This window comes from Saccostrea cucullata, unplaced genomic scaffold (genome assembly GCF_032062105.1).
Source record: "Saccostrea cucullata isolate Sc308-1 unplaced genomic scaffold, CSIRO_AGI_Scuc_v1 ctg6849, whole genome shotgun sequence".
In the NCBI taxonomy this organism is placed as follows: Eukaryota; Metazoa; Mollusca; class Bivalvia; order Ostreida; family Ostreidae; genus Saccostrea; species Saccostrea cuccullata.
The window spans coordinates 361-72,449 of record NW_026939613.1 but is presented as its reverse complement, the minus strand read 5'-3'; the positions used below and the strand labels follow the sequence as shown (position 1 = coordinate 72,449).

The following is a 72,089-nucleotide window of genomic DNA, read 5'->3' as shown; positions in this document are numbered from 1 at the left end:
AGAACAGCAGCATAAAGTACATGTAACTTCTTGTATATCCCATTTTATCGGTGCCGCCCATCCACCCCCTTTACCCCCATCCCAGGAAGAACAGCAGCAAAAAGTACATGTAACTTCTTCGCTTGCACATCCTATTTTTTCCCCTAATAAATGCATATTAAAAATCCACTATAGTACCTAATTTACAGTATGCACATATACGTAGGGTAATCTGAGATAAACTTACTATACTGGAGTATTATATTACAGATAATATGAAAAGAAGTCCTTTCCCACCCGAGTATATGTAAAGGTAATAGAAAGCAAACCTATTTCAGCAGAGTATGAGTACAGTTAATACAAAACAGACCTGTATCCCAACCGCGTATATCTGTACAGGTTAAATAAAACAGACCTGTGTATATGAATGTTGGTTATCTGATAGAATTTTTTTCCCCAAAGGAGTTTACTATATGTATGTCATCTTTAACAGACTTAAATCACAGAAATATCTGTGTATAGGTTTTCTAAAACAGACTTATCATACAGAGGAATATGTGTACCATTTGAAACAGAAGAGTTAGTATACAGGCACCCTAAAACCAAGAGAAACCAGTCAAAAAAATGTAATGAATTAATTTACCTAAATGAGTCTGTGCATTAAACTTACCCTGTAATAGTAAATGTATCAGACTTTCCCACATGAGTACAATTACTGCACTAACCCTGTAAGAATATGTGTTATGGACTATTTCTAAAAGATCATATGTATTGAATCTCCTCTTTCAATGGTACCATATTTGTACTAGACAAGTCCTCAAAGAGAATGTGTATACAAAACTGGACTTGCCATGTAGGAGTATGTTATTTGTATCTACATTTGCACTCATCCTATAGCAGTATGTGAATTAGCATTCACAGCTGGACTTACCCTATTGGAATATGAAAACTAGTATCTACATTTGCACTTACCCTATAAGAGTATGTATACTGATATGGATATCGTAGGTTTCCTCTGGAATCTTCATACACTGATGGGACGATTTTCACAATGTAATCATGTGTAGCTATTGCTGTAATAAAGTGCAATGTTAAATGTAGTTTCATACAATATATCCAATACTCTTTTAAAATAGAAATAAATGGGAAGGAAGATCTTCCCCTCTTTTCAAACAATCACTACACACACATTTCTTTCATTCAGACAGTTATTAATCATTTTCATGATCTTTCTTCTAACCTTGTGCTTTGGTCTTATCCAGGCCTTCCATTGGGTTAAAGGAACCAGAAACATCCTGTAACATAAAATAAATAAACATTAAAGACATATTCTGCAAGTGTATGGTAAGCTTAGAGTTTTATTCATTCAGTCTGATAATAAATTAATGATTAATTTGTTCATCGTAGTACACATGAATCCACATGGAACATTGTTATATTCTATCACCTATGTAACCTATCCTTTAATAGACTAGCCAATAAACCCTTCAATTCATATCTTCCCACCCCTACCTTTCCTTCCTGTAGATCCATTCCAAACCGGACTTTGTGGATGAGGTGAGTCATGTCCGGATTATCCGGCTGCTGTTCTGCAGAGTGAGTAGAGACGTGGAAGTTACCAGGCACCTGTTCATGGACAAAAACACAAATTTCTGTCAAATATTTCTTCTCAACAACAAAACTATCTTTTGACAAAGCAATCTTCTCTTCATTATTTAAGATTAGGGTATATTGATACTCTTACATTAACAGTAATTTCAGGAAAATTCATAACTTTATACTTTTTAGGGAGAACATTGCTGAGACATTGAAGTTAAACATGACAGGCAGTTCATAGCGACAAAAAATTGGCAGCACAAATCGAAGGTTTTTACAATGCTTGGACATGTAGCTCTCTGCTTTATCTGTCCAAATTTTCTCAAGCAGAGAGCTACAGATCTGCAGCTAGCTTTTATAAAGATGATTCATCTGTCTAAGCCTACTTACTTTGTTGATGAGGAAGTGGGATTCCATGCGGCACCCTGTTCCCCCATTGACATCAAACTTTTGAGTATTGTCTTGAAAACCCACTTCATGTCTTCCCATATCATCCTGTATGTCAAGTCCTAGATCTGAAATCAGAAATCATTTCCTATAGTCCACAAAGTCCATCTGGTTAAGTTAGACATGATGTAGTTTAAAGATTGATCTCAAAATCAGTAGTAAAAGTACTTCATCATTATTCTTAAATTAAAACATATCAATTTCATAACTTTTTATGCAATATTAATAAAGTGGTGTTGGACTTACATTTACAGTTTAACTTGGGTAAAGTGAGGTTGATGAAGACAGGAATTTTCTCTGAATGTTTGACAGGATCCTCCACTGTCAATTCACTGACTCTGAAATAAATATTTATTACACTGTATAAGCTGATTTAAATGCTAGAGCAAGTTTAGCAAGTAGGTGACGGAAATCAGGTGGTCAGTCAGTACAACAAATTTAACAGTAGGATAACACAATTCAGGACTTACACATCATGGGAGATGAAAAGCGAGAGCTCGGAGAAAAAGAGAAACAGAATAAACAGAACACTGCAGATAGAGATACAGGCACCAGTTAATGTGGGCTGGGTCAGATCCTTAGGAACCTTCCTGTAAACATCAAATCTGAAATATGAAAAAAAGAAATAAATCAACAACCCAAACGAATCACACAAATATGCTATGTATTAAGGATTTCAATGCAATGAACTTTAATGGATAACTGATGTAACATATCAGGGGATATTGGAGAAAGTTTATTACAACAGAAAAATTACACTAAAATAGACAGAATATTGTAATTTGTACAGACACCATGACCAACCTAAAGCAATATCTCTTTTTTAATGATCAATCAAAAATTAATTTAGTTTTTTGTTTTTTTTTTTGTTGGGGGGCAGAAATGAATAACGGAAAAAAAGTGAAGCACCGCTCGTCAATGCAAGCTTTAATGATGACCCCTGGGCAAAGAGAAAAGAAAATCTGGGAATAATGGGATTAATGCACATTCACACAATAGGCCCAATTTTTTTTCTGCAGTAAGTTGAGTAACTCTGGACCCATGATCCTTCGTAAATTGAATCTCGCCGCAAATCATGTTCTGACTGAACAAGTCAATTTATTTTCCAGTTAATCTCTTTTCAGAATGCTTCACAAACAGACTTTTTCTAACTTTGATTTCAAGATATTAAAACAAGTTCATAGTCGACCTGTCAAACCAATCCATCAAATTGGCGATCTACCTCAGTTTTTGCATAGCAATATGCAATATTTTCACACTTAAAATGATAGAATATAAACAAACATGTGTTAAATTACCTTCTTATGTCGAACTGCATCTTGCTAAAAATTCTACAACATAAGATCAACAGCTGCCTTGGGATATGCCAACGTGAAAGGTTTACAACGGAACCGGAAACGCATCAAGTCAATGTAATACGGAAATCGATAACGCTTGACTTAATAAACTCCGAGTGTAGAACGCATTGTGGGGGGGGGGGGGGGTGTTTCTTCTTCGAGTATAGTTTGTCCGCCTCCCCCTTGTTGTCGGTGCTTAGTGCCAGGTCAAGTAATGGTAAATTCAAGATTTTTTTCAAAGTCAGAAAGTGAGAAAAAGCTAGGCTATCACCCCGGAGAAAATAACACGGTAAGGTATAAAACAAAACAGGTTACTTTTTTGTAACTGTTTAAACTTTTTTTGTAAGGTTGTGCCACTTTTTTTTTAAACAGCTGCTATAAACCTTCCACCAGTCCTCTGTCTATTAAATAATTTCGGGAATCTGAAGTGGAAAAGAAACCTTAAAACAAAAACTGCAGAAAGTGCAGACACCCCGCCCCTAATTCTTTTGGCAGTGAATAAAATAATAAAGAATTCCAACACTAACCATCAATAAAATCCATTTTTATTTATCGTAAAATAAAATTGATATTATTTATCTTTATCATTATCAACATGTGGGGTCTTGAGGAAGTAACTTAAATGTGCCCAGAATGCATATACATGTATTGCAAAATATTATACTATTGTAAGCTTGTTTCTAACATACAGTCTCTTATATATAGACAGATTTGTTTCGAATACAGAATTAGGACTATTCTCCCAAAAAATGGGGATGAGGAGTCCTCCTCTCGCACTAGCGACCTGTTTGAAAAGGCGTTATAGCCAAAAATGGAAAGGTGTTACCTTATGTTAATCAATACATGTATATGAAAAATTGAAAAGCCATTTTTATTTATGCAACATTAAAAAGTGTTTTCTATTTTCCTGCACGTTTGCATGAGTAATATTAGAGAATTCAACACTCGTGGAAAATCCAGCTTGGGGCTTATGCTGGCCATGTATTAAACATTCATGTGAAATTTGTATATTTCTCTCCTCTTGGAAAAAAAGCAGGCAAACTATTTGCATGGGTATGCTGAGGAATTAGCCTTCAACTAAATGTGCGAAATCCTTGACCCTTGGTAGAGGTATTTGGCATCAGAAAAGGACTAAGTTAGTTTAACATTGAAAATATATTACACATTTGAAAATCTTTTTTTTTCAGGAAATCTAATCACATTTTGTTTGAATTATTTTATGAGAAATAAGCCCTACATTAAATTGTGAAATTTATGTCCCGAGAGTAAGATTTCAGCCCCCAGGGTGGGCTTGAAGTAAGTCGTGTATTGAAATAAAGCGTATTATAAATGACACATTATTTGGAAGGCGAATAATAACGCCCTTTGGAAAGGAGTATTGGAAAGGCGTAATAACGTCTTTTAAGAGGCCTAATAACGCCTTTTGGAAAAGGAAATGTGTAATAACGCCTTTTCAAAAGGCGTAATTTAATGCCTGTTTTCGCGTTATTACGCCTTTAGTTTTGGAAAGGCGTTATATAACGTATTTTATTTTTTCTCTCCATAGATCGATCCAAATAGACTTTCGTACGATACCCTTGTAAGTAGATTTATATTTTAAAAATCTAGAAACTCCAGATCATCTTCCATTTTTGTTAAAGAATTTAAGCAAAAAAAACGTATCCGGGAATTTTTCTTATGAAAAACCCCGAAGCATTTTTCCCCGATTTCATAATGTCAACATACTGAAAGTGGACTAATTTACCCTTTCTCTCATATACCCCTTTTAAATATATCCTCTTAGATAAGATGGCGTGGCGTTTCCCAATGCCTGTTTTAATACCTGTTATGATCGCGTGTTGCAATCAACACAGCAGTTTTATCGATAAATCAATTAAGCAAAATTATCCCTCGTGTAAAGACAAAGAGATTTTATAAAACACTCTGGGGAAGATGCTTTAACCAAAGGAGACTGCTTAATGTCCAGTGTTAAAAGAAGAAGCGCTCATGTATCGGTGTATATATACACTGATATAAGCAGGGTGTATCTAAACATATCGATTTTGAGTTGGATGTTGTTAGGAAATCTACCCCGATCCTTGTCTTTTCTATCTGGAAACATGAAATGGATTTTGATTCCGACACCTACCTGGATAACATAGGCGGTGAGCATTTTTCGTATATTTCAATGTAACTGAGGAGTATGGCACGCCAAATTCACAAAAATGGTGTGTATTAGTTTACAAACCGTTATATTTAACAACGTTAATTCACATCTGGTTAACGAAATAGTTTCACAACCGAAACAGCTAATCGTCTATATAATTAACGATTTGTAAACTATAGTGATTGGAAGGGTTAACGTTGTTTTATTACAAAATCTATTGTTAACGCTTATTACAGGTTCTAAATCATGATTATACTATTACGGTTTGTAAAAGATATAGTTTACAGCTCCTAACAGATGCCGTGATATCGCCGAGAATTTTTAATGCAGTGATTGGAAGGTTTAACGCTTTTATTACATAAGGGTTTTCAAATTAATGTTTTTTGGAGGGGCATGTTTTAAATAATGGGGGGGGGGATAAATAATTCTTATAAAGACAGAATGGTAATTTAAAAAAACACAACATTAATTTGCTCTTAAATATATATATGACAATAAACATAAAAAAGTTAGTCGCGTTTACTTTTTATTCCCGAGTTACCCGCGTGTTCGAAGTGCTGTTAAGGTGTAAACTTGGTATGCAGGAGAAAAATACATTCTGACAGTTCCTGCGTGAAAGTACAATAAATGAGACGACGGAAATTAGACTGGAGACAAATTAATTGAGTTCTAGTGTTAAGATGCCGATATTTACCGATATTATCCACTATTAAACACCCAGAAACTGTTCTAGCGTGTGTTAATAACTTAAATAATGATAAACTGGCACTGTTCGCGTCATCGGAGATCAGACCGATCTTATCGAAACTCTGCTGTAAACTTTAATATCAAATGGTGCACAACCGAGGCAGTAACGGAGTCAGTCCTTTATTGTAAGATCAGGGGCCGGTAATTGTAATAAAGGACTCGTAAATCGAGGCTCAGCCAAGACAATAGAATTCTTATGTTTGTCATTCCCCATATACCCTGGAATCGACAAGAAAATATATGTAAAAGTATGTAGGGAAATGCAGATATAGTTATCAAGTTGGAGTAATTATGTTTAGTGTTACTTAACATGGGTAAGTTTTCCACTTTCCGACAAAACTTTTTTCATTATTTGAAAGAGAAAGCTATTACAAAGACATTTTATAAATATTCCAACTATAAACGAATGAAACTTTTAATCATTACACATTCAGTAGTTAATGAGTGTTATAAACAGAAGACTTTACGATTAGAAGATTTTTAATGTAATGTCGTCATTAACTTACCGCAGATCAGGCACGTATCTATTCCAAGGCATAAAACTACTCACAAGGGGCAGTCAAAGAAATAGAGGGGTCTCTAATAAAATTATGACATCTTTCACAAAATGATTAAAAAATCAAACAAAAATATCTGTCTCTAATTACATCAGTAGGTACTGTCTATTATTACATCAGTAGATACTGTCTCTAATTACATCAGTAGGTACTGTCTCTTATTACATCAGTAGGTACTGTCTATTATTACATATCAGTAGGTACTGTCTCTTATTACATCAGTATGTAATGTCTCTAATTACATCAGTAGGTACTGTCTCTTATTACATCAATAGGTACTGTCTCTTATAATATCAGTAGGCACTGTCTATTTTTACATCAGTAGGTACTGTCTATTATTACATCAGTATGTAATGTCTCTAATTACATCAGTAGACACTAGGTACTGTCTATTATTACATCAGTAGGTACTGTCTCTTATTACATCAGTGTAATGTCTCTAATTACATCAGCACGTACTGTCTCTTATTACATCAGTAGGTATTGACTATTATAACATCAGTAGGTATTGACTATTATAACATCAGTAGGTACTGGTCTCTTATGATATATCAGTAGGTCTCTCTCTTATTACACCAGTAAGTAATGTCTCTAATTACATCATTAGGTACTGTCTCTTATTACATCAGTAGGTTCTTTTCTTATTACACCAATAGGTATTGTTTGTATTACATCAGCAGGTACTGTCTCTTATTACATCAGTTGGTACTATCTCTTATAACATTAGTAGGAACTGTCTCTTATTACATCAGTAGGTACTGTCTCTTATTATATCATTAGGAACTATCTCTTATTACATCAGTAGGTACTGTCTCTTATTATATCAGTAAGTACTGTCTCTTATTATATCAGTAGGTACTGTCTCTAATTACATAAATTGGTACTGTCTCTTATTACATCAGTAGGCACTGTCTTTTATTACATCAGTAGGTACTGTCTCTTATTACATCAGTAGGTACTGTCTCTTATAACATCAGTAGATACTGTCTCTTATAACATCAGTAGGTTCTTTTCTTATTACACCAGTAGGTACTGTCTCTTATCACATCAGTATGTACTGTCTCTTATTACATCAGTAGATACTGTCTCTTATTATATCAGTATGTACTGTCTCTTATTATATCAGTAGATACTGTCTCTTATTACATTAGTAGGTACTGTCTCTTATTATATCAGTAGGCACTGTCTCTTATTAAATCAGCAGCTACTGTGTCTTATTACAACAGTAGGTACTGTCTCTTATTACATCAGTAGATATTGTCTCTTATTACATCAGTAGGTACTGTCTCTTATTACATTAGTAGGTATTGTCTCTTATTATATCAGTAGGTTCTTTTCTTATTACACCAGTAGGTACTGTCTCTTATTACATCAGTAGATATTGTCTCTTATTACATCAGTAGATACTGTCTCCTATTACATCAGTATGTACTGTCTCTTATTACATCAGTAGATACTGTCTCTTATTCCATCAGTAGATACTGTCTCTTATTACAACAGTAAGTAATGTCTCTAATTACATCAGTAGGTACTGTCTCTTATTACATCAGTAGGTACTGTCTCTTATTATATCAGTAAGTACTGTCTCTTATTACATCAGTAGGTACTGTCTCTTATTCCATCAGTAGATACTGTCTCTTATTACATCAGTAGGTACTGTCTCTTATTATATCAGTAAGTACTGTCTCTTATTACATCAGTAGGTACTGTCTCTTATTCCATCAGTAGATACTGTCTCTTATTACATCAGTAGGTACTGTCTCTTATTACATCAGTAGATACTGTCTCTTATTACATCAGTAGATACTGTCTCTTATTACATCAGTAGATACTGTCTCTTATTACATCAGTAGATACTGTCTCTTATTACATCTGTAGATACTGTATCTTATTATATCAGTAGATACTGTCTCTTATTACATCAGTAGATATTGTCTCTTATTACATCAGTAGGTAATGTCTCTTATTACATTAGTAGGTATTGTCTCTTATTATATCAGTAGGTTCTTTTCTTATTACACCAGTAGGTACTGTCTCTTATTACATCAGTAGATATTGTCTCTTATTACATCAGTAGATACTGTCTCCTATTACATCAGTATGTACTGTCTCTTATTACATCAGTAGATACTGTCTCTTATTCCATCAGTAGATACTGTCTCTTATTACATCAGTAGATACTGTCTCTTATTACAACAGTAAGCAATGTCTCTAATTACATCAGTAGGTACTGTCTCTAATTACATCAGTAGGTACTGTCTCTTATTACATCAGTAGGTACTGTCTCTTATTATATCAGTAAGTACTGTCTCTTATTACATCAGTAGATACTGTCTCTTATTACATCAGTAGGTACTGTCTCTTATTACATCAGTAGATACTGTCTCTTATTACATCAGTAGATACTGTCTCTTATTACATCAGTAGATACTGTCTCTTATTACATCAGTAGATACTGTCTCTTATTACATCAGTAGATACTGTCTCTTATTACATCAGTAGATACTGTCTCTTATTACATCAGTAGATACTGTCTCTTATTATATCAGTAGGTTCTTTTCTTATTACATCAGTAGGTACTGTCTCTTATTACATCAGTAGATACTGTCTCTTATTACATCTGTAGATACTGTCTCTTATTACATCATATTACATCAGTAGGTACTGTCTCTTATTACATTAGTAGGTATTGTCTCTTATTATATCAGTAGGTTCTTTTCTTATTACACCAGTAAGTACTGTCTCTTAATACATCAGTAGATATTGTCTCTTATTACATCAGTAGATACTGTCTCTTATTACCACAGTAGATACTGTCTCTTATTACATCAGTAGATACTGTCTCTTATTACATCAGTAGGTATTGTCTCTTATTACATCAGTAGATACTGTCTCTTATTACATCAGTAGATACTGTCTCTTATTACATCTGTAGATACTGTCTCTTATTACATCAGTAGATATTGTCTCTTGTTACATCAGTAGGTACTGTCTCTTATTACATTAGTAGGTATTGTCTCTTATTATATCAATAGGTTCTTTTCTTATTACACCAGTAGGTACTGTCTCTTATTACATCAGTAGATATTGTCTCTTATTACATTAGTAGATACTGTCTCTTATTACATCAGATGATACTGTCTCTTATTACATCAGTAGATACTGTCTCTTATTACATCAGTAGATACTGTATCTTATTACATCAGTAGATACTGTCTCTTATTACATCAGTAGATACTGTCTCTTATTATATCAGTAGGTTCTTTTCTTATTACATCAGTAGATACTGTCTCTTATTACATCAGTAGATACTGTCTCTTATTACATCAGTAGATACTGTCTCTTATTACATCAGTAGATACTGTCTCTTATTACATCAGTAGATACTGTCTCTTATTACATCAGTATGTACTGTCTCTTATTACATCAGTAGATAATGTCTCTTATTACATCAGTAGATACTGTCTATTATTACATCAGTAGATACTGTCTATTATTACATCAGTAGGTACTGTCTCTTATTATATCAGCAGGTTCTTTTCTTATTACATCAGTAGATACTGTCTCTTATTACATCAGTAGATACTGTCTCTTATTACATTAGTAGGTACTGTCTCTTATTACATCAGTAGATACTGTCTCTTATTACATCAGTAGATACTGTCTCTTATTATATCAGTAGGTTCTTTTCTTATTACATCAGTAGATACTGTCTCTTATTACATCAAAAACCGTCTATACATCAGTAGATACTGTCTCTTATTACATCAGTAGATACTGTCTCTTATTACATCAGTAGATACTGTCTATTATTACATCAGTAGATACTGTCTATTATTACATCAGTAGGTACTGTCTCTTATTATATCAGTAGAATTTTCTTATTACATCAGAGAATTCTCTTATTACATCAGTAGATACTGTCTCTTAACATTAGTAGGTACTGTCTCTTATTACATCAAAGAACTGTCTCTTATTACATCAGTAGGTACTGTCTCTTATTACATCAGTAGGTTCTTTTCTTATTACATGTGATGCTCTTATTACATCAGTAGATACTGTCTCTTATTACATCAGTAGGTACTGTCTCTTATTACATCAGTAGGTTCTTTTCTTATTACATCTGTAGATACTGTATCTTATTACATCAGTAGATATTGTCTCTTATTACATTAGTAGGTACTGTCTCTTATTACATCAGTAGATACTGTCTCTTATTACATCAGTAGATACTGTCTCTTATTACATCAGATGATACTTTCTCTTATTACTTCAGTAGATACTGTCTCTTATTACATCAGTAGATACTGTATCTTATTATATCAGTAGATACTGTCTCTTATTACATTAGTAGGTACTGTCTCTTATTACATCAGTAGATACTGTCTCTTATTACATCAGTAGGTACTGTCTCTTATTACATCAGTAGATACTGTCTTTTATAACCACGGCAACAACGTTCACTGTCTCTTATATATAGTAAGTAATGTCTCTAATTACATCAGTAGGTACTGTCTCTTATTACATCAGTAGGTACTGTCTCTTATTACATCAGCAGGTACTGTCTCTTATTACATTAGTAGGTACTGTATCTTATTGCATTAGTAGATACTGTATCTTATTACATCAGTAGATACTGTCTCTTATTGTATCAATAGGTACTTCTCTAATTACATCAGTAGATACTGTCTCTCATTACATCAGTAGGTACTGTCACTTATTACATCAGTAGATACTGTCTCTCTTATTACATTAGTAGGTACTGTCTCTTATTACATCAGCAGGACTGTGTTTTATTACATCAGTAGGTATTGTTTCTTATTATATAAGTAGGTACAGTCTCTTTTTATATTAGTTGGTACTGTTTATTATTATATCCATTTTATGGATATCAGTTTGTACTGTCTCTACTTACATCAATAGGTACAGTTATCATCTTTATATCAGTTAGTACTTTCTTGTTACATTAATTCAGTACACAGTGTCACTTTTATAACAACAGTAAAGTATACTATCTTCTGTTTCATTAGCTCTATCATTCATAATGACTCATGTGTTATAAGGAGTTACTCTTAGTTTACTAACTGACAATATGAATCGACTGCTATTTTACAATGTATAATTTTTTCTTGGGTTTGGATAGAACTGAATCGTTTACATGACCTATGGTTCATTGACATCTAGTTTTATATAGTATAATTGCTGTTAAAATATTGATGGACCACAAAAGCATCTCAAAGTTTTGTAAAAAAAAATTAGCTTAACGTTAGACCAATCAAAATACAGTACAAACTGGGCCAGGTATTTCACAATTTTTTTATTTTATTAAACAACGTACATGTACTTTAAACTACTGTGGATTTTCTATTGGTGTAAATTGATATGTTGAGTTTCTTTTTTTTGTTATTAATAATTAACAATAAAATGATTTTTTAATCAGTAGTCATTAATCATTTTGCTCATATTACATGTATACTTACAATTAGATCGAGGTACTTTAATGTTAATATACTAATATATATATTGCTTTTTCTGTATATATGCAATGTTTGTACAAAAGTCTGTTTAAGGCAGCGGAGTGTACATTTCTCATAGCCCGAAGAAAGTCATGCAAATATTGCACACCATTTCTGAATAAAGCTGTCATGATTTATTGAAATCAATTATTAGAGCCCATTAGCAAATCAATACCTGGACAGGACCATATGATTATTTACACAATGGCCATTTCTACATAAAGTTCTGACAATTTAATATAAAAAGTGGCTCTGTCATATTGCTATTAAAGCATGTCACTATAAACGGCCTTCATCTATTATGTATTGGAGTTTTTTAAAACGCAATCTGAGAGATAGATCCAGTAGACAAACAAATTGTTCTGGGTCACTAGTTGACAATGTTCCTGATCACAGAATAAGTATTTAAAAAATCTATAAGGCACAGGAATAGACCAGTCTTTTAATCCTTCATTAAGAAAACTCAATTATCATTTGAATGAAGTTGCATTGATCAAATTTAGAACGCTGATCATGTGCAGGACTGTGATGTAAGAATATCAAGTTACTCAACATTACCAGAACAGGGAAGTTTATCTAATGATTGGTTAGAAGTTTTGAAAATATTCTATGATGGACCATGAATATATTTGTTTAAATAATTTTCGTTGAATGTTGATGTCTGTGAACAAAAACAATGGAGAGTGATGTACTTATTTGCGGAGAATTTAAAGGATGTATTTGTACAAATTACTTTATGTTGACTTGATGATAGCATATTTCACTGTCTATGGATAAGCAGGGGCATATGTCAGCTGCACACAGGAAATATCATCTCAGACGTGAGTTCAGTCAGCACTGATATTACTAAATCCACTCTGTTAATGTCTTGTATCTTCAAAATACTGTAAATGTATTACAAATCTTTTTAGGGCCCTTTATGGAAAGTAACTTCCACTAATTTAAGTACAATGCTAAATGTAATGCATATAAGGAACAAAAAGAAAAGTCAAATCTTCGCTAAATTGTTCAAAAATCAATAACATGTACTGCCAAATATCTTGCACACAAAATATAATACACTACATTTACAGTAAAAGATGCTTTTCTTCCACATCTTGAAAAATTTCATTTGAAAATGTTATTCTTGAAGCTTAAGTTAATTGTAATTTCTTTATCTTTTTTTTTGGGGGGGGGGAGGGGGGATTCCTTATGTATTTCTAAATTCAAGTATAGATTAGCTTTGGTGTCAACGTTGATAGAAAACCTTGAATTTGTCAAAATGAATTGAAAGTCTCTTTATGTATTTAAACCCCAATCTCTCCTATCTTCAGATGTCTTAAAATTAAAGGGATTTTTTTTTCTCTCAGCCCCAGTGAGTAAACAAATGAGGTACGTATGACAGCGCACTGCTTTCCCAAATTCCAAATTCATTAAAAATATTTTCCAAATGTGGAAAACATGTCTATGATCACATACTGTATAGACATTGTATTACAATTAATTCTTAAATGGACAAAGTTTTTTCAGTGCATTAAAAAACAGTCATAAAGTTAAGAATTAATTTAAAAAAAGAAGAGCATCAGCAACTCCTGAGATCGACCTCAATTAGAATTTTCTATGAAAGTTTCTGAATGAAATTTGCAGGCATGGTTATTTATTTTAAAAACTTAATGAAAAGTTTGTATTTAAATAATATATACTTGTAACAAAATCTGATAGGCAACATTGAGTTTTTCTTTATTAAAGTCTCATTGTCTAATCATACATTAAACCTGACCCTTTATTGTAGGTGTCTTTTTAAAAGAAATTTAAAAGGTGTCTCGGTCAGGGGATAAACGCGATACATCTTTCTTATAGAAATTGGTAATACTCATCACAACATGAAACAATAAAACGTCAACACTCCATCCAAAAAAATCAACCCTGTAACTGTGTGTTACATCAGGTTTAACCAATTAAGTCAATCCAAATTCTTAGAGTGTTTTTAATCTATCCATTTCATAATCGTATTATGTGAACTGTAAGAATTAATCCCTGTGTTAACCGACAGCGCAGTGGAATTATACGGTTTAATGTTCATTTTATCCTCTCCTGAACTACCAACCCACCCCTCTATTACTCCAGGCTTTAATTGCTCTGATCCTAAAGTTTATGTGTCTGTTGTGTAATCCCACCATATTTGTAAACATAATGGTCCATCTCTTATTTTCCTTCAATATTCTGAGACTCAGTAAAAGTTGAAATGACATAGTTCGAAGATTGTTTTTGGATGGATTTCCATATATTCAATAAGAATGCAACATACTATTGGACTTAAAAGTGGAATATTTATGGAAGTGGGATATTTGTGGAACTTCTTTAAATTAATTTTGCTCTGATCCTTTGGTTTTTTTCTTCTTTTTGGTTTCAACTGGAAAGTTTAATTAAGATAGCTATTTTGTGACAAAAGAGAAATTGTGACTGAAGACCGATTCAAATGGTGGAGCAGGGAATACAGTCTGAAAAATCAAATAGGACATTCATAACCTTAACTATGAATGATAACTTACTTAAAGAGAATGATGTCATTACCATTCTTCATTACCAAACAGACCTTTAATGGATACAAGAAAAGTGCTTGAACTTCTGGAGAATGACATGGCAGACACTCTCTGTATCAGTCTGGCCTCTTTGGATCATGGCAATTCTAAACGGGGGGACAAAATTTTACGCAGAGCATCCCATAATCCTCTGTCACAAGAAAAAAATCTGTCCATTGATTGGGTTTCCTTTTCAGGTTTGGAAACCATGTTTTTTTCTACAAATAACTGCATGTTTGTTGCTTCCTGTAAAGTATTGACTTCTAAAATGACATTCAGATTGTCTCCCTTTGAGATAAACTTTAAAACAGGGTTTCAGTCCCCTATACTAAATGTTTCCTTAGAATTTTTTAAAAGCATCTTCCTCCTGACAAAAATTACCCACATCTTATCTTGGGTCACTTCATTTCTTACCTTTGACCAAGCAAATCGTCATGAATTGACTAAATAAGCCTATATATAGCAGTAATGTACAACTAAGTCTCAAATACAATGCACATTAATGTGGAGAGTTTCGTTTTCTGAAATTTAAAACTAACTCACTCAGGGAGATCGCAGATTTTTTACAGAACTTTTTTGCATTTATAATTTTCCACTTTTTTTGTTACAGAGGACTTCATGTTTTCCTGATTTGGAGTTTAATTCTCCATTTTTTTTCGTTACAGAGGGGTCAGATCCTGATATAGAGAGTGATTCACAGCTCCCCTCTCACCGAGCAGCGGCTAAAGGGGAGATAATCGCTCTCGTTAAGGCCATCAAACGGGACCCCAGCTCTCTAGAGCTAGAGGACAGTGAAGGTAAGGAATATTGCAATGATGGTTCATCCACCTTAAGTATTCATGTAGACCCAATGAATGGTTCTAAATCTGAAAAATAGCAAGAGCAATACCAGTAACAAGAGAGGAATTTATACATTTAGCCTGTGATGTGAAACCAAAATTTAGTTTGTCGATCTGGATATAGCAGATCTATATATAAATGGTCAATCAGCAAAGAGAGATGCAATACTGTATTGAAATATTTACATGTGGTCCAAGAAACATGACCACTAATTATGTATATATCAAGAATCTTTTTTTCCTTACTCAGACATCTATTGCAATATATTATGATTACAATGAGTAACAGGCATCAACTAATCTCACCTTGAGGCTTGAGTGGTTTACACACCTGCTTCTGTACCTAATACAATAATAAGCAGGAATCACAAAGGGCTATAAGTCTATGAGATTGAAATGAGAAATAAATTCTGTATCTTGTCATTGTGCAATCTGACTTTTTTAAATTGGAGTAAGGGTGAGGTCCTATATCTAGTGTAATGTCAGCTATATAATCTCTATGAGCAGTTCATATAAATAGTGACTACCTGCGGAGCTTAATGGTAAATTACTTTCATTATGAACAATTTCCTGGTGAAAAATCAATAAATCTGGTACTATCTGAAGGTTTTCCTCCTGTCTGTAGAAGCAGCTGTTAAGGTTCCTATGACAATTAAAAGCCCTAGATCATCACAATATTTCAAAGTTCAAGGTGAAATTTCATCTTTCAAGTAATAATGATAAAGCAAATTGACTTGAAGACATGTCCTAATTGGGTTTCTTGATTATGTGATGTGATGTAAAATATTTTTGTATATAAATTTTACTGTATTAATTTGTACAGTACGTAAAGTAAATAATTTTCCTTTTTTAAGAGATACATGTACTTTGCGAAACTACAATAAATAAAATTTCATTCTTACTAAAAAAAATATTTTACACATTTAATATTACAGGTGTTTAGTACACTTTAAAATCGGACAGTAAACCATCATTGTCTGTTTCCTGTATAATTTACAGGCTTAACTCCCTTGGGGCATGCTGTAAAGTCCAAACAGCTAGAAGCTGTGAAGCAAATCATCAAGATGGGGGGAAATATAAACACTCAGGACTGTCAGGGAAGAACTCCACTGGCCAGAGCAACATACGAGGTTAGTAACCTAATCTCCTACCAACTAAATCAGTAATCATAGCAGGATCCAAAGCTACACACTATTAAAAAAAGCCATAGCTACACACCATGGCAGAAGCAAACGCTCTACATTGTTCAATAACCATAGCTACTCAACCATGACAGGAACGAACAATGTACACCATGGCAGTACCATAGCTACACACTATTCAATAACCATAGCTACACACCATGGCATGAACAAAAGCTTAGTACACCATGGCAGTACCATAGTTACACACTATTCAATAACCATAGCTACACACCATGGCAGGAACAAAAGCTTAGTACACCATGGCAGTAACATAGTTACACACCATTCAATAACCATAGCAATACACCTTGGCAGTTACCATAGCAACATACTATTCAATAACCTTAGCTACATACCATCTAGTTACCATACAAAAGCCATAGCTACACACTATTCAGTAACTTAGCTGCACACTATGGCATGAACTGGATAGTTAACACCATTTAATATCATAGTTGCAGACCATGGCAATATCCAAACTTCCTAACAAGAGAATAACTCCATAGCTACACTATTCAATAACCATAGCTACACACCATGGCAGGTGTAGTCATGCAGTCCCCATTGCTACATATATACAAGTAACAAACAGTGAAATATACACACCAAATCAGTAAACATTAGCTATCATTAATAATAAATACTGTAAATGCTAAAATATTTGTTAGGGATTTAATTACATTTATTTCATGGTTAAAAATTATCAATGAAATTAAAGCCCACATGCTGAAAAGCTACACAACAAGCAAAGAATCCCAACCAAATAACCAAATTACATGTAGTATAAACCATACCATTCAAGTATTTTATAATTTTCAAATGTAGTCATCAAGAAAATTGCCTAATTGAAGGTTTCAGCATACCATTTAATGTAATTCACTGGTTTGTATTATATACTGGTATTTTATAGGGTTGGTTTGAAGGAGTGATATATTTGCTTAGAAAAGGTGCAAAACAGGGCATAGCTGAGAAATCAGGGAGGACGCCTCTACATGCATCCACATACGACAAAGATGTCAGGTAGGATTACTTCAGTTTCTACAAAAGTCAGGTATAGCAACATAACTGGCATATCTTCTTACAACAAAATCAGATATAGCAACATGTCTTACATAGTGGTCAGCCACAGATCTATCATATTCAGTATAGAATAGTTATGCATGAGAATCTTTTAGTTGACAATATGGCAACATCTAATACAGTCACCTAACAGAGTCAACAGGCTCCGGGGCCATAAAACTGGGATAAGCACACTTTTGATCTCAGTCTCACTTTTCCACTATTAATCCCTTTTGAAAAAGTGAGATTGAGATCAAAAGTAGGCTTGTCCCTGTTTTATGGCCCCGGGGCCAGATGTACCAAACTTAATTATTCTAGAATAGGCAAACAAATAGATCCTAGCTCCCAAGGCACAGTTTAATGCTCAGCTACTAAGACGGTCGCTCTTCTTAAACAGTCTTGAATCAAAATATCCATGGTTTTGAAGATATGAATGTTTGAGAGTCTAAAGTTAAGTTGAATACCACAGTACTTTGTTTTAGCAATCGTTTTTGTTATATTATTGCAGAATTATTGGTGCTTTACTGCAGACTTTGTCTAAAGAAGATGTTGTCAAAGAGGACAATGAGGTGTGTATATAGTTTTCTGTTGTTGAGAATTCTCATATCCTGGGGACAAAGTATAACTTATTCTGAAGAACACAAAATTGAGAATAAGGTGTGACAATGAGGTTTGCTTGATTCTGGGGGGAAATAGCTTTTTCTAAATCTGAGGATCAAAAGGTTCCTCATTTACCTAGCCGTGATTGCATGAGGTTAAAATGTCTTATTTTGAGGATAATGGGTTTTCAATGACCTCATAATTTAATGGACCATATTGATAAACTTATTTCTGCAGACATGAAGATTTGTCTTATTCTGAGGATAATAATGTGTTGTGTTATTTTAAAAATCCATTTTTTTGACAATTTAAGATGAGTACAATCACTTTGTAGAAAATGATGGCCCTCCATTGGGCTGCCTTCCACAACAGACCAGAACATCTTCAACTGTTACTGATGAGTGGGGCGGTCATGCATTGTCAGGACATTGATGGAAAAACACCACTACACTGGGCTGCAGAGGTAATGATCTAAACTATGTCAGCACACCATTACACTGGGCTACTTAGATAAATGCAAAAGAAGCAATATAAATTTTAAAGACTCCGAGGTTAATTAAAAAGCTAAAAAAATCATTACTCTGTTTGGCTGTGCATCATTTTAAATGCTTCACAACAAAAGATACTATACTAAGCAGCTGAGATGCATCAGATACAGTCCTCAACATCAAAAGATCTTCAAATGATATAAAAAAATCAAAATTGATAATGCATACCCCAGCAATCAATCTCTACAATCTCCAATGAACCTCTACAAACCGGAGTGTTATCATGCATATAACTGTACTATAAAGCTAACTATAAACATCTTTTAAACTGAAGGTGAAATCTGATAAAGACTCGAGACAATTGAAATAAGTTAAACTTTGAATCTCATACATCAATATCTTCAAGGCATACATCAAGCTGAGCTGGAGGTCCAAATCAATTTTTTATTAATTCTAACCTCAATATCTTGAATCAAACTTTTTCCCTGTCCCCATTGAGTTAAAGATAATAAGGTTTGACAGTACTGTAGTAAATGGACTGTTTTCAATCTCTTTTCCACAGAAAGGTAGTGTAGAGTGCTGCCATCTCCTGCTGCAGTGCTGTAAGGGGCCCAGCCTTGTAAACCAACAAGACCACAGCAGTAAGAATGCCATACACTATGCCGCGGCCGCTGGTCACTATCTGTTGCTACGGGAACTGGTCAGTGTGGAGGGGGCTGACCTGGAGGCAGAGGACCCTGATGACAGGTGAGAGGGAGTAAATATAAAAATCAGAAAACCAAGTACCAACAAGTATACTAGCAGCTCAGATATAAATGCTGTGGATTTGGAAATTTATATGTGGGGTACATAAATATCCTCCCTGCTTACCAACACTTTTTAAAACATGGTTTATTCAGTTTTAAAAATACTGTAGATCACTAAACTTTTGCGACACCTTATTTTTGTGTGATAGGCATTAAATCTTGATAAGTGAGACAAAATTTTCTCGAATTGTGGTTATTGCTCTATATAATCTTAAGGAATACCATTATAAGCGAGAATTAAATTTTCAGGAGCACACTGTCTCGCGTAATTATGCAAAAATAAAGTTCTCATGAATAAAAAGTGATTTACAGTTCACAAAGGCTAACTCAGAAATAACCCCATCTTAATAATAATTCATGCACTGTGATTATCAATAACCATAATTATCCATGCATATTTACAGTAATGATTTCGAATTTTTCTAGGACCCCACTCCACTGGGCAGCAGCTATGGGTCACCACCAATGTGTCAATGTACTGCTGAATATGGGGGTCACGCCCAACCCCACAGATATAGAAGGAGGGACCCCGCTAGATTATGCCAGGAAGACAGGTCACAAAGGTCAGGAATTTACCTGTGGACAAGTGCGTTAATTAATCTCATGAGGAAAATTTTGCTCATGTCAAGAAGGTTTGACATAAAGAGCGGCCTGGAATGTATGTATACTGACCAATAAGGGGACAAATTGGTCCCACAATCCATGGTTAGAGGCCTGAGCCAGACAGGTCATAAAGCTGTTAAACATAGTGCCACCACAAGGTCAAGGTTCCATTCTCTTGTTTTCTTTTTAAAAGATGTTGACTAATTATTGAAGCAGAAATAGGACAAAGAGATCAGAAAAAAAAAATGTAATACAATATGTATCCCTGATAATCAAAATGAAAATTTTCTGTCGTGAACAGGAACTTCTTTTAAAGCAAAACGGTAAAGAATTTTAAATGAATCCTTCTGACAAACACTCTCTCTTCAATCCTTTCCCAAATATTAAAAAAAGTTGGTAATTAAAGCAATCTATCTGAATTAAAGACAGCAAAATAGAATGTATATTAAAAGTTCAACACTTAAACTTAAATAAGAATATTGACTAGAACTATAGGGTTTGATATATTTATGGAAATGAAAGTTTACACTGTTACTATGTCAAACAGTCTGGGAGCAGTGAGTATACCTTATGTATAATTGATAAAAGCTTAAAAATAAAATAAAAAGTCTCTGTAGAACATGGAAAGTACATTAAGTAATTAATGATAAATCTTGATGGATTGTGATCAAAGTTAAAACATCAAAGGGAGATAATCAGAGCATTCAGAGCGAATATTTATTGTGAAATGTCAATGGTTGACACCATGCTTCTGATAATTATTATCAGCACTTGATCAATGCTTATATTTAGTGGAACAAGTCAACTGCACAATTACTAAAAAAGAAATTTAAAATGTGATAAAACTCTAATTAAAATTTTTATGTTCTTCCCTTTTTAAATGTATTTATGTCTCTCTAGAGAATTTTTCACAGATATAAGTGATATTGCCAGCTTTTGGAGATTATTGAATTACCCAGTACAAAAATTTTTACCTATGCTTTGCAATTATGGCTAAGATACGGTTTCCGGATTCAGAATCAAAGTGGAGCCTTATGGTCTCAAAGCAAAAACATGTATCCCTATCTCCTGTAAAGAATTGCACAGCACTGTCAATTAACTGCATACTTTGTATCATGATAGAATGTCCTTTACAGTGAAAGAGTATAACTATTCAAATACTATGATGACAGGGAATATATTACAAACATGTACATTAAATAACAAGTACAGAAATACCTTAAATTCCTTATTTTTCGCGAGTACTTATTATCGCAAATGTGCTCTTCAAAGTCAGATTGCAAGAATAACAATTCATGAATGGACGGTTGAGATTTTAGATAGATTTTAGCACCATAAAAATATATTTGAGTGATTTTATTTCGCGAGTGGTGCTTCTCGCGAAATTACACGATAATTAATTCCATACGTATATTTAGGAATCTACAGTATCAGGCAAATTGTTTTAGGACATTTTTCCTATGAGTATTTCAGATTTACTTCTCTTTCTCCTTTAAATGATTTATCTATTGTCTCGGTTAAATTAATTCTTTTTCAATGTGTCCCATACGGAAAAAAAGGGCAAACAAACTACTATAACAAATTACTAACAAACCACTATGGTTTGAAAGTAGTTTAATAGTATAGCAAATCACATGCAAATGAGCTAACAAACTATACTCTAACAAACTACTATCAAACCACTCTTAACAAACTACTATCAAACCACTCTAACAAACTACTATCAAACCACTCTAACAAACTACTATCAAACCTCTCTAACAAACTACTATCAAACCACTCTAACAAACTACTATCAAACCACTCTAACAAACTACTAACAAAACACTGGTAACAAATCCATCAGCAAAACACTAGATTTGAATTTTCCTTAATTTACAAATCCACAAGTCTTTGAAAACACCTAAAACAGTCACATTTTGAAGTATTCAACAATTAAGTCTTGTTTCAGAGTATTTTAAATTCCAGGATTCACAAGTTTAGCCGATGCAAGTGCAACATTCCAACATGTTCCCAGCTTTTGTTTAGGAGATGCCATATTCCAGGTCATGTCCATGTATACTTATATATCTGCACTACCCATAATCCAATGCATAACTGATCTAAACTAGTAAAGGAATTATAGGTCAATCTGAAGTTGAATAAAAACCCAAAGCTAGTAAAAAGCATACACATCCACATTCACATAAGGTTAATTACTGTAGTCCAGCCTTATAATTATTTTAGGTAGAAAGGAACTTCATGACATGCATTAAATACCTCTTCTGTATTTAGATCCATCTTTTAATAATGTAAATTGCTGCTTTTTCCAGTCAGGAATCTTATAAAACGATATATACTAACAATTTGAATGTCCCTTCACCAGTTCCTTTGTTTCTGACCTGCTTGGTGGTTTGAAAATTGGCGCAAATAGGCTAACACCGGATGTACAGATTAAGCTGTTCTTGGAAACTTCAATAATTCTAGATAATTCAACCCTAAACATGTCTGTAAAGTAATTTCCCATGTGGTTAGATGCAAATGCTATACTAATAAAACACTGTTGCAAGATACCAAGTCTAACAAACTATAAAGAAATCACAATCAGGAGAAATGAAAGACTAACAAACCACTGCAGCTATTTTTAGAAAAAGTGGTTTGTTAGTGGTTCATTAAATGCTATACTATCAAACTACTTTAACAAACCACAAAAATATAGTTTGTTGGTAGTTTGTTGATGGTTTAATAGTAGTTTGTTAAAAATCTTTTCCGTTTGGGGTACTATAATAAACTCTTTTTCACATAGAATGTGTAAGGCTCCTGGAGGAGAAAATGGGAATCAAGGGCAGTAACATTGTAAACAGGCGATCAAAAGTAAAAAAGTCTGACTCCAACCGCAATCCATTTGGGAAACTCAAAGACCTCTTCCGACCCCGAAACAAGAAAATTTCCTCCACCCCAACCTCAGACGCCACGAGTGACTCTATAGAAATGAGGTCATTTGACAAGCAGTCCGGGACCACCTCCATGTCAAACTCCGAGAGATCTCTAAAAGAACTGGCCAAGAGAGAGGAATCGCGACCCTCGTCAAAGTCACAGATCCTCGAACACCAGATAAAATCACCCGTCACCCCCACCAGTGTCATAGTGCCAAAAATCGTCCTGTCCACATTTGATGAAACAGAGGATGACAAAGCATTGCTGAAACAGAGAAAAAGCAGGTCAAGGCGACACAAAAAGGTCAGAGGTCATCGTTATCATCTCCATCATGTTTCCTTTGGGAATATGATTTATGGCTCTTTTGATATTTAATACTTGTGAGGTAAATTCTAACCAATCTTCTAGAATGATTATTTTTACAAACATACCGTATATACTCGCCTATAAGTCGGTTTTTTGGGAGTCAATATCTGGTCCAAAACTCTGTATCCGACTTATAGGTGAGCTATCAAAACAATGGTATTATATGAGGTCAGTCCTTCTATAATATAAGCTAATTAAAAACAACCGACTTATAGGCGGACCGACTTATAGGCGAGTATATACGGTAATATCTGGTGACAGTGTATTAATGATCTGTTCTGATACTCTGAAACACTAAAATATAAAGAAATTTCATTCTATGTTGCTTTAAATGCTCTACTCATAGATTCTAATTATTATAATAGATTTTAATAACAAAGAAAAGTACAATTTCCTAGTTGAAACAGTCAAGCTTATGTTGTTTTGAATAACGGAGAATTAATACTTCTAAATTAACTTTGTAAATGTTCTGTTTGTATAACATTCTGAATCTGAAATTAATTTTATTCATTTCGCTAATTAACTCAACCTGTTTTACAACATTTGTTTTTTACAGAAACGCTCACACAGACAGGTAACAGAGTTAATCTTCCTAATATTAACACTGCTATTAATTAACTATCTTTTCAATGGACCATGATTATGTTTCTTTATGGAGAGGGGGAGCATAGAAATAAGTCTACTATAAGCTCCTCTTCTCATCTCAACACTCTGAAACAAAGGTCTCTATCTTTGTGTACGAGTTAATTGATAATAGTATGGTTGATTTATATAAATTTATTACGGTAAATGTTTTTGGTCAATTTTAACATGTTTTCACTTCCCTCATATTTTCTATAGATTTATTTGTCAGGAAAAAAAGGTAAAATAAAGCAAAATTTGATTTTGAAATATTTTCTCTTCATATTGCAGACATCAGCAACAACAACATTTGAAGAAAACTACGACCTTCACACTGGGAGCAGTCTCATCAAGGACAAGAGTCGCCTTGACAACCAGAATATTGGTGTTGGCATGGGAACCAGCAACCTGCTCCCTCCTGTGATGAGCCCCAGGATGTCACCTCTACCCCCCTCCCCCATCCCTCAGGACCTCCCCAAAACACCCCCACCTCGCAAATCCTCCAGGGAACTGGCACCACTTAGGGTACCTCAGATCAAGTCTCCTGGTGAGTGAAAAAAAATGCCCCCCCCTCCCTCATTCCAAAAAAATTTTTGTGGAAGCTACAGATAATGGAAAAGATAACATTCAAGAAATAAGTTGATATATTTCAAATTAAATTTAATTGACTTGTTATTTTTTAGTCCCTCCACCAATTCCAAGCATCCAGACCCCCGGAATATTGTATGATGATGAGGATTCATCATCCCCAAATGCTTCTCCTCCCTTTTCTGGATACAGACGAATTGACAGGTCAGTGTTTACTTGCCTTTTATTACACTTTAATTGTTCTCACACAAATAAAAGTAGAAATGTATATTTTTCACAAAAATTTCACCTGCTTTTAGTTAGAATAATCTTTCTGCAATGTAAATCACTACGTCAACTTTCTTCGAGATCTCGTACACATATGAATGCTGATTATTTTCAGTGGAGTGTCAGTTGCTGTTCCACAGCTTTCACAAGAGCACCTTCACAGACAACTTAAATCAGAGACAAAGTCACCTCACCAGGCCACGTCACCATGGTTACAGGTCCAGCCGATTCAGAGAGACCCATACGAACGTCGTCTTTCAGGAAGTTCCCAAGCCTCCTCTACACAAGGAGGCATGGATCACAATGACTTCCTGTCTGTGTCTTCTGGTCCTTCTAGGTCAAGGTTATCATCTATCTCACAAGGTTCCATCCAATCAGGTCATAGGTCAAGGTTATCTTCCATATCGCCAGGGTCAGCTCCTTCAGTGACGTCAGTGTCAGATTGACCTCTATCACCCCCACTCATTATGGCTCCCCCAAGCCTGTGTCATTAGTAGGGTCACCAAGTCCCCCACAAATATCAAAAATAGAAAAACGGACAATGGACCGTAGAATTCATAGTCTACTTCATTAACATACACAGTGGGTTATTTGCTTCTTTGATAAACCAAGAACCTACAAAGAGAGATAACTGTCTAAGTAATTTGATAACTTTTTTAACTAATGTGTAATTGCTAACAGTCACATTTTTTTTTCAATTTGTATGCACACAAAATTGCAATGTGGGTTTTTTGGATAACATTCATTGTTAACATTTATTGTATCTATTTAAATGAATGAAAATAATTTACTTACAAGGAACTCCAGTGTACAACATTGTGCAAGATTATTTATAATTTCCTGACATATTTTCCCTGTGCCTGCTTCTAAATGTGGACCTCTGCTTATTTTTTGATGTTAGATTTTATGACAGTGATGTTCTAAGAAAACTGACTCCAAGGCATCTGTGGATCAAAAACTAAGTTTCTTCAAATCACTGGGAATTTGATGTGATACATCAGACAAGTGAACTCTGAACTTTCACAGCTGATAATTAATTTTGACTGTATCCTCCTGCATTTTTTAAAAGACCTTGTGTATAAGGATATTTCCATATGTATGCAAACCTTCAAAGATATCAGATTTCTTATTAAAGATATTCATGACAAATTTTCCCCTGCACACATACACATCAGTTTTCATTGAAAATACTTAGTTATATTGAGTAAAATTCATAAATGTAAAATATAGTTTCCATAACTTGTGTGAATTAATCAGAATTGCTGTCTTCTGACAAAAAAAAATAATGATTCAAGAATGAGAGAGAAAATCAACTTAAGAGCACATCTTATAAAACCTTTTGTCCATTTGACATGCTGAAGTCTTCAAAGTATGTCTGTATATATTTTTAACTTGCGGATCATGGTCAATCAAATACATCCTATGGGTTCACTGATAAAAATGAATCAAATTGTAGGCATGATAAAACATTACCACAATGAAACATTTTCTAGAATACCTTTGTAATTTTCTTTTATGTTCTAAATTACTTTTCTGCTGGACTTGCATGGTATATTATCTGATACACAGGTCAAATGTTGATAATAAATTTAAGTTATTTTTGTTTTATAATTACTTATTGCAATTTGTTGAAAATAAAATACACTGACTGAAGATAACTTTGTTGTTTTCTGTACATAAACTCTATACACCAATACTCTTGTTCTAAAACAAAAGAATCATTTCACTGGAAAAGAAACAAAATACTGAAATTGCTTTTGCAAGCATTTCATTTTGTCAGTTATGCCAATTTTTTCGTTTTTTTTTTTTTTGATTTAAAAATATTTATAATATCATATATCAAAAAGTCAAAACTTTGTGTATGAAAGATTACAGCTTGTGTGCCATTGGCAACCTGTCTCTGGATTTCCATCGTTGCCTTCTTCCCTAGAGCCCCTGAACGAATTCAAAGCAAACTTGGCAAAAAGGGATTCAAGTTCCTTCACATACAGGAACAGGCCCTTTCAAACCAAAATTTTCAGACAAAATTGTGTGTCTGAGCGTCGGAGCCCCCAGTTCAACACAATGCTTCAATAGGATGGTACATGTATTGTGAATTACCACTACATGTAGTTTGACATAGACTGACAAACTGATACATTTTTTTATTGGTAGTGTGTGAATTGACCCTTTTGCAGGTCACACAGTATGTGGATTAATTGATGTGGCAGATCAAGGATACTGATTTATCTTTTTTGGATAATGGATTGATACTAAGGAAAACAGAGAGAGGATTAATGCTTCTAAGGAAGGCAAAGTGAGGATTGAGGAAGGTAGTTTGAAGGCTGTTTCTTCTTCTAAGGAATGCAGTGGGTAATTGGTCCTTCTAAGGAAGGCAATGGGTGGATTGGTCCTTCTAAGGAAGGTAGTGGGTGATTGATCCTTCTAAGGAAGGCAGTGGGCAATTGATCCTTCTAAGGAAGGCAGTGGATGGATTGGTCCTTCTATGGAAGGCAGTGGATGGATTGATCCTTCTAAGGAAAGCAGTGGGTGGATTGGTCCTTCTAAGGAAGGCAGTGGGTGGATTGGTCCTTCTATGGAAGGCAGTGGATGGATTGATCTTTCTAAGGAAGGCTGTGGATGGATTGGTCCTTGTAAAGAAGGCAGTGGGTGGATTGGTCCTTCTAAGGAAGGCAGTAGGTGAATTGGTCCTTCTATTTAGGATTAACTGGGGGTGAATTAGTCATATTCTAAGGAAAGCAGTGGGTGGATTGGTCCTTCTAAGGAAGGCAGTGGGTGGATTGGTCCTTGTAAGAAAATGTCTGCATTGTAATCCGGTAAAATTCAGATATTTAATGGAATCTCCTTAACATGCATTCCCAGAATCTAATTTATAAAGAGCAAATGCATTGCCGGTAACTTGCATGTCTTATTTCTTCTTAATTGGTACATGTAGGTGCTTGCTATTGCATTTATCCCTTTTCCCTAAGATCGAAAAATCTTGATATATCGCATTCTCGTAACATTTGAAGGCAGCTATAATTTGTAGAACTTTAAACTTGACTAAGAAAAAAGAAGTATTTATAATGAAATCACGATTGTGTAATAACTTAAAAATGAAGAGCCGGTGATAGTCAATTTAGTGTAGTCATATCGAGAAGCTTCAAGTTTTCCCGCGCAAATGTCATTATTGTTTAAACGCTGTATAACTTGTACGGATAAACATAAAACAAAATAAGTCAAGCAGAAATATGTAATCTGTACATCTAAATCAGGGTATATTGTAAGTAAGATCAATAGATTAAATTTTTTTATCGAAATAACGGGAGTATACATGTACTTTAACCTTGACCGTCAGCGAGTTAAATAGCTAAGAAATATTTAAAATACATCAATGATGCGTTCGCTTCTCTCTGCGCACTCTTTATCTAACTTCTCAGATGTTTAAAAAGTGCGATTCGGGTTCAGAAGTGTATTTAAATTTGATCGTCTGTCACATCAAAACCCACAAACCTAACGTTCACATTAACATGAGAAGAGGCCTCCCCAGTGTGTCCGCCGCCGCGAAGTCTTTTGACAGAACGTGAAATCTTTCGCAGAAATGAAACTATTCCCAAATTTGTCACATACACAGCAATCGCTTAATTCAAAAAAAATCATAGCTGCTTTGATGCATTGAGAAATAATGATGTATATCTTTCACGTTTAGATTAGATCCGCAATGTGATACATAGAACAATAAAAGAACACCCCTATTAACTGCGCTAAAAGATCGGGTTAATTGCTTTATATTTCGACATGTTGTCTGGTTTCCTTGCACGTACCCGACCGTCGGATCGATAGATCGACGAGTAACGCCATCATTGGAGGGTCGATACGACAGAAGAGCGGAGGCCGTGTATTCAAGCCGTTCAATTGATTGCGAAGGAAATATTTACTTAAGGAAAAGTTTTATAAACACTGGTGACAAAAACTGCCTTGGATTAACAAAGAGCAAGGAATTTAGCCAGGGGAACTTGAAATAGCCTCAGAAAAGGGAATCTCGCCGCGAGCTTATCCGCTCTAGTACAGAAATAGCGGGGACACATTTCTAAAGCGGATTACCCAGCAGTTAACGAGGAAATACGCTAAACAAGAGTACATTAGCGAAGCGACATCAGCAGGCATCTGACGAAAGATTTATCTATTAACTTATGTACTTTTGTTATTGACATGTAGAAATTACGGAAATTAACAGATTAATTAAAGATCAAATCGTGTTAATTTCATGGGATGTGACGGATTTCATTGAAAGGCAGTGTATTCAGTTCCATATAAATGTGACAAAGCAAATAATTAATAGGATTAATAATTTAGCGGGTAAGGACCTATTGGAAAGATCTGTGAATTTATTTCTTTGAATGTGGTGGATCTAAGAAATATGTCGGTGAACAACTGCAATATTCAAGCGCAACTGACCCCCTCCACCCGGCTGCCGATAATTAAGGAGGACCAGGAGAAAGTTCTTCAGGCCAACTTCCGCAGCAATCGGAACCCCACAGACCTAGACCTTACACTCATAGCGGCAGAAGCGGGGCTTTCCGAAGAAAACGTCAAGGTAACCTTAATTTGACAAATGACAAGTTAATTTCTTTATGACTCACATTATCATCCTTGTTAAAGTATTGATTCGTTATATCATTCGAAGTCTAAATGTGCAACACATGTCACCACAGACCCTTGATTCTGTAATGAATGATAATAATACTATGGGTTAAATTATTACAATATCAAGTGCCTGTTCAGGTCACATAATCTGTCATTAGACATCACGGTAATTTTTGGCTTTGTTGCTTCTGACTTCTGGATAGAAAATGGGGAAAAATAATTTTTGGGGTTGTTGTCCTTGTTTAATTAATCTACGATACGAACACGTAATTGTTCTATATACACGTGTTTGGTTGTAAATTAAGTCCCCATGTCCTCTAAGTAGCTGTATATTTGACTTTACATCAATAGATGACAAATATGCCTATCAATTATATATACTTGTGTACGTTGTGAACCATGTGTGCCAATATCATTACGCAATAAATCTCTCAAAGTGCTTACACAAATATTGCCAAGGTACGAAATTGAACCCGGGACTTATAAGAACTTGAAAATTGACAAAAAAAAAAAAAATAAAAAGATTAATACGTAAGTTCTAGATACACTATCTTTGTGTACCTTGGGCGTGATATGTTCTATTTATACAGTTCGGCAATCTATATATAACCTGTTCTCAATTTTGGGGTTTTACTTTGCCATCAGTATATTTGATATATACTACCTGACATTTCTTTTACTACAACATTCTGTATTACTATGTGTAAAGTACAGTATATTTGATATATACTGACACTTCCGCAAGTCCGGGACAACTGGCTAGCTACCAAACCACGACCGCTGACCCCCCTCCACTTGTTGATATATAATTTTTTTAACCCTACTGCTAAAAAATCTAATCTGAGAAATTCTTTATAACACAAAGTAAGTAAAAAGGCTTCATTTAAAAACCGTGCTTTTATCAACCAACGTAGATCAAAGACAGAGCTAGTTCCGATAAGTTTATTGTTTAAATCTATATAAAGCTCGTTTTCCCCACTGTTCCTTTCTGCTTTAGTCTTGCGATACAAGGATTTGTATTAAAATTTGGGAAAAAACGCCCACTTACAAAATTTAAATTTTTCCAAATTTTAACAATTGTCAGTATATTTAGAAATGTGGACAATTTGTTTTTAAATTGTTCCTAAGAAATTTATAGACAAATTTGAATATATTTTAATGGCCCGATATATCATTTTGTCACAAACCAAAGGAAGAATTTATTTAATAAATGCATATACTTGTAATAATTTTTTTTCCTTTTTATTGTGATCTTAAGAAATGTGATGCTGTTGTTTGCCGCTTCCCTGTTAAATAATAATTCCTTTGATTAATAGTGATTTTGTATGAAAAGGGCCCCACAATACACGGGGGAAAAAATTTTCTCCAAACCGGAAAAAAAAAAAAAAGTTGTGTTTTTCTTCAGAAAAGGAATTAAGTTTTCTTTTAAGAAAATGTGCACGTGTTAGTCACGAAATTTTTAGTTAAAACTTTTTGGTAAATTAGGCAGTTATGATGCAATGAATAGCTTTTCAATTCAAGAAATTAACAATAATGGTTTCAAAAATCTTTAAAAAGGGGGGGGGGGGGACAAATAAAAAAAACAAAATTTTTGAAGGTTGAACCCCCCTTTTCAATCTCGTAACAAATATTATTGGGAGGCAGTATTTTGTAATCTGAATATTATTTTAAAAACATAACATTTTCCCCCCCCTTTTTTCAAAATTTACACAAATTTTACCGTAAATTACACAGATTCGTTGATTAGGGGAAAATGACACGGAATGATGGGCCACTAAACGTTACCTTCAATGAACACCGATATCTGATCATCTTAATGTTTACTGACCAAACAATCTGATTGTCGATAAAAGTGACAGAGTTAACATGTAACAGATAGTTTCATTGATGTGTCACAACGTTACATTAGCCTTCTTCCATCTTTTGATATATTAACACAGACCAACACGGGGAAAAGATATGAATTACCCCCCCCCCCCCCTCCACCCTCAAAAAAAAAAAAAAAAGGATCTGACGAGAAGTTCATCAAAAATTTTTCCTAAAAATATCAAAAATGTTTATTGTATCTATCATCTTTTTATTAAATTCTAAAACTGTTTTCAAAATGTATAAAAATAAGGTGTGATGTCAACAATTCAAGCGATTATAGTATAGTGTCATAAAAGAAATCCTATCCTCTGGAATCTTGCATAAGTGTCAGGTAAATTATCGCCATTTTTGGTGAGGAAACTTGTTAAACTAGCAATTTTACAAATACAAATTCGTTGGGAAATTTATTAATTATATTGAGAAATGTCGTCTTTTTTTTTTTTTTAAATAAAAGAATGCAAAATATATTTTGTGTCTTTTACCCTAGTAAAACTGAAACAAAACATCAATACATATATTTTAAAGCCTTTATTTGTTCCCTTTTAGCTGTAGTATCAGTACCGTTTGGAGTCTGACCTATATGTTAAAGCTTTTATTTTTTAGCTGTGGTATCAGCACCGCCTGGCGTGTTGGCGACAGCAGCAGGGCCTTCCAGCCAATTCTCGCTCCATTATGGATTGATGACGTCACACCACGCGGTGACCAAAGTAAAAGTTTGGGCTTTGCTTCAAAAGAGTGGCGGATTAACATTGCGTAGGATTCCAAAATTTTTAAAAAAACTTAATGCTCCCAAAAAAAATTGGGCATGCGTGGATGCTGCTTATTGGTGATATAACTCAGCCATAACAAACCATTTCAATAATTTATTTTGTTTCATTTTCTTCATCATGGACATTACCCCTCCCCCCGTTTGAGTCCCATTTATTAACCTTTGAATTATTGACTCAGCTCATTTAAAACTTACGACATTGTAAAGAGCTGTAAACTATTCGCTGTTACGCAAGTAGTATTAACTGTTGTTGTGTCACGTTTTGAGAGATGTATATATTAAACTTGTTGAGAGATATTGCTTAATTTTGTATTCTGTGTTTATTTAAATTACACCGTAAACAACGTGTGCCTCATTTGGCCTAAGTCAAGAACTTAGGAAGCATTGGGGGCCTATATTTTACTTCTTGTAGGATTAGACCTTTTAAAAAGATGGTTATACATGTAAACGAAGTTTTGGGGGTATCTAGAGTTTTTGTTGTGTTTGTCTGTATAGCTGTCTGTCTGTCTCTCTGTCTGTTTGTCCGCAAAAACTATATTTCCATTTCTAATTTTTTTCCTCTGTGATAACTCTTTGAAAGTTAGTGGAGTTGATTCTTGATAATTCTACCAGAATGTAAATTAGGCAGGTCGATAGGTCAAGAGCTAAGGAGGCCTAATATGCATGCAAATCTCGTGCGCATCTGTCCCTGTTGCTAAAGAGGCCAAATATCCATGTAAATCTCTGCGGCTGTCTTTGCCTTTGACGTCAGTAGGCGAGGACTATTGAAATTGGCCTTGGAGTCCTCGTGTAATTTAAATCTACTAGTATGTCTACATTTGTAAAGTCTAAATCTCTAATTTTATTTCACAATGAAATGGAAATATAAGGAATCACTGTCTAGTTAGTGTAGTATGCCAGGGGACATCAACGATAGTGGGAAACATGGGATAATTTATGCATAACAGGCTATACGATGTTTCTTACTATCATTGATGCCCTGGCATACTATACTAACTAGACAGTGATTCCTTAAATTAACCTTGCCCATAACTTTTGATTTAGTGGAGCTATGACTTTCACATTTCGCATGTGTATTCCTTGTAACAAGACCTTTTGTTGGGTACCTCCAAATTTGACCTTGACCTTGGAGTTTGACCCACTTTTACAAAAAACTTTTCAAACTTTTACTTTGGCCATATCTTTTGAACAATAGATACCAGAACATTTATACTTAAAATATGTATTTTTTGTGGAAAGACCTTTCATTGGATACCAACAATCTTGACCTTGGAGATTTCCGTACCTATGAAAAAACTTGAACCTTGGCTATAACTTTTGAATGCTAAGGGCTAGTGATCTCATACTTAAGATATGTAATCCTTGTGAGAATACCCTTCATTGGATACCAAGAACTTTAACTCTCTGACCTTGACCTTGGAGTTTGACCTACTTTTAAAAAGCAAACCTTGACAATAACTTTTCAAGGGTTAGGGCTAGTGTTTTCATACTTTACATATTTAATCCTTGTGACAAGACTTTTCATTTGATAACAAGACCTTTAACACTTTGACCTTGGAGTTTGACCTACTTTTTAAATTTTTCAACCTTGGCCATAACTTTTGAAGGGTTAGGGCTAGGACTTCCATAATGCACATGTGTATTTTTTGTGGCAATAAAGACCTTTCATTGGATACCAATTACCTTGATCTTTTGACCTTGACCTTGGAGATTTCCTTACTTATGAAAAAACTTTATCCTTGGTCTATTTTCATATTTCACAATTGTATTTCCAGTGAGAATACCCTACTTTTGGTACCAATATATTAAATTTGCATTTAAGAAAAATTTAATCTTTGCTATGTTGCCATACGGGGCATCAGTGCTTCACAAACACATCTTTCTGTATTATTTACAGCTTAAAACCTAGAAAAAACTAACTTAGAATAAAATAAAGGTATTGTTTCCAAAGAGCAGCTTGATATTGAGGTGGACCCCAGTAACAGAGGCAGTTGCTGACATTTTCCAGTATGAGGGGACCTCTCTTACAACTAAGACCATCATTCTCTAAATTCAAATCTGTCAGAACTCTATGACAATTAAGGTGTACTTGTCCCAAACAATCACATAAAATTTGTAAAATATTGCTGATTTAATCTTCCTTGTTTGAAATTTTTACAAAATGAATTGAAAGTGAGCATGAATCAAAATGACAATGTTGGATATAAATTAACTAGTTCCTAGTCAAATGTAGAAAATCTGTTCACAATGCATAAAAAGACAGATCACAAATCTAACCAATCCATACATCTGTATTATCCAATGCTTTGGGTCTCCCTCATCATCCAATCATATGCCTCCTTCTTTCCTTGCCTCTTAAGTTCAGGTCCCACTATATCCCTACACATTGTATGGTAGTCATTTAACCAGCTTATCTGTCAAGGAAAAGTCAAAACATACCTAGTTAAGTAACCAGTGTTGATGGAAGTGGGGCCACTTTTAATTTTAAATCTCAACCCTACCAACAAGATAGATACTATACATGAGAACATTAGTATAACCGAAAGTGAGTACAATAATTTGATATCGTCTAAAAAACAGTTAATGATACATTACTTTAGAACCATGCTACATTTGCCTGAAGATACATGAATTGAAAAGACTGCTTGATTCAAGTCCATATAAGATATGGTTCAACTTCAAGCATGATTTGTCAATGTAAATTGAAGAGCCATAAAATTTTAAAATGAGGATATACCGATTGATCAATAAGTTATAAGTGCAGTTGTATGTACATGTCTATGATAGCTATGATCTAGTTTTTTGTTAATGTACAGATACAAGTATCAGTTTTACTGAGATATTGTGCAATAAATCCCACCTCTTTCTCTGTTAATAAGGAGGGCTCTATCATCTTCAGCTGCATGGGTACAAGGGTCAAGGGTTCAAAGGTTAAGAATCCCTTGTTTCTGAAATTATGCTGAAAAAGAAAATTCAAAATGCATAATGGGGTATGTCTATTTTCTTCAAGATATTATGAACAATTTAAATACCTGTAAATAAACAATGCCATGATAATACCTTTGTCTCAGCTTTTACAACCAGAACCAGGTTTTCTATACGAACACCAAACTTTCCATCCTCATAATAACCGGGCTCTAAATAATAAAATTATGTTTCAAATCACCTTCTAAAAATTTTGACATATAAACTTTATCTTATATAGTAAATACACTCTAGCTACATAATATTATTAAAAAAGCATCTATATATACAAAAAATTAAATTGACCTAATCAAAAGACTACTGTGATAAGAATGAAAGAATGGATTAGATAGATTAATATTGATTCAGTATGGAGTTATCTGACACACAGCTTACCGTCAGACAGGATCATTCCAGCCTCGAGGGGAATCTCTGCCGCCGAGACTCGGGGACTAATTCCACAAGGGCCTTAAACAGGAAGAATCCACAGATAAATACCATAAAAGACAAAGGTATAAACAAAACACAATGGCATCATAACATACAAGCAACAGAAACATACAAGATTCCACAGATAAATACCATAAAAGACAAAGGAGTAAACAAAACACAATGGCATCATAACATACAGGCAACAAAAACATACAAGATTCTACAGATAAATACCACAAAAGACAAAGGAGTAAACAAAACACAATCGCATCATAACATACAAGCAACACAAACATACAAGGTACTTTTAAATGATCATTGACAAAATTATTTTCACCACAACATATTTACGGGTGTATGTAATATCGGAATTAAATGTTTGAAAGATTTAGCAGAGTAATATATCTTCCAATTTCTGGTTTCTTTTATTTTTTATGACAAAAAGTAAGTGTGCAAAATCTTTACCTTCATGAACATTCAGGAAGGCCCCCACTCCGTGACCCGTTCCATGAGCATAATCCAGACCCACTTCCCATAATGCTGTTCTGGCCAAGGTATCTAACATGTGACCTGTTATCATCATTTAATTTGAAAAGCATTAAAAAGATGAAAATACAAAGAGAGGAAAATAATAATATTTTTAGTACACATACATGTACAGTATATATATCTTAGCATAGTGTAAACATGTGCTCATGTTGCAATTGGACAAGAAACTGAAAAAGTAACATTTTGAAAAACCGTTCATTGACAGACATGTGATGAACACCTTACTAGAAAATAAGCTCTTATACTGTCTAAGCATTAAAGCAAAAAACTGAACAGTATGTAGATTTAAATATCCGTTTATTAAAAACTCTACCTTTTGTTTCATTGGGAAAGATAATAGATGATAAACCAATGTGTCCTTTTAAAACTCTTGTGTAACATTCCTAGAAAAAACAACATAATGAAACATTTGTAAAATTTAACTCTTATTATCTCTACAAGTTGCAGTAGCAAGTAATAAAAACTGTATACAGGGTTTTAATTTCGCCCCTTTCGCCCTCGTCGGAAGTGGTCAAATTTAAAACTGGGCGAATTCAAAGTAAACAGTATCTGAAACAAAAATTCTTTCCGGGCGAATTTGAAATGGGGCAGACTTGTTTCCAAATATGAAAGGGCGAAAATAACACCGGGCAAAAATAACCCTGTAATACAGTAAGTTAAAAGAACACATTTATTAAAAGTAGATATAAATACCTTTTCATGACTGGACGGAACTCCAAAATGAATTGTCCTTGTGACATCTGTCGTACCATCTCTAGAATGAAAATTATCTGTAAAACTTTTTATACATCTTAACTGCACAAGACAAAATATTTATATTTACTGCATTTCCTTTACTAAGTGAACTATGAAAAGGAACTGCATGTCATCCAGTGTCTTGGAAGGACATAAAGAAGAAAAAGATGGATGAGCTTTTGAAGATGAATGGAAAAAACTTAGAAATGACTCTATCCTACAATAAGCTGAGTACTAACTTGTACTGTGCCCCCGAGTCACACAGGAAAATACTGTCTGTACTGAGGACTGTGTCTGATTCCTCTGTAGGTCTGAAAAACAAGACAAGGTATTCACCAATATATTAGTCAGAGATAAAAACAAACCAACATATTCACTAATACATCAGTCAGTGATAAAAACAAGACAAGTTATTGATCAATACATCAGTCTGTGATAAAATTAGCTCACTATACTAGACAAAAGTCCGGACTTACTTATAGTGTATAATGGCAGCATTAGGACCAGTACTTGATATGGTAGCAAAACTCAAACTCACAAAGTCATCTTGTTCCCTTAAAAAAGCAAGAGGATTTTTTTCTATAAAATTAAGACATGACTTCATGTCATGACCATTTTCTATATACATTATCAATTTATTTTTTATGTACACTTTGTATAGTAATTTCACATGTATGCCCACTGCTATACAATATATACTGGATTATTTTGTTGTTTGTTTTATTTTCCTCCTTCTTACTGTTTGATTTCCTCCAGTTTATCTGCAGCAGAGACCTCAGTCACTGCTCCGGTGGGAATCTGGTAAAACAAAACAACAAAGTCTATAAAATCCATGTTAAGCATGAAAAGAGATTTATTATATGTGTCAAGACGTACAGAAAACAGTTGTAAACAAATATTCAACATGTCTGAGATAATTAAATTTTAAATTGTTATTTGTATTTGAATTACTTTATTTAAGGTCTCTGACATTGCTGACAATTACAAAATTAATCAATGTTTAAGAGATCTTCACCTGTTTCTCCAACCAAGAAAACAGCTCACAAAGTGTGACAGCATCTTTTATCTGTAATGTACATATCACTTTTAATATTCAAATGTTCGGAAAGACTTATCTATAAAATCAAGTGGTTATGGTATTAATTTCTATTACAAAGAAAAAAGTACCAGCAATTGTCTTTAAAACTTGTTTTATACGTACATCAAATAAACAGGGTAAAAAACCCAGAAATATTGCTAAAACCCTATATAATCTAACTCAGTAATGCATTAAGTTCTATAAACATGTGTATGACATACATGAGCCGTTCTCATTCCCTGGATTTCTTTTGCATTCTTCACCGCCTTCATTACAGCCACCGGGGATGTCTGGGCAAACAATCGACTCTGTAATCAAGAAGGTCGCAATAATGTAACCAAAGCTAGAAATGAAAAATTTCCATGTATCTGTAAACTCAATATGTTTGGAAAACATCTTTCATACAATGAATGAAATTGCCAGGAAAACCTTTGTTCATATAAATAATTTTCACTTTATTTCAAAACATTTTTAAAATTAGCAAAAACATTTTCACTTCAGAGGAAAAAGAAGACAAAATTAGATGTAATATTTTCCTTCTTACTTTATCAACACAGTGTGTCAAAGCTACGCTAGATTTGGGACTGATCTGAAAAGAAAGAAAGGTGACAATGCAAAAATATGGATTCTACGAATATCAAAAGATACAATCAAAAACTTAAACAGGGATAAAAATCTTTGGAAAAATTTGAATTCAGTGCATGAAGTAAATGTATAACTAAATTCTTAGTCCTAAGAATTTAAGATAAATGAAAATCATGTCCTTGACCTTACCCAGAATTTACCCTCGACCTGGTCCACAAGAGTTTTGATGACCTCCCCGACCTTGTCATAGGGCATGACCTGTAGGTCACTGCTCACTCCGTTCAGCTGCAAATGATGCTTGATTTCAGTGTCAAGCTTTTGTTCATCTATAAATAAACTGTAATTCAAATAAAAAGAAATAATCTTTAAATTTATTGCAAGATACAAAGAGATAAACATTTTTTATCTTTTAATCCTGTCAAAACAATTGTAAGAAAAGTTGAGAGAGATTCTACATTAAGGGGAGAGAACTTGTGATGGAAATATTAGCTATATCCATGGTGCTAATAAATCATGAATTCAACGAAAGTCTTGACCCATGCAAGATACAACTTAAACATTGAAATGTAGAATTTTGTCTGAAATTTCATTTGCAGCAAATGACACCAATTAAACATTTCTTTGAAGCAGGGAGCAATTCTTTCTGTAAGATATACATACAAAAGAATATGGGAGAAATTATTTCATACAAATTCTGAAATTCATCAACCACAATCAAGTCAGAAGAGAGAACAATGTGAAAATTACAACCTGTGGAATTAATCCTACTAAGAGCAGTTAGATTTATGTTAACATAAAATGTAAAAAGATATCAAATTTAAAACATATGCATGCTACAATATCTCTCTAAAATATTTATAAAAGAGATTTTTAAATTTATAACATACAATATGTTTTCCAAGGTAACAACAGCATAGGCAAAGAAGACCGGGTTGTACTCAATGTCTGATCCCCGCAGGTTAAACAGATCTGTGGACAGACAGACAGACAATATTTATTATGAAATAAAGTTTCTTTATACATGTACAGAAATAAAAAAAGGCTTATCCCATGCATTATTTTAGTAAAAGTTATCTTTATATCAATGAAATTTGAAAACTGTTCATACTAACACAATATAGTCTTTATCTTTATTTAACATTAAAATTTACTTGCATGCTATTTCATCCAGAGCTGAGATAACCAATGCCCCACATTTTTTGGCCTGCATTTTCTCTCGTACTTTTTGAATTTTCTCGGGCCAGCTCATACCTAAAACACATACCCATACCAGTAAGAAGTGCCAAGATAAACAGAACCTAAAAAGTCATTAAAAAAAATCAGAACCTCCTATCAACCTAAGGTACAATTGTGAGTTCTTCGTTAATCATCTGTCTCTTACAAGGATGAAACATTTAAGACAACTAACCTGTGTATTTTTCTGAGAGTGTCAGGAGTGGATTCATTGGGGGTGGGGGCTGATCCTCCCACACTAGATCTATCAGGTTATAGGGGACAGCTATGATGCTGTGACCGGTAGACTGGAGACTTTTCTTCAGGGGTTTCCAAGCCTCTGTATGAAAATTATCGCAAATTCAAATCAACAAGGTATTTTTTGTTTAATATGCGAAATATTACTAGCAAAAATAATGTTATTAACCATGGAATCAATATGTTCCAAGGAGATACAAATTACATACTAAGTAATGCCAATTATTGCATGAAGTAATTTTCCCTCAAATCTTGTAAATTGACAGCAATAAAAAACAAGAGGCCCAGGGGTGACATCACTCACCTGAGCGCACTGGCTATGAAAAAGCATAAATCAGATCAGAAATGAAAAGTTTATTGGGGGGAGGGGGCTTGAATTTTAATACTACTTGAGAATGCCTCCATATCAATACAGCAATTTACTTTGCTGTTCTTGAGAAAACGTTTTTAATATTTTTTTTACATTTTGTTTGTCTATATTACTTCGTTATAATTTGAATTTGATTCCCCGTTGTTTCCCTCCCTACCCCTGAGGGTCATGATTTGAACAAATTTGAATCCTCAATACATAAAACATAGCACTAAACAAATAGACTAAACATAGCTTTCTTCTTCTTGGGATTTTTCCCTTTATTTTCCTATTGTAAAACTTATTCAATAAATGCACCATTGAGACCCTACCCTACCCTTGGGGATTATGATTTGAACACATTTAATTCTACACTACCTGAGGATGCTTCTACATATATATATATCACTAATCATGGCTTTGCAGTAGAAGGAGAATTTTAAAGATTTCCCAACATATTCCTATGAAAAACTTTGATTGGCCATTGTGGCCCCACCTTACCCCAATGGGTTATGATTTGAACAAACTTAAATCTACACTACCTGATGATGCTTCCATATAAATATCACTAATCATGGCTTTGCAGTACTTGAGAAGGAGATTTTTTAAGATTACCCAACATATTCCAATGATTTGAACGTCTAAACTTTGATCATCTTTTCTGCCATTGTAGATCTATATTCCCATGTAAAACCCTACCCCCAGGGGTCATGATTTGAACAAACTTCAATCTACACTACCTGAGGATGATTTCACATGAGTTTCATCTTTTCTGTCTCAATGGTTCTTCAGAAGAAGATTTTTAAAGATTTTTCCTATATATTCCTATGTAAAACTTTGATCGGCCATTATGGCCCCACCCTAGCTCCAGGGATCATGATTTGAACAAATTTGAATCTAGGCTACCTGAGGATTATTCCACTTGAGTTTCATCTTTCCTGGCCCAGTGGTTCTTGAGAAGAAGATTTTTTTAAAATGCCATTAATTTTTCACAAATTCATAATTATCTCCCCTTGGAAGAGGGTGTGGCCCTTTATTTGAACAAACTTGAGTCCCCTTCACCTATGGATACTTTTTGGCAAGTTTGGTAGAAATTGGCCTAGTGGTTCTTGAGAGAAGATGAAAATGTGAAAAGTTTACGACGACAACAACGACAACTACGACGACTACAACAATGACAACGGACAAATTTTGATCAGAAAAGCTCACTTGAGCCTTCAGCTCAGGTGAGCTAAAAATTGGCCCACACAAATAAAAATATTCCAAAGTATGATAAATTTATTTTTGTTTACCTGCAGAAATCAGACATGGGTCCACACCTACTGTTCCACCCACAGGTAGTTCCTATAAATAGACATTATGCAATGACAAGTTCTGGACAAATTACTCAAACATAAAAATAAGGAGATGTTATTTAATACAGATATATAATTGCTGTACTAAAAGTATCAATTTCTGATTTCATCGATTCTGATTGTAAGCCTACCTTAGCTAGCCAGTCTGCCTGTGTGGGAGTGCTGGGCTGTCCTAATTGGCAGATTAAATCAATAGAAAATCAGAGTAAAGGTATTTGCGATGACTTTATTTCACATTTTACTGGGGTAAACTAGTTTGCGACAATAGATTTTCACCTTTTTTGACCTGTTGTTAATAGACATAGAGACTTTATATACCGGTTCAGGCCGAGAAATATTTGCAATGACAAAGCTCTCGTGAACCTTGCAAAAATTTCTTGCATTCGAATAAAGTTGGTTTACAGTAATACACAGAGGAAATGTGACAGAAATATTTATATTTTACCATCTTTCATTAGAGTCCAGTTTTCGTCCAATTGTTTTTCTGCCTGTAGGAAGTACCTGCCATCTGTCCATAGAGCTGCCTTTTCTGCCGTAATCACTGCTGTCCCTATAACAGGGATTTAACAAGTTTTTGTCAAATATTCAGAACAAAGCTTAATTCTTTTTTATTAAAATGTCTATCATGTCTGTTGAGCAAAAATTTATTATTTGAAAGCATTGTTCTTTGAAATGAAAATTTTAAATATTCAAGTATATTTTATAATAACAAAGATGATGATCATTGCATTTGTTATTTATGACTGCTAAATGACATGTCAGGATAAAAGATGATGAAAAAATTTACTATATAGCTTCTTTCAAGGAAGTATTTTTGAATACAAACCTGCAGATCCTGTGAATCCTGAGATGAATGCTCTTCTACAGTCACAAGGAGCTATGTACTCGCTCTGTAAGTAATAAACTGCTCAACTGAGAGATCATCAAATTGTAAAGAGAAGGCAGTTGTAATTCATACCTAGCTGACTGGATTAAATTTTCTACCGACCATTATCTAATATAATTCTGTTCAAGTATCATGGTCAATAAAGGTTGTCATTTGCAACACAAAATTAATTTGAAGTGTAAACATGTTAAAACATATCAAATTTATACCTTCAATTTTCAATGAATCTTCACCAATTAGCTTCTTCCCATTAAGCCCCCCCCCCCCCCAATTTTACTCAATGCCTAATTTCTGTTCATGACAGTTGTCTTGCTTTCCATCAAGCTCTGTTCCATTAAATTAACTAGTATTTTTATGGGAACATTACACTTCCATAGAGAGATTTAGATAGAAAATTATATCAGAATTAAATAATTGATAATGATATTTTTCATTAAGAACTGGAGAGGAGAAAAATGTTATAAGATATGATATGATGAAACAAGAGGCCCAGGGGCCACATCGCTCACCTGAACAATTGGTTAGGAAAAAGCACATATCAGATCAGAACTGAAAGTTTACTGAAGGGGGGGGGGGGGGGTAGGGGGCTTGAATTTTAACCCCACAGGGGGTCATGATTTGAACAAACTTGAATCTACACTACCTGAGGATGATTCCCTATAAATATCACTAAGCATGGCTTTGAAGTACATGTACTTGAAAAGAAGATTTTAAAAGGTTTCCCTATATATTCCTATGTAAAACTTTTATCGGCCATTTGGCCCCATCCCATCCCGGGGTCATGATTTGAACAAAATTGAATCTACACTACCTGGGGATGATTCCACAGGAGTTTAATCTTTCCTGTCTCAATGGTTCTTGAGAAGAAGATTTTTCCTATATATTCCTATGTAAAACTTTGGTCGGCCAATTTGGCCCCACCCTACCCCCAGGGTCATGATTTGAACAAAATTAAATCTACACTACCTGGGGATGATTCCACAGGAGTTTTATCCTTCCTGTCTCAATGGTTCTTGAGAAGAAGATTTCTCCTTTATATACCCCCGGGGGTCATGATTTGAACAAACTTGAATCTACACTACCTGAGGATGTTTCCAAATGAGTTTCATCTTTCCTGGCCCAGTGGTTCTTGAGAAGAAGATTTTTTAAAAATGCCATTAATTTTCTCTAATTCATGATTATCTCCCCTTGGAAAAGGGCGTGGCCCTTCATTTGAACAAACTTGAATCCCCTTCACCCAAGGATACTTTGTGGCAAGTTTGGTTGAAATTGGCCCAGTGGTTCTTGAGAAGAAGATGAAAATATGAAAAGTTTACGACGACGACAACGACAGACAACGGACAAATTTTGATCAGAAAAGCTCACTTGAGCCTTCAGCTCAGGTGAGCTAATAATACATGAATAGAGAAACAAAAAAGAAGCGGCACAAATCAAGGTTTTTTTCAACACTTAGATCTGTAGCTCTCTGCTTTATCTGTCAGAATTCTCTCAAGCAGAGAGCTACAGTTCTGCAGCTAGAACCCATCTGTCACATTCCTCCCTTCTTTAAGCTGTTTGGCCCCTGAAGACACCAACCCAAGCTCTTCCCTGGCATGTCTTTTACCTCTCACTTCCAACGATGGCACTTCACTAATCCGAGATTCCTCCGACTCTTACCCCTGCTTTTTATATTGTGACATGTGTACAGAGTCAGAGGAATCTCAGATTAGCACCGCACCAAATGTAACTGGAGAGGAAATATGTGACAGACCATAACAAGATTCGAACCTGTGCCCTCTGAATCTCCCCAACCAAGTGCTTTACCAACTGAGCTATCTGAATCCCATTGTACAAACCCATAGAGAAATTTATCAAATGTATTTATAGTGTTAAACACCTGCAATATTATTCTCCCTCTCACTGAGGGTTCATGTGATGGATTTTTATGGGTTGTCTAAACCCAGTATGATCTCACCTGGTGTGAATCTCCTGAAGGCACGATGTAAGCTTGAATGCTTTCTGGTACATACTTCCTATTACTCATCAATGTCCTGAGCTTCTTCAGCAGTGGTCCTGTTCTATTGTGTGCCAAAGGCATTGTGTCGGAAAACCTCTACTGAAACTTCAATAGACAGAAAAATGCGCAAATATAGTTGTGCCAAAAATATATCTACGATTACTTATCAAGAAAATTATTTGTCACTGTATATCACCAGTTTTTCTCTTACCAGATTGTTACAATAATTTTAGTTTTGGTTTCGAGTCAACTCGGGAAAAATTATTTTGAGAGAGGATTTCGATCCCGATCTAATATCTTCAATGCGTTGTTTATTGTCATACTGCTGTACTTTCTACTTTCTGTTTAGAAGAAATTGCATCTATCTTATTTCATTTTAAAGCTTTTGTTAAAACGAAATTTCAGTAATAAATTAGTTGAAAATTTTTTTTTTCCGGAATCATATACAGCAGTAAATTTTGTTTTTAGTCGGCGTATTATAATTTCCTGTAGCAACATGTTGTATCCGACAGAGCAAATACATGACTTATGCCATTGATTTTAGTCATACCATGGGTCCTACGAGGTAAAAATTCATTCTTTATCTTTTATTCACATCATGTCTGACGATGGTCATCACCTAATTGTTTATTTACTTTTTTTCCCATCAGAGAACATATTCGGCGCAATCTCTTGATTAAGCTATCTAGGTTTGGTAAGTACATGATGTAGAGAGATCTAGCCTCTAGGGATTTATTTGTTTTTGTAACAAGAAGGGAGCAAATGTATGTCTAAACAGGGAATCGAACCCGGGATCCCTGCATCACTAGTCATGTGCTTTACGGACTGACCTACCCAGGCCAATATCCAAAGCCCAAACCATTCCATTCCTTCCTCCTTAAATTGTCTTCGCCCCCAAATACACATTCATCATGACCAAAATGTACATCCTCCTCCATTCTGACCATGGTTGAATGAGAGAGGAACACTTTGTAGGTCATAAAAATATTGACCAATGTGAGTAAAGCATAGATTAGTCGGTCTATAGCACCAAATCTGTAACAGGGTAGGAGAAAATGTATAACTGGATTGGGAATCGAACCTCGGACCCCTGCATCTCTAGTCAGGTGCTCTACTGACTGAGCTAACCAGGTTGATATCCACGGCCCAAACCACTGCACTTCAATACATTTTTATCCTTTATGTTTTACAGTTCGACCAATTGAGGCAAGCACAGTTGTATTTAGTATGTTGATGGTGCGGCCGTTAAGGCAAGTGCAGACACCTATTTAGTTTTAATTTAGATCAGGCACTTCATACTGCATGTGACATTGGTATGTCTCGACTTTGATGTCACATGACGTTGTATGTAAGTTGCTTTACCAAGTGTCTATGATAAAATGTTTAATAACTCATCAGAAAAAAATTCATTGAGCTACATAAAAGCCTATATGAAAAGCTTTTTTAACACAACATTGACTTTGTTGATGCAACTTTTGGGGGTGAGTGCAGTTGTGTTTTACTGGATATCATCCAAACTTTAATATACACTTTTAATTTTTAAGCACTCATCATGATATACATTTGGAAGATTTAAAGGTTTGAGTAACAAAGACTATGATTTCATTAATCTTATTTGTTAGTTGCATTTTAAAATCAGAGTCAAAATAGCCTTATTGGAGCAATTTTTTAACCAAGAGCATTTAAGACTATTATCTTGTTATTAATAACAAAAATTAGCTTACATTTTAAATAGAGATAAATGCAAATTGTACACTTCTTATATTAGGATTTTTAAGTGATTTAAGTACAACTTTTATTATTTACAGAGTAGTTCAGGCTCAGCAGTGGTTCTTGGGAGTTCTTGGCATCACTGTTGTCTTAGTACTGGTTTATAGTACTCGATACGATGGGACGATGAAGCTAGAACCCAAACCCCCGCCCATAATGCCGAATCCCGACCCCAGGAAAAAAGTGACCGTCACATTCTGGGGGAGAAATGGTAACCATATGTTTGAGTATGGTACACTTATAGGAGCAGCTAAGAGGAACAATATGACTCCCATTCTAGTGGAGTCCACAACAATCTGGAATATGTTTAAATTACCAATACCAAAAGGCAGTGTAGAAAATTTAGACACTTTCAAGCGATACAGAGAACAGCTTCCTTCTGGTTGGTGTAATATGACAGAGCAATTAGACACATCGCAGGGAGCTTATTTAATGGGGTATCTACAATCCTGGAGGTATTTTGAAAATGTTCGTAAAGAATTGCTGAAAGAACATTTTGTTTTTCATGATCATCTGAAAAAAGCTGCCATGGATTATATTAACAATGTCAGAAAAGAACGTAAGAAACAAGATGCAGTGTTAGTCGCAGTGCATGTGAGAAGAGGGGATTTCGTACGACAGAAAAGAAAGGGATACACAGTCGCCCCAATACCTTACTTTTATAGAGCTATGAGTTATTTCAGGAAAAAATACAAAAATGTACTGTTTATCTTGTGTAGCAATGATGTGATATGGTCGATGGATAATTTAGACGATTCACCTGACGTTCATTACTCACACAACACGGATGGGTATTTAGACTTTGCCATCATGTCTTCCTGTGATCACATGGTGATGAGTGCTGGGTCGTACTCCTGGTGGGCGGGGTACATGACGGGGGGAGAGGTCATCTATTATCATGGTTACCCACAGCCAAACACCGTCATGGGGAACAACACAATAAGAAAGGACTACTACCCTCCATGGTGGATCCCACTCTAAGCTTCATCAATTTCTGTACTTTGTTTTTTATCATCTCTTTAAGACAGTATGTTTGTATTTGTGTTTTATTCTCTCTCCAGTTCATAATCATTATTTACTTCCCCTTGTTGCCAATGAGTCATTAGTTATTCAGTAAACAAACTATACTAATAAGTGGTACTATGTAAATATGAAGTATGTGTAGCTGATATGATGAACAAACTGCTTTGTAAGACGTGTCCATTTTTTTGTTTTGTGACACTTGCATTTCCTAGAAAAAATACCAGTCTACAAGAACAAAGACCAGAAGAGCTGGTAAGGTTTTCTGTTTACATTCGATTTGTTGGTCTCTCTGTAATCCATTTTTCAAAAAAAGCATCTCTTTCTATAGACTTGTTCAAATCTCATGTTTTGTTTTAAGTGCTTTCTTACTTTTTTTTAGCTCACCTGACCCGAAGGCTCAAGTGAGCTTTTCTGATCGTATTTTCAATTTTGTCTGTCATCCGTCCGTCTGTCCATCCATCTGTCAACTTTTCACATTTACAACTTTTTCTCGAGAACCACTAGGCCAATTTTAACCAAACTTGGTACAAAGCATCCTTGGGTAAAGGGAAGTTTAAATTGTTAAATAAGGGCCAAGTCCCTTCACAAGGGGAGATAATCAAGAAAAGACAAAGATAGGGTGGGGTCATTAAAAAATCTTCTCAAGAACCACAGGGCCAGAAAAGCTGAAACTTATGTGGAAGCATCCTGGGGTAGTGTAGATTCTTAATTCTTCAAATCATAACCTCCAGGGGAAGAGCAGGGCCACAAGAGGGAATCAAAGTTTTACATATTAGAAATATAGAGGTTAAAACTTTAAAAATCTTCTTCTCAAGAACCACTGGGCCAGAAAAGCTGAAACTTATGTGGAAACATCCTGGGATAGTGTAGATTCTAAATTGTATAAACCATGACCCCCAGGATAGGCCGGGGCCACAATAGGGAATCAAAGTTTTACATAGTAATATATAGGAAAAAACTTTAAAAATCTTCTTCTCAAGAGCCACTGGGCCAGAAAAGATGAAACTTAATTTATGTGGAAGCATCCTGGGGTAGTGTAGATTCTTAATTGTTCAAATCATGACCTCCAGGGGTAGGGCGGGGCCACAATAGGGAATCAAAGTTTTATATAGATATATATAGGAAAAAACTTTAAAAATCTTCTTGGGAACAACTGGGCCAGAAAATATGAAATTTATGTGGAAGCATCCTGGGGTAGTGTAGATTTTAAATTGTCCAATTTATGTCCCATGTGATAGGATGTGGTCACAATATGTATTACAAGGGGGAAATTTGGTAAAGAACAGCATGGTCAAAGCTTCTCAGGTGAGTGATGTGGCCTATAGGCCTCTTGTTTTTATTGATGTCTGTGTTTGATACCATTTAAGTTTGGTAGAGAGCAGAGGAAACAAAAAATAGAATAAAACAAAAAAAATAATGGCAATGTATTTCAGTTACATTCCATTGAGTATGAATATTTTTACTTTTATTTACATACAAATTATATAAATGTAAAATATGCTTTTTTCAGATTCCAGCACAGTACATTGTAATTCATTTGTCAATAAATTTATATTTGAATTTAACTGTGTACATGATGAATTTTCTATTCCAAACTGTCATTGATCTTTATCTTGTACAAATATTCATAATCTTTGTCATTGTTCAAACCAAACTTATGCACATCATATGTAATTATGAAGACTGATTGAATGTAAAGATGATATTCCTTAATTAGTGACACACCTCTCAAAACCAAGTTTTAGAAGGGTTTTTGTAGAAAATGTTAGTCTGTATGTCTGCCTGTCAATCTCAAGTTAAGGTGCTATAAATTGAACTGTGATAATTTTTTAGGAGTTAATTATGTATTTTCAGTGTACAGTAAAAATCGGTTATAGCGAAGTCCTGGGGACCTATGAATTTAATTCGCTATATCCGTAATTCATTATATCCGTATAACAAATTCGTATAACCATATAGCGAATTCGCAATATGCATGTTTTCCTTCAAGTGTTACTATCAAATATGTTAGGGAAGCAAATATTACGAAACATACCTTCGATAACTAAGATTTTATTATGAATTAAATTTTATATACAAATGCTGAAGGAAAATAAAGTCAGTTCAGTTTACCAAATATTAAGATCTTTGAAAGTTCGTTGTAAAAGATGTAAATTTCATTATATTTAACCTCAACGGGACTCAAAATCAGTTCGCTATATCTGTAAATTTGTTATATCAGAGTTCATTATAACCGTTAAGTTTTACAAAGATTTGTTAAGAACTTTGCCAGGGACCTAGAAAAACTTCGTTATATCCGTGAATTCGCTATATCCGTGTTCGTACTAAACGAGTTTTACTGTAATTGGAATTAAGCACCTTTTGCCAAGACTTTTTATTTATACATTAGAGTAGTTTAATGAACGATATTACAGGAACCAAAGAACAAAGTGTTATGAAATGTTTCATTTCTCAGTCCATTGCATTAGATGCTAGAACTCTGAGCTGCAGTTCTCTACAAAAAGGCATATAGATATGAATATTGATGTCGGTAATTTTATCAACAACAAAAAATTATACTGATATTACTTATAGATAAAACCAGTAAGCATGAGGGTTGATCAGTGAGTACAAACTTGAATAAATGAAATTATCAAAAAATTCATGATGTTTGTTTGTTTGTTTCTTTCTTTTTTCAAAGAATTACACACATAGAAACCAGTTAATAAGAAAACGTAGGATGGGGCCATATTACTTTGGAAGATCAAGGTTTAGTATAGGAGCTTATATATGAAAGAGTCATATTATGCCAGTTAAAGGACTCAGGTGATGCAGATTCAAGTATTTTCCCCAAACATTTTAAGGGGAGGGGAAGGGGCACAATTGGGGATCAAATTTTATGTAGGAATAGGAGAAATCTTCAAAATTGTTTGGAGGAATGTCATGTATCGAAATGAATTATACATTGTTTATGTCATTCACTCATCGAGTAACAGAGGTCAAGGTGTATGAAGTTGGTAACAATTACAGAGATCTCATTAAACTGTAAAATGAATGCGATATATGTCCATTTAGACAATTCCAGGTGGACTCAAAGCAGATATACGCTCTTAGCTTGAAAAACTTTTGATACTCAAGTGACCGTTAAGGCCCATGGGCCGCTTGTTAAAATTTAGTGATCATTTTGAACATCCCAGTGATAATTAGGCATTGATGACCAAACTTGCAAAGAGGGATACTTGATACATTCAACATTTTGTGATCATGTTCCAGGTACAGTTAGAAGATGTGGTTTTATTCCTGGTTAACCAGGCACTTGTTGATATCCCTACTATTGAAGATCCTTATTCCACTATTGATAATTTTTAGTGTATAAAACACACTATTTTGAGACCTTGAGGATCTGATGATCGTGATAAGGAAAAAAAATGTACAGAATAGAACCTTCTATATAATTATTAACTGGTACATGTAGGACTGTTACCAAGGGGGACAATCTGCTCCCCCTAAAGATGCAAGAAGAGTGGGTTCTCCTTCTTAGATAACGTTGGTGGACTATTGGGTACAATTTTATAACTGAGAATAAACAAGGACACTGCAAAGCAGAGCATCCCCTCACAATGATCATCTTAAATCAAGACAGCATTCGACATAGATGCTGATGCAAAGTACGTCATTTCCCATTTCCAACAATTTTAAGTTAACAGACACACAAACTGAAACACGCATATGTGTTACTATATCCCATCCAACTCCATTGCGAGTGAAAAATAATGAAACATTTATTAAATTCTGAGAAAGAAATGGAGATCAATTAAACAAACGTTTTTTTGTCAATTCTTGCCCTTCTGGATAATATTGTATACAGTACATAATTCATAATCAATATGGTGCATTGTTTATTCAATTTATTATCCATTTTGTTGTCACTGAAAAATAAATTCATTGCTTAAAACAAGAGAAATAGTGACGAAGAAATAAATATTTAATATCTTTATAAAACTTCTACATGCCGGAATAATTCACAACACATTTATAGGCAGATCTATAGCAATATGAGCTACATACTGGTATATTCATGTATGCATGCGGAGCTAATTAAAGCAGGAGAATGCAGGAGAAACTAACTATAGAAAACTATAGAAGTCGGGCCCTGTGTTAGGACCTATTTATAAGAATGTTTGTTTACACTGTAAAATGCTATTACACATAAAACAGTTTTAAAATTTGATTTCTGCGGTAAAAGTTGTAAAAAAAAAAAACAATAGGTTATAAAAGTCTTGAAAAATGAATAAAATTTGTAAGTTAATATCCGAGCACATACAATATTAAATTATCTATAAAAATAAGGATTTGTGAAATAGAAGAACTGTTTAAAATATGATAAAATAAAGTTGTGTAAATAAATAAATGAAAAGAAATACAAATATGGAACAACAATAAGAAATGATATGAGTAAACTGTACAGTAAGCTTTGGTCTTTGTACAAGAATAATGCTGCAGCGCCTATTAAAATCTATATACACATATCAAGAAACTGTACATTCAGAAAGCAGATATATAATTCTAAAAAACGTTTATAAAAATCCCCACCAAGATTAGTATTCTCCCCATAAATATTAATAAATTTGAAAGTAAATTAAAAAATATTTTTAAAATGCTAAAGATATGTTGTTTCTTAAAAAGCACAGGATAAATATCTGCCATTCAGTAAAACTGAAAGATGACTGAATGTTTACTGAAGGCTGACTGAAAGGCAGAGCTCTAGCTGTAATCACTCATTATTCCAGACCTTTCAGTGAGCATTCCATTGGCTGAATGGCAGAGTGTCATCATGTAAAGAAAAAATAAAAAGAAAAGCTAATTAATGCAGTGCCTCTACATTTTCTTGATAATTTTGTTACATGTTTCTAAATTGCATGACTTGGAATTACAAAAAAAGGATCAGTATCCTGTTTGTAAACTATACATTAAGTAAAAGAATATCAGATTATATAGCTTTCAATTTTTTACTACAGAAAGAAAAGTTTCTTATCACTCCAATACTAAGAAGTCAACACAGGGAAAATCTTTGAATATCTTTAAAATATTCAAATCATAATACTGTGGATTACATATTAAAATGATTCTTAACAATTGAAAACCCAACAAAGCTACCTTATAACAACAATATATAAACAATGGATATGGACTATCAATGGATAAAAAGTATAAAGTGTTTGTTAAGATTTTGTTCCACTACAATTAAATCCTTGATCAGCAGTGATGGGGGTTGTATGACTGCTTTATACCCTGCGGTGTAAGTTGAATGCCTCCCATCTATTTAGTGGTGGTCATGATGCTTCTGTAAGATATAAAACATAAAATTAGAATGTGCTGCTTTCTCAAATACATATACCTGGTACATATTTAGGATTTAAATAATTCAATAGGATAATGTTGAATTTTATTGCCTGAATATCTTTTTTTTTTTACATTTTACAAAGAACATATCTCTTGTATTTTGTTTATGAGAGTGATCAATTCACCTTTGGTGACCTTCCAACAAATTGTCTGAGACTAATTACATGCATCATTTTCACAAACTTTCAGCTATTTTATTTGAGTATTTTGACAAAGATATAAATGAAATTAAATGAAATATTCTAGATAGAAGGTTTCTTTGACTAAAATCAATGTATTAAATAAGTATCTTGCAGAGGTCAGCTTAAGAAGTCAAAATGTTTATTAAGAAAAAATAAACTTGTTATGCAATGAAAGCATTATCTTAATAAATACTTTGTATTAATGTTACAGTTCCTTATGTAGATCAAAATAATAATAATCCAATGAAATTAATGTAAAGAATAAAATCCTTGCTTGATTTTTAAAAAAAATCATTGGAGTAGTTTTGCTAGAACTAATTCAATATTTTTACAAAGGGGCACCACTCTATTACTTAACAGTGATGCAAATGTTAGATTTTTTATGAAAATGAAGAAGTTGACTGACAGAGTGATAAATTATCCCTGGTGCTAAGAAGGCAATACCAAAGAGACTCAGGATTTGTGACCATACTCACCTACCCATGTTTGGTGATGTTATTAAACATATATTAATTCATACAAACCTAGAACGAGCTATGATGGTCCTTGAAAATATACATAAATTTTTCTTGTAAATACTTTTTTTTCCTACTGTAAATATCATCATTTATAATAGTAATACTGGGATTTATTATCTGAATAAAGCCCTAGCACCTAGCCCAACACCATGAAATCTTAAATAAAATACATGTCATTATACAAAATCTAGCCTAGTAAAAACAAAAAGAAAACTTTCTTCATATCAGATTATTGATTTGCATGTGTATGACAGAGCTTTTCACATTTTTTTCTAAATGAATAAAATTCTTGAACCCTGCATTTTATGAAACCATGACAACTATGCAAGCATTTATGTACATGTAGTAAGTTTCAATATTCTTCAAAAATTATATTATATCAACTATAAAGGTTACAATCTGTAACAATTACATTTGCATTACATGTAATTAGGGCTGGGTATTGACCAGAGATTTCGTATTGCGATATATTGCAATATTTTTCACTGTATTGCGATATGTACTGCAATATTTTCAATGTTATTAAATGGGATATTTTTTAATAATATTAACTTTAATTTACATGAAGAACATACATAACTATGATAAGTTAACAAAAGGAAAAAAATCTTGCTGATTTTATTAAAGTTATGCTCTAAAATACACTGTTTGGCTTTTTAGCAACACTTTTTATATTTATTTAAATTCCTTAGAGCAGCCATAAAATAGCGTCTTTCTTACTGTTTGGCTTTTTAGCAACACTTTTTATATTTATTTAAATTCCTTAGTTTTAGCATTTTGCCGATATATCGTTATTACAAAAACGTATTGCAATACGATATTTTTTGTCATTGTATTGCAATATACCAAAATATCGATATTTTTGCTCTGTCCTACATGTAATTACATGCATTCTTGATATTCAACATTTATAAAAAGACTTTAGATTATGTAAACCTTGATTATAAGGAACTTTATAAATAAAGATCTTAATTAGAATTCTTATGAATAAGTCTTACAGGTTAAAGATGTATGCTTGTTTATTTAATTAATAAATTATTGCCCTTCTAATTTTAAACCACCCCCTCCAATACGTGTGGAATATATGCCATTACTTGATTATGAATATAGTATACATTTCAGTTGGTATAAATACATTTATTTCTAATTACAAGTATCTGATCCAATGACATGACAATGTGTTTATGAGCCTTTAATTTTTGCTCCAGTATCAACTTGGGCCTGAAGACAAACTTTACTTTTTTTTGGCGAGTGACTTTGGATTTGCTACAATAATCTTAAGATTATGTATATCAGAGGTTTTAAAGTTCTCCAATTTGTGTCAAAAATTTGTTCCAACTTTCTTCTTTGCATAGTTATGATCCAGACATGTCAGATATTGAATTACAAAAAGTTATTCCATTATACCCCACCTTTTCTTCATGTTAAATTCTGCTTCTCAGGCCATAAGAGAGAACATGATATTTAGAGTACATAATAGAATGAACATGCCATAGATGTAAATATCATGCATAAAATTTCTAGATCAAATATTCATCCATAAACATGCAGGTTTCCTTTTTTAATACATGTACTTTATTTCCAGCTTATGAAGATTTTTTTTAATCAAACAGTTCTAAAGTACAACAAGCCCTAGCTTTTTACTAGCATTTTTTTGGAAATGGAGGCTAAAGGAAAAAAAAAATTAACTTACACTCATCTATATCCAGATTTTGACTGAACAAATTAAACATAATGTGTAAATATGTAAACAAGTATCTAACCACATATCAACTGAATTATAATGCATAAAAAATTTCCCAGTCCCAGTATTCTAATCCATTCTGAATGTCATAATACAATATGTGTCAGTACCTCCTTGCTCTTTATTGATATTTCATACTAAATTCAACTATTTAGCTTACAATGACGTGTACTTTCATTATTATACATCATACATGGGATTGCAAAATAAAATACTGTGCTCATTAATACAGAATTCATGCATGTACATGTCAAAAGATAAATACTGCGTTGATAACATAACTGATCTTGATTTTTTTTTATTTTGTGAAGCAGAAAAGGAAATTATTCTCCTATAAAACAAATAAAACACAAGCTGTCACTTATGACACTGATACCTTATGTATAACATCATCAGCTGAACTTCTGTCAGTGATCAATTGTTTGCAAAACTAAGCCTTAACACCATGTTTACTTATTAGATGCTCATTTTTACGTAAATATAAAGTCAGTTATTATTATAAATGTATCAACCTACCATTTTGTCATCTTTCTTTGTGTTGTTTTCAAAGAACATGAAATCCTGTAGTGAAGAAAATGGGAAAAAATAAAACATTTTGTTACTTTTTGTTATTTGAATATTGTTTCAGTTTATGTTATAGACAATTCCAATCAATATTCTTTTAATATACAGAAATAAAGTGTTGTAATTAATGTGTTAAACCCATAATGAAATTATGCCAGTTCTCTGACAGAAGATGGAAACGGTAAATATGTTGACATTCAAGAAAATTCAGTTTACAATAGATGGCAAAATATAGTATACAATACAGGGTTATCTCAGTTTAAAACTAATCATGATTGAACATATAAACATAAGATAAAGAAAACAGCAATTTATTAATAGAAATTGGAATTCCTTGAGATAAAGAGTCTTTTCTCCTTAAAATCGTTAGCAAGGTTTCCGATATAGAGAGAAGGAATCGGACTTACCAAAAGGAAGACGGCCCCAAGGAGGGTGGCCTTGACATTAACATCCAGATCCAGAGGGAAGGAGATTCCAAAGTTATCAGCATCAGTGAACAGCTCCTTACCCAGTCCAGACCACTGCTTAGTGACCCGACCTACATAGGTCTCCTCATCCGGGGCATAAACCTGACAAACAGAAAGTAAAGGTCATCAAACAGAAAGTAAAGGTCATCCATCAAACAGATATTAAGGATACAAAACAGAAAGTAAATATTGGGAAACAGAAAGTTAAAGATGACAAACAGAAAGAAAATATGATTTTAGATGTAAAATTGTCAAATCAGATTTTAAAACATTTTACTTACATCAAACTCGATGTCTCCACAGATGTTGAGCTGACAACATGGTCCTTTGATCCTCAGCATGGTCTCACCTTCAGCGTTCTCAATCCTCATACGAGGTTTACACAAACTCCAGGCCTGAGATACGTATCCCGCCACCTTTCCTGGAGGGGCCTCTACTGTTACTTTCTAAAATCAAGGACACACGTCTATAATAAATGCTTCACAGCCAAATAATCATTATTTCATTATCACTTTAAAAAAAACGATTACAGACAAAGTCATAGGGTGTCACAGTATGCTTAATAATTTTTAGCTTGATCTGGATAGTACTATTACCTAAGAACTGGCTAAGAGTCAAATTGACCACTTGAATTGATAAATGTCACTTTGAAACAAGAGATGTTTGTAAAACACTTATGCCCCCCTCCCCCAAAATTGGAATTTTTCCAAGTCCAACATGTCCAAAAGGGCATAACTCTGTCAAAAATGGTGCAATGGTACCCAAAACAAAACTTGACCTAGATATTCATTATTCATGTGATAGATCTGTAAACAAAATTTCATTTTAGTATGTGCAACGGTTGTGAAGAAAATGAACGGAAACTGCAAGTAATTGGAATTTTTCTAAGTCTAAGGGGTATAACTCTGTCAAAAATGGCACAATCCTACCTCAAATAGAACTTGACCTAGATATTCATCTGATAAATCTGTACACTAAATTTCATTTCAGTATGTGCAACGGTTGCAAAGGAAATGGACGGAAACTGCAAGTAATTGGAATTTTTCTAAGTCCAAGGGGCATAACTCTGTCAAAGACGGTGCAATCGTACCCAAAACAGAACTTTACCTAGATATTTATGTGATATATCTGTACACTAAATTTCATTTCAGTATGTGCAATGGTTGTAAAGAAAATGAATGGAAACTGCAAATAATTGGATTTTTATAAGTCCAAGGGGCATAACTCTGTCAAAAATGGTGCCATTGTACCCAAAACAAGACTTGACCTAGATATTCATGTGATATATCCGTATACTAAATTTCATTTCAGTATGTGCAATGGTTGCGAAGAAAATGAATGGAAACTGCAAATAACTGGAATTTTTCTAAGTCCAAGGGGCATAACTCTGTCAAAAATGGTGCGATGGTACCCAAAACAGAACTTGACCTAGATATTCATGTGATATATCCGTATACTAAATTTCATTTCAGTATGTGCAACGGTTGTGAAAAAAATGAACGGAAACTAAGTGGACTGACAGACCGACCGACATACTGACAGACAGCAGCAAAGCAATATGCCCTCCCTTCTTCAAAGGGGGGGGGGGGCATAATAAAAAATTCAAAATTTAATTGTTGTAAGATTTGCAAAGCTTTATTCATAAACCTCAATCTAGATCTTTGACCTTCACATTTGACCAATTTTTAAATTTTCCAAAGCATTCTCTATAATCATGTAGTATACACTTTATATGTATATAAAGTCTACAGATAACAACATGTTCAAGCTTCATGATTGAATATGACAAAGAGACTCGCAAAACAGCCTCTACCGTTATTCACCTGTGTAGTTAATATGAATTCTGTGTTTCTTGATAGGAACTCAAGTTATCATGTCATGTAAATAGGTAGCACAAGACAAACCATATAATTATTATAAGGGACCCATATCTTGATTCAAGGCCCTAAAATATTTTGAAATTGCAAACAGTGTGCCAAATAAATTAATTTGTTTTTTCAGTGATTTTTTGAATCAGTTGTACATCAGATAAGAATAGTGCCACAAGTTTATATCTCCTAGTGTACACGTCCGAATAGCTTCCTGGTTGTCAACAGCTCACAAGACCATTATGTACAAATGGAAAACTAAATTCATCTTGGTGACAAAACTATTGACTGTGTACCTTTAGTTTCAGAACTTACCTGTAAACAACAGGGAAACCAACATGAGCTACACCTGAGCGGTCGGGACAGATGGATGACTTCCTGGTTCTGATTGTTCAGAATCTTCATATCAAATGGTCGGGAACTCCCACAGCAGTTACGGGTACAGCAACAGGTGTCTATAAATAACACAAATTATCTACTATGCATTTAATTCTGTTAAAAAATTTATCTGTTCAAAATGTTTAAGTAATGGCAGAGTACAAGTGTGATTATTGGCCCTGCCCTTTATGACTCTAAAATCTCTAATTACGCTCTACCTACTTCCAGATTTACTCCAGGATACCTACCCTCTACAGCATGGTACACTCTCTGTCCAAGAGAATTCAGAATCTCATACTTGTTGTTTGTCTCAAAGCCAGTAAAAGCTGAAAAATAAAAAAAAAACAATTAGATATATACCTCATAATTGATTTGTAATAATTAAAAGAAATCTTTATATTATTAGTTTGACTATGACTTAAAAATTAATCTCGGCTTTTTCCTTCAACTTAAATTTTTTTTAATTTACTGGTTCTAGTATCTTTTTTCAATGAAAAGCAGACTGAACCATTTATCAAAAGTATGAAACCCCATTTGTGTAAAATGGCTGCATGAGCATATGCCAATGCTTTTAGTTCCTGCTTTCTTTGTAATCAGTGACTGCCTTTTCTTCCTATTTGATTGACATGCTACTTTCTCTTTGCCTTACCCTCTAGGGCCTCTACTTTCTGTTTGATCAGTAGCTGGTCCACCTGAGCCAGGTATTCCAGTCCTTTAGGACAGTTAGCGGGGACATTGGTGGGGGCCTGCATCCAGCCACCAGGGGCACTTGGGACAGCTGAATTAAAAAATTATAACTTGATTATAGTTAAACAACAGCAAACATTTTTTTCAATTTTTTTTTCCCTGAGGTAACATTATACATGAGCAATGCCTAACAATACAGATTACATGAGCAATGCCTAACAATACAGATTGTCTAAGTAAAAAATTCATTTATGATCATCATCACATATAAATAAGTTTATTTATTATCATAAAGCTATATGTATATTCCAATTTCTTATCAAAAAATAGAGTAGCAGAGCAATTTCTCAGTTTCAGATCTGATTTCATTGCCTCAAACACATTTACACTGTCATTTACATATTTTGTACACAAGGAATCAACAATTTCTTCATAATAATAATAATTATTGTCTTTCTGTCTTTGTCATGTTTTGTCCCTAATTTTTTAAAAATATTAATTAATTTGTATATGCAAAGTATCCTTACTCAATATGCATTTGAAAAGCAATATAGTACATTGTGTAATTCCTCTATGTCCTCAAAATAGTTTTTTTTATATGGAAAATACTACTAAAGTTAGTCTTGATATTCAATTTCAATCAAAAAGGTTATCAAAATATTATATACTAGCATACATTTTATAAACCAGAATCATCTTTGAAAACACACTGTTGTTATAAATTTAAAGTTATTTATTACATCACTCATTATACACAATAGACTAGCTTTCTTATATAAATTAGTGGTCAAACTCCAGTATCTTTACAATAAAGAAAAAAACATGCAACTGCATCAAAAGAGAAACTGTCACAGAATGAATATTATTCTGTGTAACCAGAGTTTTGATCTGGGATACATTTTTAATGGAGTGGAATTATCATTTGACAGGGAACCCCTCATATAGGCCCTCTTATCGTGTATAAATCCATCAATTCCTTATAAATCTCTTCCCAATTTTAAGGTTCAAAATTCCATAAAAATGGAAACCAAATGAAGTATTTACTATGTACATGTATTTATATGATTTTAACAGAGACATTAATACCAGAGATTTGCAACTCCGCCATTAGCACGTTTGTTTACCGAAATATGTGACGGTCCTGGTACTATCCTAAGAATAACTCTTTTGTCTTGTATTTTGATCTAAATGAAATTAATTTTATCATACTTGGGTGTATAATTTGAAAGGTTTTAATGATTTTTAAAAGCAAACAAAAGTTGCACAAGATTTGAAAAAGTAAACAACAGTGACCGTGAGATCGTGCGAGACTTTGAACAGTTGCAAATCCCTGCTATTTATGTCTCTTGTTTTTACAAATCTCTAGTTAACAAACACATGGTTGTTTTGTACTAGATGTTTATAATGACCACAAGCAGGTGTTATGTCTATATATCCCTGTGTATTGTTTTTCTATTGGATAAATAGTCTAGTTTCTATAGTATGACTAGACAGTTACAATATACATCCAATTCCGTAAAACTCAAACATTGTTTTATTTTGATTAATTAATCACTGGTTTTCTTGTTTACTGCCTTCCTAGTTCTGATAAACATATCGATATTAAGAAATATCAGACAAAGACCTTAATAAACAATTACAACAAATTTGAAATTAAAAATGTTTCTAAAGCTCTCTACATCTAATTGGATGAATAAAGAAATATAAATCCAATGTCAATTATCTCTCCCTTTTTAATTTTTTTTTTAAAGAGGGTCTTTATTAAATATTACAGTTATATTTTTTATAATTTGAAATACAAATTGAAAATTCCACAAAACAAAAGGCAAACTTCAATAAATACATGTCCACACAATCAACTATAGCTTTTCACTCAGTACGTTAGTACATTATATGGACCACATCTGGCCTTGATGCTCACACTGATACAGTTATTATACTTTACCTGGTGTCTGTACAGGATAGTCAGAGACTACCGTCTCCTGTCCAGGGACAACTAACAAACAGATCAGGTACTCTTAGAAATGGAATTTGTTTATTTATTTGTAATTTAACAGAAGAACCCCAGACGCTGAGGCCTTATATAAGTTTTATATCTCCCAAGGCATGCACCTCCTCTTTCCATGAAGGGATATGAATGCTAGAATGATAGTATTTTGTGCCGAGATAAGGGAGTTCATTTTATTTTTGTGTTCAAATCATAAAGTAGATAAAATGCATACAAAGTGTGTTAAAATCCCACAGTATTTGGATTAAGAGTTTATTATGATTGTTGGGAATGATCATATTGAACTATATGGGACATCCGTGTCAAAGAACCCTTGTACATGTATTTGGATAGGTCATTATTTGTGAAAGAACATAATATGTAAGAATATACATGTACATGTACTACAAATATCCTGCTCAAAGTTATGAGAAAAAAGGTTCGATCCCCTTAGTATTGTCTAAATTGATTGTATGAACATCCCTCTCCCTTAAAAAGAAAGAAGAGAATTAACATTCTGCCCAATATGCATAAAAGAGATTCATTTATGACTAGATTTAAAATATTGTGCACCTATTAATTATAGTGGTTATTTTAATACAGGGAAGAAAACTGTTTCCGCCATATAACATTTAGCATTTATTTTCCAGATTTTTTTTTCTAAAGATATGAAGATTTAAATAAAGCAATGAAACCAGACAGGAACACCTATCAAAACCGACAAAGATCTCCAGTAATTTCCTCTTAATGACATGCTTTGATACAAATATAAGTATGTCTCAATAAAGGGAAATAAATCTGTATAAATTGTAAACTGGTCCCCACCTCCTGCCCCAGGCTGAGCCACTACTGGTCCTCCGGGCTGTGCCATCGGCTGTCCCCCTGCCATCTCAGACTTTGGATATCCAGACATCGTAAGTCACCTGAATTTTGTCAAATAAAATCAAACTCATAAAAAAATAAAGAAACAAAAACATTGATAATACAGCTAGACTGGTATTGCCTGTCTTTACCGTACGGAGGAAAATTGGATATCAGACAGGCAGGCCAGTCTATAATACAACAACACATACAGAACAAGGGATTGGGTAAGAGGAGGGATTGGACTGATTGTAAATTAATGTATATGCTAATGATAGAATCCACTTCACTTAACCACACACAAGAGTACATGTATAACATTACATACTGTATAACACTGATCAGCATCCTGTAGGGTGTAGTATAATTATTACTGTACAAATAGGAAAGGCAATAGCTTCAATGTGTAATAGGGCTCTTTCCTGAGCTCGATTTTTTTTGGAAAAAATAACTAAACAGTAAACACACATTTGATCCCTTTGAACAAGAAATATATGTTTTGGTGGGAGGATTTTAAAATAAAGTTCATCTCTTGCTTGGAATCCATGAATCGTGTATTAAGTGTACAATACTATTACAACACATTATTTTTACCAGTAATGGATATTATATAAATAAGGAAATTTAACCATGTACAATGTTTTAAATTAAATATATCCCTCAATAATGCAATGGTTCCTACTGCTTACTACCAGTCTATTGACATAATGAAAGGAAAGTCAACGAAAGACGCTTATGCCCACAAACATAAAATGATACAAGAAATGTCCTTTATCTTTATCAATGAATATATTTATCTATAGGTAATTAGATCATCTAAAACACTAATCATTACAAATATAATTCCTTGATTCTTTTTAAAGTTTAAAACATTATCAACATTTTGCAATGACATGACCCACATACCTCTGCAGAAATCTATTTAAATCTCCCTATTTTTACTGAAGTGAGGTGCTTTCTCGATCAATGAGTTTATGAAATACACTGACATTCTACGTCACAATGTTTGTCCCTGTTACTTAGTACATGATCAGTAATATACACTGGCCAGCTTTTTAAATCAAGATTTCCTAGTCTATGTATTCACTACCTGAAACTATTTCTCATTGCAGTCCATTACTTTTAAAAGTCACCAGATATAGAATAAGACAAGACTTTTGGGTTGCTTATAGATTGATAATCATTAACTTAGTTTAAAGGTCCTTGTGTCTACAAATAATGATTGTCTATCAACATAAAAAATAATCAATGTTAATCAACCCTGTCATGTGCTATATTGTAAATGCTTAAATTTATAAAAAGATTAATATCAGAAATCCACAGAGGAATCTTTTATATGGTATTTTCATAGTATAAAATATGTACTATGGTGGACGCATTGTCTTACTCGAACTAATATTGACAAATAAAATAAGACGCAGAATATTTTAAGCAAAATACAGAAGTATGAGTCTCTTGATCAAACTTTAACTAATTCACAGTTAATTATAGATAATTAATACCCGATAGACTTAGGCCAGGTAAAATTAATCTTTAGATTCTCATCCTAATTTGCAAAAAAATTGGGGCGGGTGGGCGGATTTTATTTTTTTTATTTTATAATTGTTAATTTATATATAGGCCTAATTATCAACAAAACAATGGACGCCCCGTACACATTTTTTTCATTACCTTAATGCAAATATGAATAGATTTAATTCTTTTCATATTCTTTTAAATATTTAAAGAAATTTTTTTCTTTAAAAGTTAAATATTTATTGTTAATTAACAAATTAACAAGTACACATTATACGGCACACCCTGAACAAAATGAGGTGGGGATACCAATAAATTGTGTATGCGTGACTTCTTACTTTGCAAATTCTATATAAATGTTCTAATAATTATTCTACTGAAAAATCTAGCCCTTCTCTTAAGTCTGTCTACGATGTTGTAGATTTTTTTTTTATTTCAAAGCTAAGTCACACAGATGGAGATCGTTATATATAACTTGACTTTCCTCGTCTATTTTTACTTAGTTACAATCTCTCTACATACTTGCTCCTGCCAGTGATGGTATCTATATGTGTTTATGCTATTTTTTCTTCTCTGCCTTCTCTATACTGACAAATTATCTTTTCCTTACACATTTAAACTGCTTTTATTGCCGATTTTTCTCCATTCTTCACATGGCGTTTTTGCTATAAATAGCGACACGCGAAATTTAATACAGACGGGAGATAACTCTTAAACTTTGACCCAAATTCTTACTGAATAAAAATACAAGAAAATACCCAAAAATCAAAATAAAAAACATCGGGGCGGGACATTTTGAGAGGGGCGGGCGGGGATGAGAATCTAAAGATTAATTTTATATGGCCTTAAGATCACATTTTTAACTTCTCATAAATGATTTTTTTTAATGCATGTGATTATATCCCCTCCCTTGGTCTGTCTGTCTGTCTGTCTGTCTCTCTCCCTTTCTCTCTCTCTCTGAGTCTTTCATTCCCATATTCCTTCTCTAATACTTTGTAAAAACAATAAAAATACAACACAATAACAGATCAACAATGTTGCTGCAGAATCAGGTCATAGCAGACCATTATCATGATTATGAATATCTCGTTGTCACTTATTATCCATTATTTGATTTGATCATGTCCTTTGACTCATACTGGGAGATTCCGATCATAAGCTATGTCGAATTCTATTATAAGTGAAATACTTTTTTACTTGACAAGTATTTATAATGCATCAGAATTTAATTTTAACTTTATAGTTACCAAAATTTTTAATCCATACAAATTGATTATAAATATCATTTATTGTGGTTGAGGGTAACAAAGAAGATTTTCAACCTCTACAAAAAACAATTTGTCAGTTTAATAATTTTCAATGCACTTAATATCTTTTAATCCATTATCCCTTGGTCATGTTGTTGATTTCCTAGTTTGTTTTTACAGTGGCATACTGGCAATACATTGGAGTCAAACAGTCATTCATTCAATAGTAGCCCATCAAATGCAGTTGAAATGGGTCTCTCTTGAGATGAAAAAGGGGTAGCCACCTTTTCATTAACTTTCTTTTTAATCTTTTATTTTAAGTTTCAAACTTGCTTATCCCTGATCCAACTCCACACTGTATATGAATCGCCAAGCATGACTGATGTACATTTTTGTATTTAGCATTGGGAGTACTGCTGAATGTGGTCATTTAACGTCTTGAAAGAAAAAATATCAGATTCACATTGCAGAGGATTAGGGCCTTATAAGCAATAGGCCTACGCTAAGTATCAAGCTAATTTGATGTTAATATCTTACCTGTCCGCACTGTGGACAACGCCTATAGTCTATTTCCAAACACAAGTCAGGGTTGTTGATATCTTAAGGCGTGTATAAATTCAGACTCAAACACGGTAAAGTGGTTCCGGAATAAGAGCAGGTGGATCTCGTTTTGCAGATCTATTTCACAATTTATTATCAATTAAAATTTGTATGCTTTTGAATTCTTAGAACTTAACAATCAACACCCAATTGGGCCTATATTATATCACATCATGATCTAATCATTATAAAGGGGGGGGGGGGGGTCCGGAACCCCCTCCCCCCGGATTTTGCAGAGTTTTTAAATGTATATACTTAAAATTTACCAAGTAAAAGTGACCTTGGAAACACCACCCCCCACCCCCCGAAGACGCTGACCTCTCCTCCAACACGAGAATATGTAGTAAGTTTTTAGTTTTGAAGCTTTAAAAGTCAATGATTATCCCCTCCTCACGAAATCGATTTTCACGTTTGGGAAAGGAGTTTACGTTTTCGTTTTTGATTTGTCAAGAAATTTCTAGGTTAAATTTTTTTTTACTGGGGTGGATCCCCACTGGAAAAAAAATTCTGGATCCGCGCCTGGGCAACCGAAGAGAGCTCTATGCATTTTAAATCAGGAAGACAGAACATCCAGTAGTCAAATTTTAGTTTTAAGAAAATATAAAAGTCAGCCTAATTTTAAATATGATCCCAAAATGATCATATTAGCTTACAAGGTCATTATATTAACCATAGAATTTACAAAATGCTAATTTTAATTGAGGTTATTGAAATCCCTGTAACATCCATATGATGGTGACAGTGGGATAAGACGGAAAAGCTTTAGTCCACATGTTTGTCATGCACAATTTAGTTGTTTGTTGGCCTTGTCGTTGATGCTCAATAAAACCTCCAAAATTGAAACAAATATTGTGCACATGCAGACCCCGCGTGGTGTCCTTTGCTTCAAGCTCACTATATTTCATATAGGAATGATAAAACAGGTTAATTTGCTAATAAAAAAAGATGATTTTATTTTAAACCAATGAAAGGCACGAAAATATATTCTTCTTTCTCTGCGTTAACTGCATTAAAGCTGACATGAACTCTTAAAAAGGCATCAGTTTTCATCTTTGTACGACTTACTACATTCCTGTACGCCCTTGTCCGCCATATTTCTTCGATTCCGCCATATTTAATCGAAGATTTTTGGCCACCTGTACCTGCTATATATAGCCTTGTAGAATTGTTTCACTTGAGTGATTTTCTAGCCTGGCTGTCGACATGTACACATCTCCGATAGCATAGTTTTTAGAAGTCCATAAACTGAATAAACTGACCAAATACATGTTTGAAAAGTAAGAATTCGACAAAAAAATAGAACTATACCGAGAATTAAATTATTTTTGAATGCATTTGCTGCAATATAGAAAATACACTAACACGGAATACATTCATGTACAGCAAAAATCCATGAAGGTCGAGAAAACGCGTCAAACGCAGTGATAAAACATTTACCTGAATATACTGCTATCGTTACAGGGATGTGCACATGTCGAAAGAATTATCCTATTTTACTTTTATTGAAAAATGCATCTCAGAAGTCATGTAATCCATTGCTAACTCAACAGTAAAAGATGCTTGGACACACGTGGTCCATGCCGATCATTTTATTTGGTCAGGGAAAATATCAAAGGTTGAAAGCTCAGTGGGGTTGATTGAAAAAAAATGCAAGTAATTTTTTCAAAACTAAACATTACTCTTGTCTGTAAATGTTGCAAATAGAATTTATGATTACATGGTTTAAATTCATTAAATTTATAATAAAGCATGCATTATTACGAATCATTCACCTTTTGAAGATATTTTCCTGTGATAGGAGGGGGTGTAATAAAACATGCATATTAACACTCTCATAAAAATAATTTAAGAAAAACGTCGGAAACAGATTGCATTTCTTTATGATCAATTATTATCAAATAAATACTGTGTATGGGCTTTATTAGACCTAATATGATTTGATTTAAAGTTATTTATAATTTTATGCACAATGAATGAAAACATACCCCACGCACACCCAAAAGTCGAAGTGCTGAAATTCCCAGCAAAAAATTAAGGAATCGTAATTTCCTTGTTATATGCACATCTATGCACATTGTGTCCTAAATATCTGTAAAGTTTGACGAAATTGTGTGCAGCGGTTTATGAAGAATTGCGCTGACAAACTGCTCATCTTTATATTCAAGATATGGCCAACATCTAAATGTAAAAGTGCGGAAATTCCCGAAAAAATAAAGATTTCGGAATTTCCTGGTGATGTGCAAATCCAGACACATTGACTCCTATAAATATCTCGAAAGTTCGACAAAACTCTGTGCATTAGTTTATAAGAAATTGCGCTGACCAAAAAAAAAAAAGGGGGGGGGCTGACTGATGGGTTCAAAACATTATACCTCACGCAACTTGTTGCGAGGGGTATAATAATAAACGAGTTTGATTCTGTGGTAATAATTAATGATTACTAGAAAAAAACAGATAAAAAGAGAGAGGAACAACCCCCCCCCCCCCCCCCCCGTGAGGATTTCCGCATTCTACCTACAATTACCTTTATAAAAATTCCATTGTCTGTTGTCCAGGTTCAGCATATAAGTGTCGGAACCGGGGGGGGGGGGTGGCTTTTTTACAAATATATACTTAGTATAGACATTGAATATTGCTGCGTAGGTTTAGCCTCCCCCTCCCCCCCCCCGCGCTTTTCACAGACAAGTCGCAGTATAGGTTAAAAAAGAGGAAAGTGTTGGTGTTTGGAGAAAAATTTTGTTACTGAAGTTCGAACCTACCTCCCCCCTTTCCCCCACACGAAATAGGGTATTCGTGTTCAGGAAAAGGACATTTCCCCCTTTTTTTAAGCTTGTCAGATTTTTTGAATGTATAAAAAAAAATTATTTGCACTTAGACCCCCCCCCTCCACTTTCAATTTGCTTCCGACGCCAATGCATTTGAGAAGGTATTTGAGGAAGTTCCCGATGTACCCACTCCTGTGATGTATATTTCACGTTTATTATATCTCCTGCTTGAAAAGTGGGAGGGTATATAGTAATAGTTATGTCCGTCCGTCGGTCTGTTACGCTTTGGGGTACCCATCTCTTATCCGCAAATCCTCTTATACCACTTAGTGAAATTAAATAAAACTATCACAGAATCTTATAGGTTTATTACATATTACCATTGTGCACCTCCTATTTTACTTTTTGATCCGACACGTATTTTGGGTTTAGCGACAACAGCAAAATATGGACTTTGCCATTATAACCATATGGGAGGCGGGGGTATCATTTAGTGAGCTCATTGCTCACAATACCTCTAGTTTCTCTTTCAATTTGGCCGTTTGGGTTAACTTCTCGTCCAAATTAAAATTATTATTCAATTTATGAAGTTTCGACATCCCGCCTGAAAAAAACCCCTTGATCTGTCCTAAGGCTTAATAAATGGACAGCACAAAGTGCGTAGGATCTTATACCTATTATTGCCCTAAGGGATGGTTACAGAGGAGGGAGAGAAAGAGAGAGAGAGAGAGTTAGTTCAATATACAAAAGAGTAAATAAAAATTATCCGTATTCAACCAGTGTCAAGACTCCCTACCCTAGCTTTTAAAATTATGTCCCAAATACTCCTACAGAAATTATTTTTATTTATAAAAAAAATAGCCAGACTATCAGGCAGGGATACTGAAATCTCGAAAGTCTCTCTATAACACCATAATTATAAACATTTATACATACCTCAAAATGCACATACTTTGTGGTTGGAGTGACACATTTAAAAAAAAAATCAAAATTGAATTCGGCAGAGATGTCTGTCTTCCTAGAATATTTAGATAACGGTCATGTCAATTATTTTTGCAGGCTCCCCCCCCCGCCTAAAAAATCAAATGCCTAAATGTCAATCTGAATAGGGGATGGCATTTCTTCGTGTATTTGTGTGTTAAAGAACGTATAGATCTATGTACACATAAAAAAAATTGTATTCTGGTTAACTGCTTTTAAGATTTGAAGTAAATAATTACCGTACATCAAATTACTTGGTTTAAATTTTAGATTAGTACTACAATAATCAGTTATAAATGACAAAAGAATTTTGCGACGCAAACCAACTGCAGACGATAAAAATGACTTTGTACAGAATGTATATTAGAACTACATGTAGATAGACAATTCACAATTATAGCTTCTGAACAGCAGTTATAATACCCCCCCCCCTTCAGCCGCGCAAATACCAAATAACTTCTCTTTCCACTTGTGATATTTTCCCTGACCAAAATCTGATCAGCACGGACTAGGTGTATCGAGGTGCTTGTCTGTACGGAGTAATGACAATGTGTTTACTATTGAGCTTTTACGGAGTTTATTTCTTTTTTGTGATGCATATTTCAATAAATGGAATTTAGGGTGTATATCACTTGACTTGTGCACATCTTCGAACCGATGCAGTAACCTTATTACCAGGTATGGGTACGTTTACAGCGTTCGAGGCGTTTTCTCGATATGCACCAATTGCATAGAGGCTGCAAATCAAAGACGTTGGTTGTTTTGTGCCATTCAAATGATAATAATTTCAAAATGTGTTTGCAGATTTTACTGCTTTTTTTTTCCAAGTTTATTCTGCATAAATTGGCGCACTGTAAAAATACGTACTCGTGCATCTAAATTTCTCACCAATTTCGCATTTTTTTCTTTTGATTCAAATCAATAATTATTCAGAAATATGATTATTATTTTGTTTATTGTGGTTTTGAAATGTCTTGATCTCCTTATGTGTTCTCATATGCTTTACCATCGGAGATGTGCACAAGTCGATACCCAAACCAAAAAATCATTCAACTGTAACGAGCGCATTGGGGTATACATCGTTACAATGAGACAAGGTATCTGAAAGAAATATGGCGGAATACGGCTATCGTTGGTATGAAACAAGTCGTACATAGATGAAAATGTTGCGTTTTTATGAATTCATGTCAGCTTTAACGCTGTACCATACTGGAATCGTTTACTGACAATGGAGGACAACTGCATAACAAAACATGGTTTCTTGTGGGAACTAAATCAATGCAATAAATATAGCTGGACTTCACAAATTAAATTTCTATTTGAATCGGTAAATTCTGAACATGTTTATCATAGGTTATTACTGTTTGATATAGTTGAATTTGAACGAAGATTACTTTTAAATTATGAAAGTGAATGGCTAGTAAAGATAAAACAACTACCTAAATTACGTATGTATAAAGATTTCAAAACACATTTTAATACTGAAAACTACCTAGAAATGAATATTCCAAAATTTCAAAGATCTATTCTTGCTCAAAATAGATGTGGAATTTTACCAGTTAGAGTTGAAACTGGAAGATATAAAAGAGAATCATTAGAAGATAGGTTATGTGATTTTTGTTCTAAAGATGAAGTAGAAGACGAGTAGGGTGAATTCACCATGCATCGGATACCCTTGTAGTTTAACAAGTTCTAGCGATATCGCTACCGACGGAAAATTATCAAAATGGAGTTTAACATTTAGTTTGTGATTAAAATAATAATTTAGGACACAATTATATGCTGTTTATTGAGAAAATATCGCCAAAAATCGAGTTTTTAGAAAAAACTGAAAATTCACCATCGATCGGACATTGTTCACCATGCATCGGACAGACGGTATGGAGACCGGAAAAATATCATATCTTTATCACAGTGCTTTAAAATCCTTGATATGGATATAATTTCATCTTTTTTCTCAGAAATAACCCTCAACTTTAATTTAATCGACGATATTATTGCACAAATGTAGAACGATTCTCGAGACCTCACTCTGCCTTAGAAATGCTTTAAAATGCTTATAATGCCGTAATTCGCGCCTTTTTTCTCATGGTTTATCATACTCTGGTTTGTAGAAATAAATTGAGTAAAATTCCAGACGTCATATATCGATAACTTGTATTTTGACTGAAAATATAGAATTTCTATTTTCTTTTTCCGCAAAAAACAGCTGTCAGCTGGGTTCTGTATGAAAATGGTAGTGCTTACCTTTGCATCGGAATGTGTCCGATGCATGGTTAATCTGTGTCCGATGCACGGTGAAATTAGCATACACATGTACTAGTAAAAACCAGCTCTATTAAGAATTAAACAAACATTGAAGTAAAATTTCTTTATAATTTACAAAAAATTTACAATCCCTGACAAAATTCAACAAAGTCAGACTCGTTCAGTGAAGTCGAATTTAAAAGAACGATAACTCTAAAAATTGCAAAATCATAAATTTCGGGTTATTCCCCTTTGATGATGTAAAATATGACGTAACTTCAAGGCCATTTGCGGGGTATTTTTATCACAACATGATAAACACAATCGGTATCATTAAAAAATTTGAATCTTCGTCTTTATGACAGAAACAAATAAATACACAGAACTCTTAAGTTGAAAGAGAGTTTATTGCCTTAA

At 33.8% G+C, this 72,089-nt stretch overlaps 6 protein-coding genes across 9 annotated transcripts in view; 3 read left to right on the top strand and 3 right to left on the bottom strand.

The window, feature by feature from the left end:
* The window catches only part of LOC134253460 (endoplasmic reticulum-Golgi intermediate compartment protein 1-like), a 4,559-nt gene extending 1,141 nt beyond the window's left edge, over positions 1 to 3,418 (bottom strand). Inside the window, exons 1-7 of the mRNA XM_062735980.1 lie at positions 3,321 to 3,418; positions 2,493 to 2,627; positions 2,269 to 2,360; positions 1,966 to 2,090; positions 1,492 to 1,605; positions 1,220 to 1,274; positions 952 to 1,052 (exon numbers count right to left, since the gene is read on the bottom strand). Of these exons, the coding sequence (XP_062591964.1) occupies positions 952 to 1,052; positions 1,220 to 1,274; positions 1,492 to 1,605; positions 1,966 to 2,090; positions 2,269 to 2,360; positions 2,493 to 2,627; positions 3,321 to 3,340 (642 nt within the window). The 5' untranslated portion in view covers positions 3,341 to 3,418. The remainder of the gene's footprint in view (positions 1 to 951; positions 1,053 to 1,219; positions 1,275 to 1,491; positions 1,606 to 1,965; positions 2,091 to 2,268; positions 2,361 to 2,492; positions 2,628 to 3,320) is intronic.
* A 9,199-nt stretch (positions 3,419 to 12,617) lies between these two features.
* Positions 12,618 to 25,937, top strand: LOC134253459 (ankyrin repeat domain-containing protein 55-like). The gene is given in 14 exon segments (XM_062735979.1): positions 12,618 to 13,146; positions 15,552 to 15,683; positions 16,725 to 16,855; positions 17,820 to 17,929; positions 18,477 to 18,537; positions 18,903 to 19,031; positions 19,619 to 19,803; positions 20,289 to 20,425; positions 23,251 to 23,684; positions 24,304 to 24,321; positions 24,660 to 24,915; positions 25,052 to 25,160; positions 25,339 to 25,627; positions 25,630 to 25,937. Coding segments are annotated over 14 exon segments (2,211 nt in total). The 5' UTR covers positions 12,618 to 13,094; the 3' UTR covers positions 25,798 to 25,937.
* Positions 25,938 to 29,077: 3,140 nt separating this feature from the next.
* On the top strand, positions 29,078 to 32,431 carry LOC134253463 (homeodomain-only protein-like). The gene is made up of 2 exons (XM_062735982.1): positions 29,078 to 29,799; positions 32,322 to 32,431. Exons 1-2 carry the CDS (start codon positions 29,623 to 29,625, stop codon positions 32,397 to 32,399), a joined length of 255 nt encoding a protein of 84 aa, XP_062591966.1. The 5' UTR covers positions 29,078 to 29,622; the 3' UTR covers positions 32,400 to 32,431.
* A 2,199-nt stretch (positions 32,432 to 34,630) lies between these two features.
* LOC134253456 (xaa-Pro aminopeptidase 1-like) lies at positions 34,631 to 45,142 on the bottom strand. Its single transcript, XM_062735977.1, has 22 exons — positions 44,845 to 45,142; positions 42,831 to 42,894; positions 42,450 to 42,554; positions 42,136 to 42,176; positions 41,942 to 41,993; positions 40,239 to 40,382; positions 39,986 to 40,081; positions 39,718 to 39,799; positions 39,020 to 39,167; positions 38,790 to 38,834; positions 38,467 to 38,553; positions 38,183 to 38,233; positions 37,907 to 37,965; positions 37,644 to 37,721; positions 37,407 to 37,478; positions 37,126 to 37,186; positions 36,746 to 36,815; positions 36,349 to 36,453; positions 35,848 to 35,919; positions 35,548 to 35,624; positions 35,348 to 35,446; positions 34,631 to 34,901 (listed from the first exon to the last, which is right to left on the bottom strand). Exons 1-22 carry the CDS (start codon positions 44,965 to 44,967, stop codon positions 34,782 to 34,784), a joined length of 1,851 nt encoding a protein of 616 aa, XP_062591961.1. The 5' UTR covers positions 44,968 to 45,142; the 3' UTR covers positions 34,631 to 34,781.
* A 166-nt stretch (positions 45,143 to 45,308) lies between these two features.
* LOC134253461 (galactoside 2-alpha-L-fucosyltransferase Sec1-like) lies at positions 45,309 to 48,729 on the top strand. The gene is made up of 2 exons (XM_062735981.1): positions 45,309 to 45,451; positions 46,695 to 48,729. Exons 1-2 carry the CDS (start codon positions 45,408 to 45,410, stop codon positions 47,635 to 47,637), a joined length of 987 nt encoding a protein of 328 aa, XP_062591965.1. The 5' UTR covers positions 45,309 to 45,407; the 3' UTR covers positions 47,638 to 48,729.
* Positions 48,730 to 51,630: 2,901 nt separating this feature from the next.
* LOC134253465 (phospholipid scramblase 1-like) lies at positions 51,631 to 65,677 on the bottom strand. Of its 4 annotated transcripts, none has more exons than XM_062735984.1 (10): positions 65,617 to 65,677; positions 62,282 to 62,379; positions 59,432 to 59,560; positions 59,031 to 59,108; positions 58,720 to 58,859; positions 56,818 to 56,982; positions 56,477 to 56,638; positions 56,022 to 56,066; positions 55,455 to 55,477; positions 51,631 to 53,002 (listed from the first exon to the last, which is right to left on the bottom strand). In XM_062735984.1, the coding sequence occupies exons 2-9, from the start codon at positions 62,367 to 62,369 to the stop codon at positions 55,457 to 55,459; spliced, it is 828 nt and encodes a 275-aa protein (XP_062591968.1). In that variant the 5' UTR covers positions 62,370 to 62,379; positions 65,617 to 65,677; the 3' UTR covers positions 51,631 to 53,002; positions 55,455 to 55,456. The 4 variants fall into 4 exon arrangements, with proteins under 4 accessions (XP_062591968.1, XP_062591969.1, XP_062591971.1 ...); XM_062735985.1 differs by lacking the exon at positions 65,617 to 65,677 and adding an exon at positions 63,224 to 63,332; XM_062735987.1 differs by lacking the exon at positions 55,455 to 55,477.
* Positions 65,678 to 72,089: the final 6,412 nt, after the last annotated feature.

Excerpts from the sequence above, each read along its gene's own strand:
- LOC134253463 (XM_062735982.1), top strand. The coding sequence starts at position 29,623 with ATGTCGGTGAACAACTGCAATATTCAAGCGCAACTGACCCCCTCCACC. Across the intron at positions 29,800-32,321 it reads TTTCCGAAGAAAACGTCAAG|CTGTGGTATCAGCACCGCCT; the intron begins GTAACCTTAATT and ends TTTATTTTTTAG.
- LOC134253456 (XM_062735977.1), bottom strand. The coding sequence starts at position 44,967 with ATGCCTTTGGCACACAATAGAACAGGACCACTGCTGAAGAAGCTCAGG. Across the intron at positions 37,722-37,906 it reads AAACTGGAGGAAATCAAACA|GGAACAAGATGACTTTGTGA; the intron begins GTAAGAAGGAGG and ends TGCTTTTTTAAG. Across the intron at positions 36,816-37,125 it reads TTCCGTCCAGTCATGAAAAG|GAATGTTACACAAGAGTTTT; the intron begins GTATTTATATCT and ends TGTTTTTTCTAG.
- LOC134253461 (XM_062735981.1), top strand. The coding sequence starts at position 45,408 with ATGACTTATGCCATTGATTTTAGTCATACCATGGGTCCTACGAG. Across the intron at positions 45,452-46,694 it reads CATACCATGGGTCCTACGAG|AGTAGTTCAGGCTCAGCAGT; the intron begins GTAAAAATTCAT and ends TATTATTTACAG.
- LOC134253465 (XM_062735984.1), bottom strand. The coding sequence starts at position 62,369 with ATGTCTGGATATCCAAAGTCTGAGATGGCAGGGGGACAGCCGATGGCA. Across the intron at positions 59,561-62,281 it reads GGCTCAGCCTGGGGCAGGAG|CTGTCCCAAGTGCCCCTGGT; the intron begins GTGGGGACCAGT and ends TTTTTAATTCAG. Across the intron at positions 59,109-59,431 it reads GAAAGTAGAGGCCCTAGAGG|CTTTTACTGGCTTTGAGACA; the intron begins GTAAGGCAAAGA and ends TTTATTTTTCAG.